Source organism: Mustela putorius, unplaced genomic scaffold, assembly GCF_011764305.1.
Source record: "Mustela putorius furo isolate JIRA1106 unplaced genomic scaffold, ASM1176430v1.1 tig00003898_pilon_pilon_pilon, whole genome shotgun sequence".
In the NCBI taxonomy this organism is placed as follows: Eukaryota; Metazoa; Chordata; class Mammalia; order Carnivora; family Mustelidae; genus Mustela; species Mustela putorius.
The window spans coordinates 2,529,348-2,601,436 of NW_025422047.1; the positions used below are offsets into that span (position 1 = coordinate 2,529,348).

The 72,089-nt window shown below is 36.6% G+C and overlaps 1 long non-coding RNA gene across 1 annotated transcript; it reads right to left on the reverse strand.

The window, feature by feature from the left end:
• Nucleotides 1-15,420: 15,420 nt before the first annotated feature.
• Nucleotides 15,421-59,458, reverse strand: LOC101686442. The gene is made up of 4 exons (XR_001179118.2): nucleotides 59,297-59,458; nucleotides 35,477-35,600; nucleotides 18,275-18,552; nucleotides 15,421-16,835 (listed from the first exon to the last, which is right to left on the reverse strand). It is a non-coding gene; the product is annotated as an uncharacterized LOC101686442 (long non-coding RNA).
• Between the last annotated feature and the right edge of the window lie 12,631 nt (nucleotides 59,459-72,089).

A 72,089-nucleotide genomic window follows, 5' to 3' on the forward strand; every position in this document is an offset into this window, starting at 1 on the left:
CAATTCACAGACCTGTACCCCTGGGGCTAATAATACATTACATGTTAATAAAAAAAAAAAAAGGTATTCATTTGGTGAATGCCCACTATTACTTTACATTCCAGCAGGTCACCAAGTGGCTGATCAGACTGCCCTGCCAATCTATCATTAATGTTAGTCTGTTCATAGATGTCTTCGGGTCAGTTGTAGCTAACTCTTGAAAAATAAAAGTGGAGAAGATGATCCTGATTTTTTTTTTCTGGAGGAAACACTGGTTAATATATATTATGTACAACAATGTTCTCTCTCTCTCTCTCTCTGTCTGCCTTTCTGCCTACTTGTGATCTCTGTACAACAATGTTGCATTATTGAATAAATTAAGCTCAAAAGGGCTGAAGAAAGGTCATTTTCATTGTCAAGCAAACATTTAAAATTTTTTTTTTTTTTTTATTTGACAGAGAGAAATCACAAGTAGATGGAGAGGCAGGCAGAGAGAGAGAGGGAAGCAGGCTCCCTGCTGAGCAGAAAGCCCGATGCGGGACTCGATCCCAGGACCCTGAGATCATGACCTGAGCCAAAGGCAGCGGCTTAACCCACTGAGCCACCCAGGCGCCCCTCAAGCAAACATTTACATGGTACTTTCTGTATGGCAAGCATTTGATCTAAATTATTGCCATATATTAACCTGTTTCTTTCTTCCTCTAACAATTTATTGAATGGGTACATTATTATCCCTATTTAACAGTTGAGAAAACCAAGGAGTAGACTGATTAGAGAACTTGTCCAAAGTCACAGGGCTCCTACAGAGGAGACCTGGCATTTCAAGCCAAGCGGCATACTTCCAGAGGCTCTTCTCTTAACCCTAATGCCATCCCACCTTGTTATAGTATCAGGAAGTATTTGATCACATTTGAAAAAATATGCAGAGTATTATGCTATGCACCAGGAATATTAAAAATAAAAAAAAATGTATAAGACAGTTTGTGCCCTTAAAGATCTTCAAGCTAGTTAGAAAGACAAGGTAAACAATGGAAAACTGAAGATCATTCCAGGCAGCGGAACCTGTGATAAAGGAGCCATTCAGAAGAGTTCTCAGGGGTTTTGAAGGTGCCCAGATCACTACAGGTGGGGAAATTTGGGAAAGACTTCAAGTTTATGGAGTTTTGAGATGTCTGGATCAAAGGTCAAGAAGCTTTTTATGCTTTTTATTGAATGTTATAAAAAATGTGAATAGCTTAAAAATGCATTGGAAAATCACTAAGACAGATGGTCTAAAAATAGTTTGAATCATCTGTTGGTAAAGTGAGTACTTGATTAGAACCCAGCAGGTAAGTGAGAATTATTTACATAAAACAAAGAAATTTAAAACACCATTATTGTGCCATTAATAGGGAGAATTAGAGTGATCAGATAATTCAGAAGATGCTTGTCTTGATGCCTTAACAAGTGGCCCATGCAATGCCTTGGGCTGCAAACAATTAGTCCCGTGTGTCATAGGAGCTTGTGAGTGACAAGACCCTTTGACAGCTCCGAATGATGAACCAGTGCCCAGGAGAACAGCAAGCTAGAAACTAACTTGATTTGATACTTCTTTTTCTTTTTTTTTTTTTTTTTAAAAACAAACAATGTTTCAGTGATCTATAGTGCTTCAGAGTTATATTTATCTACTCTTACTGTAATGCAATTGTTTCAGAAGAAATAATGGGTGAGTTAAATAACAAGACCAGTGGCACCTTGGGATAAATAAGAATATAGGAAAATTTAAATCTTTAAGAATCCTCTATATCTACTCCTGCCATTTCTCTTAACTTCACCGTAAGATTATTTTATTTTTCTACTACTTACCTTACTTGCTATTAAACTGCACTGTAGTTTGGCTTCCCATTATAGCTAATTATCATTTAATCTATACATTCCATATTTTCATTATCAGTTTCCTAATATTAATGTCTTATATATAATGTGTTTAATTCACAGGTAGATTGAATATATAAATTATCTCAATATATCTAATAATTCATAGTTATTTTCTCTCTAGTATTTCTACCATCCATCCAGTTAATTAAAATTAGAAAGTTGGCTGGAGTCCTTGGGTGGCTCAGTCAGTTAAGCAGCATCTGAGTCTTGATTTTGGCTCAGGTCATGATCTCAGAGATGTGAAATCGAGCCCTGCATTGGGTTCCATGCTCTGAGCGTGGAATCTGCTTAAGGAATCTCTCTCTCCCTCTCTCTCTGCTCCTCCGTAGTACTCTCTCTCTGTCTCTCTCACAAATGAAAAATAAAATAAAATTAGAAACTTGGAGTCATTCTTAATTTTTCCTCTCACTTCCCATTTAATAGCTAATCAACCTATGTTCTTTTTATATCTCTTAAATATCTTATAAAGGTGTCCAGTTCATAAGGGCTAATTATTTCTGTGGACCCAGAGCCATATATTGTCTTGCTGAGACCAGAACCTGGGTCTTCCGAGTCCTGGTAGGGCTGTCTCTCTGATCTACTATGACAGTTTTAGAGAAGGGGTTTTGTTTTAGTTCTAATCTGTCTCAATAAAATATTAATATATACTAATGTAATAAACTATTAGAAAAAAATTCCCTATACACATTACCAAAAAAGGAGAGCTAGTATTAGTATACATTGAAGACTACTAATATTACCTATGACACCTAGCTCTAGATTTATCATTCTTATACTTTATGGAAGAACTAGGTAAATATTTGCCACGTTGCTTTCTTTTTCCTCCTATCTCAATAGAAACTTTGGCCCTCCTTCTGCTCAGGTTGATCTCTCAGCCTGTGCTAGTGCTCTTAACTGCCTTTGCCTCCTCAGGAGTCCTGCTTCAAAAATCTTGCTGTTTCAGAGTGCCTGGCTGATTCAGTTGGTAGAGTATGTGACTCTTGATTTTGGGGGTTGTGAGTTCAGGCCTCACATTTCACATATGGCTTACTTTAAAAAATAATAAAATAAAATAACAATTTAAAATCTTACCCTTTCTCTTCACTATGAAACACTGCCCCTACCCCCTCCACTTGCTTTTTTCCATTAGCCTGTGAATATTCTTAGGTCTCTTCCAATTCAAGAAGCAGAGCCAAACAAACAAAAATGAATGAAACAAACAAAAACCCTAAACTAAGAAAATTTCCTTGCCCCCTTTCCCCTCCTTTCTAAACGCAGTGAAGCCTCTCATCTTTGGCCAAGCTACTTCGAGGGCAAACCAGTGCCTGGGCTTTCTTCACCACCTGACCACCTTGTACTTCTCAACCCACTGTAGCTTCTGCCCTTCTTGCACCATGATTACCATCACCTCTGCTTCAACAGAACAAATGAACATTTTTCCATGATTAAGCTCCCTCTTTTGTGGAATTCATGGTTGACCATTCATTTATTTACTAAATCATTATTCAATTCTTTCTATGGGCCAGGCACTGTAGTAGGTGCAAAGGAGACACAGTGGTGAGGAAAATTTGAAGAAATAGATTTGGGTAATACTATGGTTTCCTGGTTTTCTTTCAACATGTTTGGTCTTTTTTCCCCATTCCCTTTGTGGGCTCTTCTGCTTACCCTTTCTTTTTTTTTTTTTAAAGATTTTATTTATTTATTTGACAGAGAGAGATCACAGTAGGAGAGAGGAAGGGAAGAGATCACAGAGAGAGGAAGGGAAGCAGGCCCCCTGCTGAGCAGAGAGCCCGATGTGGGACTCGATCCCAGGACCCTGAGATCATGACCTGAGCCGAAGGCAGTGGCTTTAACCCACTGAGCCACCCAGGCGCCCCACTGCTTACCCTTTCAATACTGCTATAACAAATAATAAATGTTGGCTAAATATTACAGTGGTTTTCCTGGGGACCCCACTCACGTGTCTAAACATTTACATGCACGGTGAATACAGGGATACTTTACTCAGCTCTCCTTCCAGGAAGGACTGAAGACCCAGCTCTACTGAGTGCAGTCAATATAGAGTCTCCAACCGCTGGTTCTACTGGTTCAGCCTCAGCTGAGTTGCCTTGCCAAGGTCAAGGTCATGCATTTCCTCGTGGGACAAAATCTAATGGCTGAGCAGGGGTGAATATAAAGATCTGACTGTTCTGGCCAGAGGAGAAAGTAAGTTATGCAAGATGAATCTGGAAACCTTGATCCACAAAAAATGAGGAATACCATCAAAGAATCTGATGCCAAGCTAAGCGACTTTCACTGGCCAAAAATGGGACAATAATAATGGTGGGGATGCCTGGGTGGCTCAGACAGTTAAGTGTCTGCCTTTGGCTCAGTCATAATCCTGGGGTCCTGGGATTAAGTCCCACATTGGGCTCCCTCTCCCCCTTCCTGTCACTCCCCCTGCTGAGCCCTCTCTCTATGTCAAATAAGTAAAATCTTAAAAAAAAAAAAATGACTAAAACACATCAAGTAAAAAATCCATGAGTTCATAGAAATACTGAAGGAAATCCACAAAACCTCACTGATTTTCTTTGAAGAATGCTGGGAAAGCAACTCTTTATTTAAAAAAAAAATAGTACATGGAATATTTAACCTGCCTTTTCAGTACAAGCTAGACCTCAGTATAACCAAACAGTTGATTAAAAAAAGTTTCGCCTTATGGAAGCATCCCATATTGCTTCTATAAATAAGTGTCAGAATTATAATATCATTATTGTTTTGCTATCTCTTTATGAAATAATGCATCTAGGAAAAGATTGTGTAAAAAAAAACCTACAGAAAGAGCTTACTTACAAGTACTAGTGCAAAAAATAATAAAATATTAGCAAACAGAATCCCACTGTTAAAGAATCATGTATGTCTACAGAAGATTTATGCCAGAAATACAAGAATGGTTCAATATTAGGATGAGGTTAGTATTTTTCATCATATTATAAATCTGAGAAAAATAATGATCCTCTCCACAGACTCTGAAAAGTCAGTTGACAAAATTAAACACCTATTCTTTTAAAAATATGTAATACAAAAGGAATCAAGAGACACTTCATTAACTTAATAAAATAGATATATCTCAGCGTGAAAGCCAACGTGTAACTTAATTGGGAGATCTGGAGATATTTCCTAAAGTCAGATGCCAAGACAAAGATTCCCACCATCATATTCAATGGCTCAGGACATTATACAACCCAATTATATAAAAGAAAGTGGTTATATAAGATTACAATAGTTATGTGTTACATAAGAAATTACATAATTGAATTGTATAAGAGAAAGACATAAGATTGTATAAGAGGTAGGTATAAAAATTGTAAAGGAGAATGCAGAACTATACTATTTGCAGATGATGTGATTATATGTCTAGAAAACCGAAGAAATTCAGCTAAAATACTACAATATACAGTAGGATAGTTTAGGAAGATAGCTGATGTTAACATACTATGCTAAAAAAGAAATGCAATATTCATGTATACAAACAGAAGGTATAATTGAAGAAGAGACTTATTAAAATAGTAGCAAAAAAGGTAAAATATTTAGAAATAAACTCAACAAGAAAATGTGAGAGACCCATATGAACAGATACTCCCAATACACAGAAAAGTACACTTGGAACAAATGTAAAGACAAAGTATGTGCTTGGGAAAGTTCAAGAACAGATAGATGAGGTAACAGCATCCCCGGGTTTTTGTTGGTGTTTCCCACTCCCCCAGATTACATGTACTAATTCTAAAGTTCATTTAGGAAAACAAAGAAGCAAGGGTCACCAGAGGAGATCAGTGCGGGGGGAGGCTATCCCTATCAGATACTGAAACAAACTTTAAAGCTTTAAGAGTTGTGTCATTCTGCCATATAAAAGAGACTCAAAATACCTACAAAAATTTAGTGTGTGATAAAAGTGGCACCTCAAATCAATGGGAGTACTTAATAAATGTTATTGTTAATTACATTCACTAATTAAGGTAAGACTTAATAAATGAGAGTAGCCATGTGGAGAAATAAAGAGTTCTATACTTCACCCTGTTTATCAGACTAAAACACCAGATGGATCAAATCTTTAAATGTTAAAAAACCCCAAACCATGAAAGTTCTAGAAGAAAACACAAATTCCTTTATAAATGTGAAGTGTGAAAGGCCTTCTAAATATTGCAAGTGATGATAATGTTAGCAGCTAGCACTTCTACAGTGTGTACTATGTGTGAGACACTGTTCTAAGAGCTTCCCATGTATTTACTGATATAACCTTCATAACAACCATACGAAGTAGGTGCTATTATTACCTCCATGCGAACATAAGCCCCACACGAGGCTGAACAGCATCATATGTGCCCTATGGGAACCACAACATACTTCAGAGATTCAAAAGAGGAAGAAATATATGGTAGGGGAAATGAAAAATGGTTTAATGGCCACAGCAGAATCTGAGGGAGACCCAAAAAGATGTAAGGTGAGCAGAAATAGGGTGAAAAGACTGTATCAATCCTAATTCAATCAGCATGGGTCCATTTAAGAACTTGAGATCTAATTCAGTGTTGTGATCTTATACTTAAGAGGCCTGAATGAGGTAGCTAGTGAGTGACTATTTTGGAAAGGTCAAACATCACCCAGAGGTTTCAGTTTTATAGGAACTCAAGGCTGGCATACTCGAGCAGGTGAGTTTTGTAGCTGCTGAAAGCCTTGAACGTCAGGGAACGTCTGTAAGGAGCACCGCTTTAGTAGTCTGCGCTAGACCACGGTGATGGTCAACTCTCCGCAGGCTAGCATTGCACCAGACTGTGTAAAAGAATTATTGAGGCGGTTAGGGTCTTTTCAGTGTCGCTACCGCATGGAGAGTGCAGAAATATTTTTATTATGCATATCATCCATGTTCACGCCATATGTGGCCCAGATGCTTGTTCTGCTCCATGGCTCACACATCTCTTTAATGAAGAATGTTCTCGACGGCTTTCTTTGAGGAGAATGAGGATCTGGTCCACTGGGAGTCTTAGGACTTTTTAATCTTATATGATGAACTGTTTTACAAAAGGGATCAGCAAATTGGAAACTGGAAAGATTTTTGCAGACAGAGACAACGTGAATGTTATTTTCGTTTGTGCTCCATTATGCCTTTTAAAATCGCATTATTCTTTTTGAGGTGTCAGAGAGCATGATAGATTCAGAATTATAACTGGAGAAGAAAATCAGGAACATTTTTTGGTATCATATGGTGCAACTTAATAACAGTAAAAACAAAAGGTAGGTTTGAGAAGAGCAATAAGAGAAAATTTCCTTAGCTATTTGAACTAGTGATATGCAATGAAAATGTGTATGAAGCCTTTTAAGAATCTCATTTGGTTTCCAAACAGTATCTGCCAATAGCGAAGTACAGAACAACTTCACAGTGGTTATTCCTAATAAACACTTACAAACTTTAGAAAACTATTTGCTCACGGATTGTGGCAGTTTTGAACTAATGTAATGTCTGGAAGGCAGAGCATGTATTGTAAGTTTTATACAACACTCTTAGATATCTTCTTACAGTAAACAGCAGTCAAATGTAGCTGTCATTCCTACCTAAATACACAAGCTTGTGCTAATGAATATGTCCTAGGGCTGCTACCTGGGATATCATTGTATTCACTCAAAAGAACAAAAATAATAACAAAGGTTTGGATGCTCCTTGAGAAAACTGTGATTTATTAAAAGATGAGGATTATTAAGATTACTGTTTCTGTTAAGAGTCAGAAAGAAAACAGAGGCTTCTTTTTTTTTTTTTTTTCTAGTTCACATTTCTGGCTCCAAAATGATGATTTCTTTTTTAAGGCTTTGAAGATATTCAGAACATTGTGTCAATTACTACATCTTTTGTAAGTTTAGTGTTTGATTGCCTTCTCTCTCTCCTGCTCTCCCAAGACCATGAAAGCAAAAGAGAAATACAGTCAAACATCAGAATGTAATGAGAAAAAGAGAAGTAAAAAATGTAGATGATTAGCTTGAGTTACTCAACTTTAACCCATGGGAATGGATTTTACTTCCTAGTAACCAATATTTCTAGTAATTCATGTTATGATTGCTTTGAGCTTCTGGATCTATGATGCTCCTTTAGCTTAAATTAAAGGATTATCTACAAAACTAGGTCTGTCGCAGTGTTTTAAAAATGTAATGGGCATTTAAAACACCTGGGATTATATTAAAATGAAGATTCTGATTCAGTAGGTCTGGGGTGTGGCCTGAGTATTTTTATTTTATTTTCAAGATTTTCTCCATTTATTTGACAGAGAGAGACACACAGAGAGAGGGAACACAAGCAGGGGGATCAGGAGAGGGAGAAGCAGGCTCCCCATTAAGCAGGGAGCCTGATATGGGGCTGAAGCCCAGAGCCCTGGGATCATGACCTGAGCTAAAGTCAGATGCTTAAAAACTGAGCCACCCAGGCACTCTCTGAGTCTTTATTTTTAATAAGTTCCCCAGTACAGCTGCTACTTGTGGTCTGTGGACCACATCTGGAGTAGCAGGCATCTAGATTTGAGAGTTCTTTGAAATACTTCAAGAAAGAAGAGTTTGGTGGCTAATAAGAATCAGTGCATACTATCCCATCCTCCTGGAGAGTCACAGTTTACATTAGCATATTAAGAGCTCTGAAAACTCAAGATTCTGTGGAAAGAAAATATGTTTAGCTTTATCCCAGTGAGTGACTTAAGTGGAAAAATACCATAAAATTTCTCCTTCCACTTTCTTTTTTGGTAGCATATTAAAATCTAGGGGAGTTTCAGTTTTGGGGATACACACTCTAGGAGACACCTGTCCAAAGAAGAGTGTAGCCTTCTTAACTTATTACTCCAAAATCTATCTCCTCAGAGAAATCATAATATTACATTTTTGAGGTGAGAGGAAGGAGTAAGAAATGATGGGCTTAGTTGCATGTCGTGAGAAGAGTATCATTTGTTTTTTCTAAAAAGTATATGAACTCTTCTGAGATTTGGCTTTGGCAGGGGAGAACAAAATGCAGCCATGACTAGTATGTTTCTTTCACAATTATAAAAGTTATTCCAATAGAGGGGTTGGCCACCATGGCCCTCATGGCCAATTGACGTAAGGAGCTAAGAATAGATTTTATGATTATATTTTAATGTTTCAAATGGTTGAGAAAACCTAAAAGAAGTAGCGTATTTCATGATGTAAACATTATGTGAAATTCAAATTTCAGTGTCCACAAGTAAAGTTTGTCCTGCCCATCCGTTTGTGTTGAGTACAGCTGCTGTCATTATGTGAAAGAAGGGTAAGTCATTGCAGCTGAGACCACATGGCCTGCCAAGTAAGATACTAGCTATTCGGTTCTCTACAGCAAAGATCTGCCAGCCCCCGCCGTGACAGACCTAAAGAACATGGGTTTAAAAAGAGCTAAGGGTAGAAGGCACATGGGTATTTGATGTATTATTTTTCTCCTGTCTTTCAATATTTAAAATTGGAAATAGTTTGCTGTCTAAGCATCAGTAGAAGTAGGCCCTATCTTTTGTTTAGTAATGTTTTTAAACTAAAAAACAAAACCAAAAACCCACCAAAGGCAGAGCTGGTATTTGCACTTACAACTATTTCTCGTGGTTTAATACCAAATATGAATTTATATTGGGAACCACACTGTTGATGTCATTGCGACATCCTTCTAAGAAGTATAGAGCTGGTGAATTGGAAGGCCTCTGGTTCTGCAGAGCATCATCATAGGAACTGGGGAGAGCAGAAGAGCTCTGTAAGAGAGAGGAAGAAAAACGTGGGCAGTCCTGGAGGGAAGAAGGTGGGAGAGTGAGAGAGAGAGAGATGGAGAGAGAATATGAATAAATGGAAGATTATGAGTAGCTTAATGTGAGCCCCTTTAGAGAGGCCCTCAAACCTTCAAAAAATCTGTAGATTACATGAATGCTTGATGCAGGGGATCTGATTATGAAAACCTGGAGAGTGAAACTGAGGTTTTCAGTTTAGGTGAGGCAGAGCTGGAACCTAAGGGACAAAGAAAGACAGGGGAATTAACAGAAAAATTTGAGAAGGCACTGGGATGTCGAAGGTGTATAATTGAGTGGTTCAAGACAAATGTTACCTAGCTCTCCAGAGGAAGGAATATGCAACTGGTATCTGACTTGAATAATCAAAAAATATTTGTTGAATGGTGAGTTTGTCCCAGTTACTTAACTTTGTTCAGTTTCCTACTTTCAGCTGCTGAATGGGGCCAAGGAACTTACTTCTCGGTGCTTCTCTGAGGCTCAAATGAGATCATTCATATGAAGCTTGTAGCCCTGTACCTGGCAGGTAGTATGACCGCCACCATTACTTTTATTTCATCATTCTCAACCCCCTCTCAAGCACATAGTAGGTGCTCACACAATATTTGTTGCACATATAAAATAGAAATATTTTCCCTCCGTGATGAAGGTGTGGAACAAGGTATACCTTTAAAAAGTGCTGTGCTTTTACATTTTGATTAGGACTGAAAGGAACACCAATCAGACAAATTGCCTGAACTGTTATGAAATTGGGATTATTATAGTAGTAAGTTCCTTTTACTTACAGTAGCCTTAACATTATCAAACCTATGAGACCCTGGAGACACATTGGCCCTACACTGTTGTAAGATATCGTGCAGAAACATCACAGACCATTGGTGATTATAATCAGACAGTCACAAGTTTGATTGAGACAAAGAGGCAAAGAAGACAGCAGGAAAAAAAAAATCTATTCACTTTTGAAAAATGTGAATAAGGGAGCCACATGAGGAAAACGTTCTTTTTTCCTCAGAGTATTTCAGAAAACTGAATCATCTACCACTGGCGGCTTCTTCCTTTTCCATGTGAAGGTGTGCCAAGATCAAAATGGCAAATGGACCTTCAGCTCTGGCCTGTCTATGACCTTCAGCAGGGGTTAATTGAGATGGAAAAGAAAAAGTACCCGATCTTCTCTTGCATGATTACGGTGCACATTCCCATCCCTTTTTGCATCATTATAAAGTATTAGAGCTAACCATAAAAAAGGACTGGATTTATGAAACTCCTCATAATTCAAACAAGAGCCAGAGAACTATAAAATTTGAATCCAGATTTTCTCCTACGGTGTGTGTGTGTGTAGTGCGGTTTTTGAAGCATGTTCACTTACATTACCTCATTTGATTCTCCTAACAGCCCTACGAGGCAAGCAAGCATAATTGCCCTCCATTTTTATGGAGGAGCATATTGAAACTCTGAGAGATTTAAGGTTTCATCCACTTTTGCCTGGTTAGAACGTGCCAGAGATGAGTCTGTGGATTCTGGGTCCGCTGCTCTTGTTGCCACGGGCCACGTGTCTCTGGGGTAAGGGAGACAATGCAGCTCCAAGCCATGTGTGGTGCCAGCCAAGGGCTTGGTCTTCCTTATGTGAAACACATGCTGAGATGACATTTGTCACGTTTGAATGTGGTAAAGGTGACACTCCACTGGAGGAGGCTAGGTGATGTGCATAAGGGAGGTAAGCACACATGGAATTTAATCTCGCTTGAATCAGGCATTCTTCCATGGGAAAAGAGCTATTTTATGAGGCATGACTATTACTTTACATCACATCATATTTGTTTCACCAAAGATAAATCGGACGTGTACCAGTTTTTAAATGTTTATACTTTCTGGGCATAGTTTGAAGTATCTCAAATAAAACTCACCTTGAAAATTCTTATATTCTAGAACCATTTCTCTTTTTTGAGAGAGACGGAGCAAATTGATATCTGACCAAGGTCCCTGCCACAGGCTAACACTGAAATCATTTTGTCTTCCTTCATGACCGATGACATTCACATTGGAGAAATGAAGGGAATCCTGAATGCTTACTAATTCTTAGATTCTCTCTTATACAAACCCAGCCCAGATTTAAGGAAACCATAACCCTTCTTTCATATTAAATATGAAATGTAGTCAAGATTTCTTTAAAAACACAATTAAACACACACACACACACACACACACACACACACACGGATTTGTGGGGCTCAAGTTTCAGACCTGTTTCTGTCATATGTTGTACAAAAGGAGTTAGAACATATGAATGACCAAATTGAAATGGTTTGGGGAAGCTATTTTTAGAGGATAAAAACATTTGAAAGTATAAGCTAAATGTTTCCTTTTTAAAAACATCTGGAATTTTATCATTTAAATCCTCTTATTTGAAGTAGTATGACATGTGAGAAGAGTTGTAATATTATCTTCTTTGGAGTTTAAGGTTAAAACATCTCCATTGAACTTTCAGCCTGTGTGTGCACATGGGTCTGTCTGTGTGTGACTGGGGCATAGGCAGAACAGGGCAGAGTGGGGCACATGTTATTGAGTGAGATACAGAGGAAGAAATAAAGACGAGGGAATGCAAATTCATTCAAGTTGGTTGAGAAAGGCTCTGTTGCTACTATTGTTTTGATTGGATTCGTGGATTATTTGCCTTGATCTGATTATTCTTTTTGCCTTTTGCCCTACTGCTATTTAAAATCTGATGCCCAGGGAAGCCCCCGTAGGCCATGGAAAAAGAAACGCAATTTTGTAGGTGCTCTATGTTTGTGGAAAATGGGTGATCATCTAGACGTATATAAGAGAGATGTGTATCACAGAGTTAAAGCTTTCTAAGCATTACAGCTTAGAATTAATGCCCAGTTTATAGGGCCTGATTAGGTATATTTTACTGGAGAAAACACATCTTTAAACCATATTTCGGTGATTTCAAAACATTATCTTCTGAAGCATTTGACAGACACACTGTAATTTTGGATGGATCTTGATTACCCAAAATCATTACACAATCTGTTTCAGAAAAAGAGATTCAATGGCATGATATGGGACTTAGGCAAGAAGGGTGAGTACACATAGTTCAGCCATAAACATATCTGGGAATGTTTCTGATGGTATTTGTTTACCAAAGTTACCTATTAACTTTTCAGATAATGGTGCTTCTAATTTTCCTGTTTCAACATGTAAATCTTCCAAATTAATGAATAAGACCAAAGTGATTTACAAAAAACATGTGCCCAAGGCACCACTACGCCCTATGTTAAAGTCAGGACTTCACACCATAAATATCTTATTGGCTGTTTACAATTTTAAGATGATATAATGCAGTGATTTCTTATCTTAGGTGCATGAACTTTCTTTTCAAAGTTGTATGTATGTATATAAAATTGTGTGTGTGTGTGTGTGTGTCTACCATAGCTTTCATTAGATTCTCAAAGAAATCCATGACCACTCCTCTCCCCTCAAAGTTAAGAACCATTGATAATAAATAAGCAGACAAGTTATATGAGACTTAAAACAGAAGGCTTTAGAGACCACGCTTTAGGACTCATTTCCTTTATTTCCTGCCTCTTCTTTTAATCCTGTGCAATATGCCTCGGCATGCAGGTTCGCTCTTGGTCTTGGACCCCTATGAATGCACAATCAAGTTAAGGAGAAGACATAAGGGATGGATGCTTCTACCGAATGCCTGCTTCTTAATTATGAATAAGGCATCCATCCTAAATCTTAGTTGCTATTCCGGCTTTTGTGAACTAGTTAGACAGTGAACAGAGGAATTAAAAAGTTTTCTTCTTCACTCTTGTCTTTAAACTAAGAGCCTAGAGCAAGCCAGTTTCCTGAATTTTAGGCCTTGACATGGAGTTACAGGGCTGAGTACTCAAAAGGACCTCCTGAGAAGGATTCCATATTCATCCAGCAAAAACAAAACAAAACAAAACAAAACAAAACAAAAAAACCTTATCAGGGGTTTATAATCATTTATAATCTCTTTGCTTTTCTTATTAAAAAGCAAAAACAAAACCAAAAAACTTTCACTTTAAGTCTTAGGATCCCTATATAATAATTAAATACCACCATCTTCCAACCAGGCAGGAAGAGAAGAGAATATTTGATGTTGCCTGAAGACCAAATGTGACACCTGCTTGTTTTCTGTACTTCTACAGTATCCAATTCTTTATTTGTATGTTTCCAGTTTTCATCCTGACTCCTCTCTACAGGAGATAGAAGGGCAGAAATTTTTTTAAAAGAGGGGTGAGACCAAAAGGCCACATTTCAAATGGACTAAGATCTCTAATTTTTATATCTTGATTGGACAGTATATGTTTTTTTTTTTTTTTGGATTTGTTTGATTGGTATTTGAATTGCTCCCTTTACCATGGTCTCAATAAAACTGAATTTACTTGTGATTTCATGGAATTATGGAGTTCTATGCATGCACCAAATATAACCCGATTCATTTAAAATAAACCTCCTTGGATGAATAGCATATTTTTCCGAACATTCTTATAACAGGTTGTTTTGAAACTCAAAAGTACCAATGTTAATAACATCCATAATTATTTCTCTACAACTTATGCTGTTATGTATTATGTAAGAAAAACTGGTAAAAAGAATTTAAAAAATAGAGTCCTCAACTTGAATTAAAATGTGAGAGATAGAAAAAATTATAGTACTTATGTTGGGAAAGCTATTTTTCAGCTGTTGAGTTTTTAGTTACGGCACGATGGAGAAAAAAGTTGAACGCCTACGTACCAGCATACACAATGGGTTTCTGTGAGGGAAATTGGTTTTAGCAAAAGACGACTGGAAATGATTTTTTAGAAATCCTTTTTCTCTACTTCTATCTTATTCACCAAGCCAAACCCTCACCCTCTTCAAGTCCAACTCCACCTACTTGCTGCCCACACCAAACAGGAATGGTGGTTGGGAAAACACACTGGCTGACTTCATTTTAATAGAGAAATGCTCACTGCTCGCATCTTAGGTTTATATTTCCTGGCCTTAAATGGGCCTTCAAGAATCCTAGTACATCGACCTGGTCATTTGCTCTTCTATTTTCTAAGCTAACGTGTTCATACTCACACTGTTTCCTTTGTCCTCTAACTGCTAATACTTCCCCCTCCTCTTCACTCCCAGCTAATAATCTTGCCTCTTACATTCAAACTTGAGAAAGCAGAAGAGAATCACTTTATCTTCCTGCTACAAAATCTGCCTCCGTGTATCCACCCTGCCATCTCTTCCTTTACACTGGGGAACCTCGTCCCATGGAAGGCTGACCTTTTTACTTGCACAAGGATCCCATTTCTTCCCGACCTTTCCAGGATTTCACTGTACAATTATCTTACCTTTCTCTTGTATCTTAAGTTTCTGTTTTTCTACTCAATCATTCCCAATCAACACACATACGAACTGTAATATCTCCCATCAATAAAATACTTCTCTCTAGACCATACATCCCCACTGTCTGTTGCCCCATTACTTTGTTTTGTTTTGCAGTTAAACCTTTGAAAGGCTCTGTGTCTTTCCATATTCACCTCTTCACTGCCTTTTTATTCCTAACCCACTCCATTCGGGCTGTTTTCTCCATTGCTCCACAGAAACCATTCTGGTTTCGATTCCCAGAATTCTCCATCCAGCTAAATCCAGTGGTTGGTTCTTTGTTTTCATTTTACTTGACTAACCAACAGAATTTGACACAGGTACGCTGTCTCCTTTTCTTGAAACACGTTCTTTCCTTGGTTTCTGACATACCATGTTCTGTTAGCATTGCTGTTACCTCAGAGACCTCTCCCTAGTCTCCTTTGCTGAATCTGACAACTTTTTCATTTCTAAAGGAAGTCCCAGTCCTTAATGTTTTTTCTTTGCCTTCAACTCTCTATGTGTTTTCATCTCTTTTGTGGTTTAAAATCTAAATGCTGTATGCCTTCCCAATTTTTATCCTCTGTCTTCAAACCCTTCCTGAGGTCTACACTCAAGTATGCTCAACATCACGGGAATGATTGACAGAGATACCAACTTCTGCAGTAAAGGAAAGCAGAAAAATGGCCAAAACCATACTTCCTTTTTGGGAACTAAATGTTTGTGTCCTTCCCCATGAAATTAATACATCGAACCCTTAAACCCCAGTTTGGTAATGTTTGGAGAAGGTCTTTTGGAAGGTAATTATGATTCGATGACATTATGAGGGTGGGGCCTTGGTCTGATGGCATTGGTGCCCTTTTAAGAGACACTAAAATGCTTCTTCTCTCTCCACCATGTGAGGACACGGTGAGAAGACAGCCATCTTTGAGCCAGGAAGAGGGCTGTCTCCAGAAAGAAAATCAGCTGGCACTTTGATCTTAGACTTTCCAGTCTCTAGAAGTTTTTGTTTAAGTTTAAGCCCAGTCCTAGTATTTTCTTACAGCAGACTGAGCTGATTAACACAGCTTTGCCTTCCAACCTGCTCCTCTTCAGGCTACCCCATTTGATAAGTGGCATTAGTATGTATCCACTTGCTCAGACTGACAGGAGCATGCTTGACTCTTTCTTTCCCCGCATTCCTCATCCAAATCCTATCAGGATTCCACATTCCTCACCCAATTCCTATCACATTCCTCACCAACCAATCCTAGAAAATCTTTCTTCCTTTGAAATGTATCCTGAATTTTGATACTTCTCCACATATCAGCTAATAAGTTGCCCAAGGCACTTACATTTCTCTCACATACTTTGGCCAAGTTTTCTAATGCGTCTTCCTGTTTTCTACTCTTCCATACCCCCATCCCTAGCTTCAACCCAATATTCTCTATATAGCAGCCAGAGATATCTTTTAGAATGAAAAGTCAGAAAATGTCACTTCCTCTGCTTTGAAACTTCTGTGGCTCCCCAGGACGTTCAGAATGAAGTCCAATGATCAAAGTGTGACTAAAGGTCCTCCATAATCCAGCCACTGTTTGTATCTCCATCTTATTTCCTGTCCAATTTTGTGTTTATTTGCTTTGCTCTGGCTATATTGGCTGGTTCTAAATATACCACTCTTGGTCTTACCTTGGGGCTTTTGGAGCAGTTGTTCCTTCTGAAAGACTCTTCTCCCAGAGCGTAGCAATGTTCACTCCCTGACTTCATCCAGGTTTTTGTTCAAATGGCACCTCTTTGCAAGGTTTCCCTTGAGCTTTGTATCTAAAACAGTCACTATCCAAGTTAGGTAATGTATTTGCCAGATGAAGAATTCATATCATTTCGTTTGCAGATTTTGTAAATCAAATGTTTTAAAAGATTTACACCCAGTTAGAAAATATATTCATTCAAAAAAACTCAAGTAAAATCCTACTATTGTTCCTGCTGGGTGTTAAGGATAAGTAGAACATACCAAAAAAGTTGCCTAACTTTATGGAAATTACATGAAATTCCTCCATGGAAAAGCAAATTATAAAAAAGAGGGGAAAATGACAAATAGACCTCAGAGGTGTGTATCCTCCCCACTAATCAGAAAAATTTTAAAAATTTAAAATAAGGTACCATTTCTTGCCTATCAAACTGGCAAAGAATTTTGAAAAACCAGTAAGCCTAGCAGCTCCTTCACAACTGGAGAGAGTATATAGTTAAAATGGAAATTTAGAAAAAAAAATGGAAATTTAGTGGTATGTATGAAAATTCTTTAAACAGTTTTCATTCTTTGACCAAGATGTTCCATTTAGAGAAATTTATAAAAAGAAAATAATCAAATAGGTGCAAAAAGCTACAGATAAGAATGTTCATGGCATCATTATTTACAACAACAAAAAATTGGGACTGACCTAATTTTCCAATAGTAAAGATTTGGTTCAATGCACTTTGCTATATGCATATGATAGAACACTATGCATTCAGCCTATTAAAAAGGAAGTGTACAATATAGTTCATGTCCTGGGGAAGTGTTCATGAAATGGTATGTGAAAACAATGAGGTTAGAAAGTAGAATGTTCAGTGTAATTGAAATTTATTTTGAATTGTTCCAATATTGCAGTGAATACCCATATTTTACTTCTAAAATAAAAACTATGTAAAAACAAAACAAAATAAAATAAAATAGCCACTACTCTGTCTTTCTCCCTTGCCCTGCTCTATTTGTCTCTATTGCACTTACAATAATTTATTGCTTTATCAATTTTCTCTTTCATCAGAATGTAAGCTCCAAGATCTTTTGTCTTGTTTCCCACTGGATCCCCAATGCCCAGAAGAACCTCCACTAAAGAGCAGATACTCAGTACATACATTTTGAATGAATGTATGTGTTGAATGAATGAAGTTTTAAAAATAAGATTTAAGATACATTTATATGTTTATAAATTTTAAGTTCTGAAATCTGTTTCCGATGAGTGTTTTTTGAATGAGGAGAAGGGGAAAAACAAAACCAAACCCAGCCCTGAACAAGTGGTACAATCGTCAGGGTTAGTTCTTTGTAAATCAAGATTTCTAAGTGGCAAAGTTTGGAGGTATCAGACGAGCTTACAACCATGCTTACAGCACTGATGATGAAGTAAGCAGAGAAAACAAAATTTCACGTGCTTTTTTGGATCCTTGAGTGAGAAGCAAAGTGGAAGGGGTCGGTTCTACTGTGCCAACCATAATCTTCTCACCTCTGTGCCTTTGGAACCATAGTTAGAACGTCGTACTTGGCTTTCCTGAAGACGACTGAGGCTGCTAATGACTCCAGCAGAGAAGACCGGTCTTCTCCCTTTCTCTTGGCTTTTGGCTTTCCAGAGGACACCAGCTTCACTGCCATTTATATTCCTTCAAGCTCCATTCCAACACTGCCATCACCCCTCAGGAAGCTCATGCAACATCCCCAAATTGTAATCTCTCATCCTCCATTCTTAACCAGGCTTGACATTCTAGAATGAATATAACACCATCTCTGAAATAAAATAATAAGATGGGTTTAAAATATTAATTTGAAGAAACAGCCAGGACTTTCCACTCAGGTGTGAAAATGTCCTGACGCAAATAGAATAAACTGAAGCGCGCTTGATTTAATAAGCCGTGGATCTACAAGTTATGCTGAGCAGCTTACCCAGTCACAGTCTTCAGTACATCTCTGGGCACTGCCTGGATATAATTGGGAATAAGAATAAGTAGCAAGCACCAAAATATTAAATCTAAATTAGTCAGCCGTTCAAATGAGCAAACCCTTTGTGGACCATATTGGTCATGAAACTGCACATCACCACCCGCCAATGACATCCTAGGACAAATGCTCAGAACGCCTAATTTTTTTCCATGGTTGCTAGGTTGGCCTTGAGCAGCAAAAGGCAACTGGATTTATTTTGTTCTGGCAGCAGCTCAGCGGGAACATAAACTAGCAATGCTAGGGAACAGAAGGTCTACACAGAAAAGGAAGCTCCACTCATATACTATACTAAACCCTCAAATGCCAACTACGCTTAAACTAGAAGCAATGTAAGTGGTAAACACTAACATTTTCAAAGAGCTGTCTAATATTCATGGCGGAATCTATAAAAGGTGACTTTGAATAATCCCTTCCCAGCAAACCTGTAAAAGTTTTATAAAATATGCTGCAAAAATGACTCACAGTAGATGTAATTACTGTGCAACCTTGGAAACTGATGTAAAAAATTCAGCTGCCAGCATGTTAACAGCCACCTAATATATGGGTTGTTTGATTGGACTCTTTGGGCAAAACTGCAGAATTCCTAACCCATTGCTGCTATATATTTTATCAGGGCCAAATTTAGCTACTTTCATTTTTTAAAATGCCATTTTCGACATCACAGTGAATCAAGTTCAGTGTTGCTTAATTGCTTGCATACATTACAATCTAATTCATTTCCCCCAACACTAATTTAACTAGTTATTATTTATTTTTATTTTTTGGAACAGCAGCAGAGTTCTGATGCCCGAACTATGAAACTTGGCAAAATCATTGCTTTCTTAACAAAAAACTGTAAGAATCAGCAGTGAAATTTCCTCCCCTATGCTGTCAGCAACTGTTTCCCAGTTTTTTTTTTTTTTTAACGTATTCATCTTAAATTAACAGTTTGGTATAAAAATGGTTCATTGCCTGTATTCTGTTTTCAATCATAATGTAGTATTTTTGTGGGCAGGGAGAAAAGCCAAATTTTAGAAGGGTCATATGCCATATTTTCACCCTGTGCCTCATATCCATCCTTTGGCCTTGGCTGAGATGATAGAGTGTATTGTCAGTTTAACAGCTAATAACGCCAACCAAATACGTCAACCTTTGAAAGATGTCCTCTTATTACAAAATGTTCACTCTGTAGCCATCCCCATTCTAGGCTTTGGTCTATGGGCTATCACTTTTGGAAAACTGAATTAAATTGAATTGTTGCAAAATTAATTCTGTGGTAGTGTCACTATAGGCATTTGCTATTTAAATGACCTTAACAGTGAATCTTTTAGAAAAGAGCCTGTCCCCCACTCCCCATTTTTATAGTGGAATAAGTCTATCCCTTTCCCCCAAATTTACCTGTTTGGTAAGTTTACATACCTAAGATTTTCTCCCAAGTGGGGTCTATCCTAACTGTGGGTAAAAGAATGGGTGATACAGAAATGCTCTACAGGCCTTCTTCTGGATTAATATTTGAGATTATGAGGATCACCCAAATAAAGCCATACAAACTGACTTGAGTCCTGAATCTAATGCCTTCATTACATGCCCCCTCATTATTTTAAGACATACTGTTAGTTGGCAGGGATTTTGTCTTATGAATCTCTGTACCTCAATAAATATTTATAAAATTGAATTCTCAGTTTTGTGCAGCTGAAACAATACTTCATATTATATGGTCACTCTGGCAGAAAACACCCTTTGATTTACTTGTAGGAAATGAAAATTAATTATACAAAAAAGGATTTCAAAAATATATAAAAGTTTGTCAAGGAGGGGAGGATACTTGCTTAGTGTATCAGTAAAAGTAAAGACTTCCTGATTTTTACCATTCCAAGTTTCATAACTACAGATATTGAAGCTCAAATTCTTCTACATAATTAATTCCTGTTCTGTATAAATATACTAGTGGATGCTATGGAATTGAATTTGCCAGGACTCAACTTAGTCTTTTTTGAGGAGTAGAAGATTTTGCTCCTAGAACAGTGAAATAGAGCAATTGCCCTGAAGTTATTTTAACTACAAATAGTGCTTAAACCTTCAATTAGCTTAAACATGTTTAGCTAAGTCATTGTGATCAGTAATTAGAAGACCTGAGTCTACTTAGCCAGCTAATCTTAGTCTATAATCTTTTACCTAAATCTTAGGACTGCAACTTCACTTCAGAACTCTGTAGAGTATACAAGATTGGGAAAGCTTTGAATTGTCCAGAAGCTCCCCACAGATCAGTACAGCTCTGTGTCTACGAAGTTCAACTATTATACATCTCATCTCAAATAATTTGCAGTCTTGTAGTAACAAAAACAATCAAATTATTATCAAAACATCATTACGAGAATTTCTATATCCTGGGTTTCTTAATATACATGCTAAAACTGATAACAATGCAGAGCATTATTTCACTTTGGAAACCAGTAATTAAGAATGATCTTTCCAGTTCAAAACCATTAATCTCAGAAATGCAACATCTCACCTTGGCATCCATTACCATTTTATAAGAGTTAGAAACATGACAATGGTTCATTCCTAGGGTTGGTGCCAAAAGAACCCCAACCAACCGAATACAACACGCACACACACAAGGTGGTAAGGATGCCACAGTGCAAGAGAATGCAGAAAGAAACCCCACCTACACTTTATTTACAGTTTTTTTTTTTTTTTAAGTACTGCTTAGATTCTGATGCTAAGAAACACAACAAAAAGAATATTGGAAAGTGTCAAGACGTAGAACTCTTTTTCCTAAGGGGACCCCATCACAAGTCTCCCAGGGGGAGGAAGACCAGGTCAACCTGCTCTGTGAAGGGAGGGAGGATCCTTGTGGTTGAAAACCCAGTCACTCAAGCCCCAGGAGAGAGGAACTCAAGGGAAATAAGCATTTTGTAAAAGGCAACAGAAGGGAGATTCTGATCAGGGAAGGAAACGTTTTCTGTTGTTTTAGAAGTACTAAGGAGATGGACAAATGAAGAGTGACCATAGAAGTGAATTCCCTTTCTATTTTGGCATATGCCTGCCTTAGGGAAATCTATTTATAAAGATCAATGCTAAAACTAGACATATCTTTAAACCTGGCTTTTAAATTGTGAAGAAAACAAAAGCCTATTTATTACATGGTGTGATAGAGAGGACGCCTCAATGTGCTACCCCCCCCCTTTTTTTAAAGATTTTATTTATTTATTTGACAGAGATCACAAGTAGGCAGAGAGACAGGCAGAGAGAGAGAGAGAGAGGAGGAAGCAGGCTTCCCACTGAGCAGAGAGCCCGACTCGGGGCTCGATCCCAGGACCCTGAGATCATGACCTGAGTTGAAGGCAGAGGCTTAACCCACTGAGCCACCCAGGTGCCCCTATGACAGGATTTTATGACTGCTGTTGTTCTCGTTTTTACAAAGCAGAAAGTTCGAATACCTGACCAACAGCTTCAAAATCAGAAATCCGGCGGCACCCAAGCTCCGAGAGCTGAAGGGAATGGATAATTTTTTAGCAGACAAGTGTTCTGAACACGTTGCACTGATAGTTTTCCCTGAGAAAAGAAGTCATCTTGCCTGTTCTGCTGGCTTCCTGATAACTCCCAACTGCACAAACTGTCCAACTTGAAGGGAACTGTGGGTCAGGGAAGGAGATGGGAACCGCCAGGTGTACGGACCCTTCCGATGGGTCACAAGGTACCACCTCTCTACCTCTCTCATACTTTCAGATGCCACCCTACGTCTATTCCTGGAGGAGAAGAACATGGCTTTCCAAAGCTAGTTCTAATTCTGTTCCTGGAGGTGATACAGAGAAGTAAAGCCCCTGCTGTGTTTGCTGAGTGACAATGGGATATTCATAAAATAGCTCTGAGACAGGCTTTTATAGGGTCTAGCTCTATTTTTTCACTGAGTCAGTCACTGGACAGTCTTTATTACCTGCAAGGAAATGTAAGGTAGGAGAAATGCATGAAATAAAGTTGTTGTTGTTGTTGTTTTTTAAAGATTTTACTTATTTATTTGTCAGAGAGAGAGAGAGAGAGAGAGAGAAAGCACAAGCAGGGGGAACAGCAGAGGAAGAAGCAGACCCTCTGCTGAGCAGGGAGTCGGATGCGGGCCTCAGTCTCTGGACTCCGGGATCATGACCCAAGCCGAAGGCAGTTGCCTAACCAACTGAGCCACCCATACGTCCCTTGGAATAAAGTTTTGATCTGATAATTCTTAAAATTTTATTTATAATTGAGAACCTTATGACTGATATCTTTGACTTCCAATGTTTAACACTGGAACATGAACACTGGCCTATACTTTATTTTCTCCTGAGCCAAATGATGTTGTCTTGTAAAGGAAAAGAGTACATCTTGGTCAGAAACTTCATGAAGAAGATCACCTGACTGGCACTATATGAACTTCCGGCCTCTTGTGTCTAGGAATGTGGGTATAGTATTATTTCAGGTCCTCTTTACTGATAATTTAATGCTGCCTCTAAATTGAATGCCTATTGCCTTTTCACCAGAAAGCAGTTTTTACTGATGATAATGATGATGGTCATTAGGGCCTTCGAGACTTTTAAAAGGATCTAAGGATGAATGAATAAATAAAAACCATGATGACTCATTCTGCACCCAGTGCTATTAACTTAACACACATGGGCACAGCTCCTCTCCCTCACTAAACTGCACTATTTAAGTACACGTTACATTTCTTTTTCAAACAAAATGAGTACAATTTATTCAAAGAATATCATAAGATTGTGGAAAGTCAGCAATCGAGTAGGCATGCTGCAAAAAGTAAATACGTTTTACCAGGTTGATTTTTTTTTTTTTTTCTTTTCTAAAACTAGTTTTCATAGAACCACCACTGTATTCTATCAGGCTCTATTCCTACCCACCTAAATGAAAGGAGATTACTCTTTCCTACATTTTCATTGCCTTCTTTATTTTATGTTTTAAATATATTAAAGAATGTCATGTCGAATTTCCTTCTAGTATTGCTTCAGGTTAAGTGGGGGGAAAAGTGGGGATCTTAGAGCGTTACCTTTTGCATTACTAAATGAATACAGATCAATTAATATTTCATATTTATATTCATAAAAAAGTGAATGTATAGACCCTGACCTTTAATACTGGTACACAGGTACAAAGAGATATTCCGGGAAGGAATATGTAATATTTTCTCAAAAGTAAAGTTGTCACAGGGTGGTATGTTATGGCCATTAGGGTGTATTTTATTTCATAGAAGATTAAACTATAGAAAATCCCAAGTCTGGGAAAAGATTTAGTTATGCTCATTAAGCACTGAGTTGATTAGTTCAGTCTGTTTTTCTTTTTATGAGCCAATTTCAAAGCCATCGATAAGCCTCCCAATGACATTGAGTAGCCTATTCTCTATTTTTCATATACCTATTTTCATTTTCTTCTTGGCAGCAGACACTGTAACAATGAAAGGGACATTGAACCAGAACTCATATAACAAGGATTTTATACCTAACTGTCCACTCAGGGGCCAGGTGACCTAACATTGGATGGTGACCAGTGCCACCTGTGACTTGCTCTCTTAAGAACACCACAGGGTTGGCAAAATTGTTTAGTCTGCAAAAAACAAACAAACAAACAAACAAACCAAAAAAAAAAACCCACAATCACCAACAGACCTAAAGAGAAGAGAGCTACTGGAAGGTTCTGGCTTTAGACAGATTCAGTATATTAAAATTTGTATTTAAACAAAAGATAAATGAAGAGGTAGTTATTCACTTTACTTTAGAAATATCTGATATAGGAAATGATGCATTTTAAAAGCTCACTTCCATAAAGTGTTCAAAGCACAATTCAATTTGCAAATATTGAATTAAAATACACCTATAGCAAGGCCTGAGGTACTGCTGCATTTTAAAACCCACCAAGGGGCTTTGTACACAATTTAGGCTAACACGATACCGGAATAATACATCAAATTGGGATTGGTTGCTCTGAATCAGATTTAGTCAGTCCTATTTACATGAGGCTGGTCCAATGAAAACCAAAACTTCCATCTGCCTAGAAAGACCGAGAACTTCCCGTTGCCATTCAAACTGGAAACAAGCCAGTTGCTAGACTTTGACTTTTGACTCTTGAGCATGACTTGCTTCAGGAGAATGAAACGTGCCTTTTGGTTCAACCCCTTGCTTTGGTAGCCCGACACAAAGTGAAAGATGCCAAGTGCGCATTGCTGCATTTCTCTCCTGGGAGGATGGATCAAAGCCCTTTTAGTAAAATGCTTTGGGAACATGAGGAGTAGAGCTCCCATTTGAGTCAGAGCTGGTCTGGGGGCAGATTTTGGCACTCTGTTGCATGTGTGTTCCGTGGAGTCAGGTTTACTTTGGGCAGGTCTACACATCTCAAGTGTAGTGTTCTACTACTAGTGTTCATCTACTACATCTAAAGTGTAGTGTTCACGGTACTGTGTACATAAGCCTCTTCACTAATATGGTTTGGAATGTAATAGAAGGCTATATAGTGGAAAAGAATAAATTTCTTTAAAGACTTCAAATCACTCACAGGGTAGTGAAGGTTCACAGGAAAGGCGTAGGAGAGGTGAGACGAGCGGAGGAAATAGTGGACTCCTAGCCCCCACTCTCTCACTAGACTGGTCTGGGCCAAGCCTCCCACACTGCTCAGGTTGCTGTCCCTCTCTCTCTGACAGCCATTGACGATGGGATTCCACAGTCTGTACTTCCTTTCAGCTTTCTAATAGTTCCCTTACCTGCCTCTGGTATTTTGTCAGGCAGGCTGTCTTTTTTGTAGAATCTTCTAAAACACAGTAGTGTGGCTTGGCTGTCTTCAGAGTCTTCTTGCTTGTGGGAACACAGTCATCGGGTCTCCTAGAATCCTGTTTAAATCAGGTAAGGAAATAGAAGGTGGTGTCCATTTTAAGGAAATGGACATTGGTGTCCTGGACACCAAACTGGGTGCCACAGCTTCACGTTCAACTTGAAAACCCTCAGATAGCCTCTTCAAAGTAGAGTGCTTCCTTCTGGATGGTTCGTTGGCGGCTGCAATGACATGCCACTTAATCACAGCCTCTCTGGGGAGAGGGAGAACTACCATGACCGCCAGGATATGACCTGAGTCATTATCGGCATTGCCACGACACTCATGTTCTTCCCGGAACAGAAGAAAGCAAGAAGGATGTTAATGTTAGAATGGATCTGCTAGTATTTCAGAAACCTTATTCGGTTTCTGTATACACACGTCAGTAAATTTTTAGCAAATTTAGTAAATATGTAATAAATGGGACTAGATTGGAATACAGGGGATATATAAGTTGTTTCAGCTTACTAGCTCTTAATTAATTAATTAATAAGTGTTTCCCATGATTACCAATATAAACTAGAAGCCTTATTATGTATGTTTGCATTCTGAATAGCTGTATCTTTAGTTTAATGTGTTCGGTAGAACCAAGAGAGAAAAGGAAAAAATTATATTACATTTAAAAACATGTGTGGGCATATACATTCAATTCAATGCATTACTTTAGTATGTCATCCAACTGTAAATGCAAAAATACTGAAGTGTATTTATCTATGCAGATATACTCATACTTAACTCGTAAGAGCACAGCACATCATCTGTGATGACTTAATGTGTGGTGTCATGCTTTTCATTGACTAGTCACAATTCAGGGTCACAACAATAACTTAATTCTGAGGAACAGCTTGCTTTTTGTATACCTTTACATTTCACAAAGACTTTTATGAGGAAAGAAGAATATTTTTATACTGAAAAATGCAATTTGTTGTGTACGTAAGAAAAGTATGCTCATAACTAGTATGATAGGTACTTGGATGTGTTTCATGCATTTGTAATGGATTTGTGTAAATCTAGGCTGAGGCTACCAGGAGGGGACAGGCAAACATCCTGGGCTCTGACGACATGATGCTTTAAACAACTCCGCATAATCCAAAATAAACTGGCCCCTTTCTCTACCCAACATCTCTTCCTCATTTTGGGAAATAGTATCTTAGTATCTATCTGCTCAGTTACCAAGGTTGGAGAACTGTACCTCGTCCTTGTCTCTCTGTCTTCCTTAGAAACTTCTCCCAATCTCATTCCAAGCAGCCACCAAGTCTTGTTATCTCCAGCCCCTTAAAAGCACTTAAATATGCCCATTCATTCTGTCTCTTTATGTTTACCTTAATTTAGGCCACTGTCATTTATACTGCTTAGATTTCTGTAAAGCCTCCTAATGGGTCTCCCTACCTGTTCTCTGTCTTCAATCCATCTGCCACACTTCAGCCCATGTAATTTTTTCCAAGACATATCTGCCTTTTTTTTTTTTAAATAAACATATAATGTATTATTAGCCCCAGGGGTACAGGTCTGTGAATCGCCAGGTTTGCACACTTCACAGCACTCATGTCACTTACCCTCCCCAGTGTCCATACCCCACCCCCCTCTCCCAACTCCCGTTCCCCCAGCAACCCTCAGTTTGTTTTGTGAGATTAAGAGTCACTTATGGTCTGTCTCCCTCCCAATCCCATCTTTTTTTTTTTTTAAAGCCCCTGAATGTTATATCATTCAGTGGCTTTTGATCTAATATTCAAGTCTCTTAGCACGGATTGCAAGGCCCTTCAGGATCTGATCTCAACTGTACATGCCCACCCCTCACTCAGCTGGGACCACGTACAATTAACAGCTATTTATCCAACTCTCGATTTCCACTTCATTTTTGGAAGTGTCTACTCCCTTGATACAGAAGGCTTGCTCCAACTCTGTCTGGTTTCATTGTTCCTGAGTTTAGACCTATCTTTTGCTGGGAAAGACTTCCCTGAATTTCCCACAGTCTCTTAAATGCACTGTGCATGCCCAGTTGTATCCATTCAACATCCAGCAAGTATCTGTCTGGTGCCCGCTGGATTCCACATAGTATTTCTGGAGGCAGGCGATGTTGCTGATGACAAACAGAAAAGATCTTTGCCCCCATGGAGCTTTCCTTCTCCCAGCATTAGCACTGCGACTTAGCTCACTGTCTTCCTGATTCTCTTCCTCAGAAGATGAAGAAGGGCTCCCCTGCAGTTTTTGTATTATTATGATTGGCAGTATCCAATCAGTAAATGTTTAAAGACATGGATAGACTCGCAAATGTGAAGCAAAGAAATGCCAATATTTTTCTTTTATCTTAGGTCATTATAGTTACTGTGAAGCCAAAAAAATTGTTTGGAAGTAAAAGAACCCAAACCTTTTTACATGACATGGTGATTTAATGAGTAGACCCAGAGACATGTCTTCAAACTCTTATATAACCCTTTTTCCCCCAACCTGCCTTTTGAGTCCTATAACCTCTTCTAATATCTAGATCAATCTGCTCATTTTCTGACCAACACAGTCTATAATGGAGTGTATGAGAATGAGTATCAAAGATAAAGACACTAGACTTCTGAAAGAGAATCAACTGTTTGAACAATAGTATTAAATATATGCTTTCAGTGGGCCTGAGGTGAAAACATAGATATTTTTTTGGCAAACCTAAAACAGCCACACTAAACTCTTAATCTGTCCTTCAGAATTAGAAATAAAAATCTAGAAGACAAGAAAAGGGTTTTTGATGTTTTGAAGGCTCATTGATTTTCTTTTTCTAAAGTGAAAAGGAAGACCACAGCCGTGTTTTGCTTTTGATAAAAATATATTGGATGGACTTGAAAAATCAGAAGCTAATTACTTTTAAGATGATCTTAGGCAGGGAAAAATTTAAGGTGACACGTAGAGTTGTGTTAGCTAACATTTAGTATTCAGGTCCCATAATTCCTTTGCAAAACAAATATGATTAATATGTGATTTTTAAAAATGGTCACTAACATGTGTATTTCTTATCTGCATAGGCACCTTCTAAACATATGCACCTTTATTAAACAGGCTTATATTTTCTGCCTCCTAGGTGCTTTATATTTATATGCCTATGCTGTTCTTCCAAACACTGTTGCTTGCTTCGTTTTTGTAGAGATCACGAGTCCACTTGGTATTAGTGACTTATACTTTCCTGTGCTTTGTGAGTGTGGGTAATAGCCTCTTTGTATACCAATTTGCTTACACTGCAGTCTCTTTTGGTAATACTGTACATTGCCTGACCTCTGAATGGAAAAATAATAACAAGTTAAAACAGTCATTTTACCTGAAGTCGATAAGGCCATAACACTCAACCTGCTTTCAATTCACATACTCAATTTTCATCCACTCACTCTCGACTTTGAGAGGAAGGAATAATGACAGGTTACAGGCACTTTATTTCAAAATTCACTCACAAAGTTATTGACAAGCATTTTTCACAGAAACAGCTCTTCTCTCTGACCCTCGTGAGCTGTTTACATGAAAAATGCTCTTCCTTGTAGATTAATGAGAGTGGAACCTAATTCCATACCAAACATGTAGCGATTGCTTTAGCATTTCTGTTTTTGATATGGGAACAAAAATAGGGATAATTTGCCTCAAATTGCAGTCACTTCAGTCATAATAAAATCTCTGAGAGTACTGTTTGCTTTCAACTTTCATTAGGTAAGCTGGGGCTGTTATTAAGGCACCAACACATAAATGTTATATTAGCACTTAACAGAAGCATAGCATTCTCCTCTAGGAGATAAATTCTACCCTGTCAATATAATTCCTTACTGAGTGCAGTAAAAGAGTTTGAAAAGATGAAATAGTGAAGCTTTGCACTAGAGGAAAAAGAATACCCTGTTCATTCAAGCTTAAAGGCCATTTTGCTGGTCCAAGGTGCCAGGGTACTGTTAAGAAAATAAGTCCCAGAGAAACTCTCGTAGGTCAAGTCAAACATTGAGACAAACTTTCAGAAATGTTCTCTTTGTCTGAGTTGTTAAATCAGTTACTTTAAATTTCTGAATGCTTTCAACTGGCATTTCAACTCTGTGTAGGAATCTAAGGATTTAGGGCCAAGATGGAGTTCATTTCCAGAAAGCAAATGATAATCCTTATGTGTAAACCACTATACACACAGCACCCACATTTTTTTTTTTTAAGTTTGGTAAGTCCTTTCAAAATGTCAGGTATTGTGTATAATCATCATGATAGAGTTGTTGAAATTAAGTGTGTGTTTATCCATACTCTTACTACCACGTGTCTTAGGCATATTAAAAATAACTGTCTCCTATGTAGGCCTAAGAGAAGTGCTGTTACCCTTGGAGAAATGAGGACGATGTAGTCATCTAAAATGGGGAAACAAAAGAAGAGGAGGGGCATCTAGACGCTTGGCGATTGCTAGGCCTATCGTTGTAATGGTCCAGCTGTCCCAGCCTTTCAGAGTTCTTTATCATATGTCATTCGATGGTTTTAAGGTCCTTTAAGGAGTCTGTTGTCATTTGGATTGTTCAGAAGCCTTAACTGCAAACACTAGACTGTTTCAACTACCAAGTTCAAGCCATAATGTTCTTCAGGGAACATGTGAAATGGAAAAGTGGCTACTGTCCCTCTGCATTTGCAAGACACACGATTATAGACAACAACATATAGTTTGTGATTATGCCTAACAATGGTGGTGATGAGGGCTATTTGGCTTAACATTCTGTTCATAGGGTTGAATGTATTTGTATTTGGCAACTTAGGTTGCTATTCTACTAACTGGGACATTCCTGTCACTCAACCTTTCCCAGAAGGTTAATGCATTTCCATCCACCCCACCACCTATCCTTCAAGTTCTGGTAATCCTGAAAATGCCTATAAATGTTGACTGTGGCCAGACAGAAGGGAAAAAGAAGCGTTAAGTAGCTTTCTGCTGAGGCTTCAAAGTCATGAGTATAACGGATGTTCATTTGTAATCAAGTTTTGAAATGGTAGTTTTAATATATAACATTTATATGAACAAAACGGCAGTTTCCTCTTCAAGACCAAATTAAAATAACTTTCAATCCATAAATACGAAGCAATTATATTTTTCTTAAAAAACACATTTTGGGTGTAAAATGAGAACTAATGAATATGCCCACAATTTAATATGCTGACAAATATTTTAGATGGAAGTTTTAGTTGGCTTTAAAATTTAGAGAGCATTTTTTTTTTGTAATATATATTTAAAAAATAAATTCAGGTCAGAGCTAGCAACTTTTCAACCATACCACTGAGTGCAAATTTAAAAATATAATTTATAGGGAAAGTAACAAGGGCCTACCATCTAATTAAAGCAAATACCTAACTATAAGCTCTTTAGAATCTTACAGATTTTTTTAAACCTCCACAGGTAGCACAGAGGCTGGCACCCAATAAGTGGTCAAGAGAGTTTTCATGCTAACATTTTTCTGGCGGGCTATTTATATCAAATTCTGAAATGTTCATTCAATGTGGCCCTGAAATTCTAAGTTTAGAAATTTATTCTAAGAAAATAATTAGAGATGTTCACAAAGAAAATAACTGGAGTTATACAGGGTATTTATCAAAGTGTTATATGTAAAGCAAAAACTATGTACAATCAAAATATCAAAAAATAGATTATTAGTCAAACATACTGCTGTATATCACATAACGAAATATTACACAACTATGACAAACTGTGTTTGAACATTTAAGGGAAAATAAAATATATTTTGTGGGAGAAAGAGAGTTCAAAGACTAGCAGGTATGATATTAATAAAGTGCCTATGTATTTGTATTTGGCAACTTAGGTTTCTATTCTACTAACTGGGACATTCCTGTCATTCAACTTTTCCCAGAAGGTTAATGCATTTCCGTCCACCCCACCGCCTATCCTATGATATTAATAAAGTGATATGTAGGTATGATATTAATAAAGTGCCTATGTAATATATGTGTGCATATAAATACATACATATACATGCATACATATCTGAATGAGACAGGAAAAATTATATACAGAAAAAAACCCACATGTTTCTTGTTAAGCCCCTGCTGGCTTATGTAGATGAAGGATGCTAGGATGGGCCCTTTATTTACTGAGTGAACAGCTCCAGGTGAGTAGCCAGAGTGAAGAAAGACCAGAGCCAAGGGCAGAGCCAGCCCTGTGCAGCCTGGCAGGGCTGGTGATGGACAAGGAGTTGAGGCAGTTGGCAGTTAATAGGAATTAGAGCCTCGGCAAAGAACCCAGATGTCTAAGGGAGATTTTTTTTAAATTCAGTTTTTCTGTGCAATATATACTATATCCTTCACCTTTGCCTCCTCCTGAAAACTTCAGAAAATCTTGTTTTTTCTTTTACTTATAAAGCAGGTAGGTTTTCTTTGAGGGGAAGTGACCAAGTATTGACTCCCACTCAGGGGCAAATAGCAAGGCTGCCTAAAGAGCTGACCACATCCGGGATATCGTTAAAAAGCAATGCACCAAAGTATTAGCCAGTCCTTAGAACTGGGTAGAGAGAGAAGGAGTTTTCATTCCCTTCTTCGAATTGTAATACGTTTCTCAGATTTCTGTAATGAATTAATGTATATTGCTCATGTATTATATTATTATTGTAATGCATATTACCATTATAATAAGAAAAAAGTTATTTAAAAAATAAACTGATGTCACATAAGTGAATAAATGAGTCATGAATGAATGAATCCCTGATATGAGGAAGTGGTGATACAACATGGAGGCTTAAGTGGGTAGAAGAAGAATAAATGAAACAAGATGGGATTGGGAGGGAGACAAACCATAAGTGACTCTTAATCTCACAAAACAAACTGAGGGTTGCCGGGGGCAGGGGGTTTGGGAGAAGGGGGTGGGGTTATGGACATTGGGGAGGGTATGTGCTTTGGTGAGTGCTGTGAAGTGTGTAAACCTGGTGATTCACCTGTAAACATAAAATATATGTTTATCAAAAATAAAAAATTAAAAAAAAAAAGAGTGGTAGCTGTGAGAAAGACTTCAAAATATATTCAAAAGAAAACTCTTCTAATTTACAGTGACTGTAAGAAACCTCAGAGCCTCCTTCAGTTTTTGGTCACCCTCTGAAATAGGACACTTGGTTTTAGAATATGCACACACACAATATATATGTTTTTGCTTAATGAGTTTTATAATGCCCGAGTAGCCAAGTAATACATTTGCCTACTATTTTTCTTGTAAACAATAATTGTATCCTTTCAAATCAATATTTTAGTAATAAATTTATACACACACACACACACACATATCACTTGTGTCTACAATCAAGTAGACAATGAAAGGAATTTTAAAAATTTCATTCCTATGTTTTCCATTGAAAAAGGGAATCTAGCAAGATAAGCCTATGCATTTAAGCAACTAGTGAATGAAGTTGTGTTGACATTACTGTTCTCCCAACCGTCACTTCTGATGATTAAGATCACATTGCCAGGCAACTAGGGCTTGATTCCCGGCTGCATCACTTATTGGCTGTGCCATCTTAGGGCAGACATTTAATTCCCAGTTTCCTATTCTGTAAAATGGGATAACACCAAGTCCTCTCTCAAGGTTGTCATGAGAATAATACAAAACATTTTTAGATTTGTTTAGAGGGTCACCTTTGATTTGGGTCCTGCCACCAGCATTTCCGAGCATGCTGACATCGTGCTGATGCCAGTGATCCTGTAGCGCGCCCACTGGTTACAGTGTTCATTTGGCACCACTGTATGCAAATGTGGACACTAAATACTGCAGTTGTTCTTGCATTCACTATTACTGCCCTCGGAGTCTTTTGTCAGCTCTAAAGACAAAACTCGGCTTTGTCGTAAAAATTCACCATTAAAGATATTTTAATAGAGTAAGACTTGAGTTTCTTAACTTATGTAATAAATTGAGATTATGATTTGACATCAGAAAATTATATTGCAGTGGAGTAATGTAGTACTTTAACTGTCTTACACTAACAGGGAGAGAACTTAGATGGACTTAATGTATAAATGATGCCCTTGTGCCAAGTAGAGGCCAAATGATATGACATTCTGTTCAAAAGAAGATTTTACAATGGTTCATATAGAGAGAAATAGTGGGAGAAAAGAGTCACTCCATGTCAAATTGCAGTACAGCTATGCCAGCCAGAAAAGGAGTCATACCCAAGGAGCCAGCATTTGTTTGTTTAGGAGATACATTACATGAGTCCTACTTCTCAAGTATTATTTTGTAGTAGCTCATTAACAGTGTGAAGTAGTAAATAATAAGACGTAGAATATCTTTGTTTCATAATATCTCTTTATTAATCTGTGTTAGGATCATTAAAATGACTGTCCTTCTAAATAAAGATGTATATACTTATGACTAAAATTACAGTTATGTGTCACAATAAAGTGATGCTTCCAGTTATAGTTGTATTGGCTTTGTGGGTTTAGTTTTATTTAATCTTCCTATTTGTTTTGGTTGTATAATTGACAAAAGCTATAGGCAAGGAATTCGTGGGTAGTTTTATATGGGCAAGTAAGGTTATACTAAAAATAGTGCAGATCTAAACTGGACATCTGCAAACATTATTTTTTTTCTCATTTTCAAGAGTAAAAAGTTTGAGAAATGCTGTAGTAGAGTAACTTGCTTTTCTTTGCAGAATGTTTCAAACCATATCATTACCAAAAGTAACGTGCAATTTTGGCTGAAAATCTAATACATTCGGCTCTTATTCAGGAAGTTGATAGCCTTGTGGGCTTATTATCCTGACAAAGACGACAATGAGAGTGGTGAAGATGATTCTGCAAAACTACAGATGAGGGTCCCACTCCCCATCAACAGACTGTGCACTGATTTATACTGACCCATGGACAATTTTCCTCCAGTTATGATAAATGACATGCATTTGCAAATTTCCATTCTTATCTCTACGAAATGGACAATACCTATATGATTATCTTCAAAAGTTAAGGTGAGGAACAAAGGATCATGTGAAAGTAATTTAAATAGCAAGATTTTACAGCTACCCAAATGGCATCATTATTATTTCATTAAGAATCATCTCAGGGCCTATTTACTCTGAGTTCTTCTTTTTCTTCCTGTTTAGGCGATCAGGAGTAGGTTGTAAGCAGTTGGGAATAGGTAGCACATCAGTTCTTGGCTATCACAAAGTGCAGCTGCTAAAACCTGATTGTTTTCAGAGGCTACACACCACGAAAACTTTGGCACCTTTTAGAGTACCAGGGAAGCTTTCAAAGCAAAAAATACCATTACATCGCTTTGATAAATACAGAGTACCCTGGTGTAGATGCCCGCTTCCTCTGGGAAGCTGGAGTCCCCGTTACAGAATGAACTGAAGCTGAGAAACAACTCCAGCTTTACCACCTGAGTGTCTGCCCTTGAATTGATATTAAGTAACCATATCGCTCATTATAGCCTTTAATCTCCCTTGCTGATACCTTTTAATTTTTAAACAGCTCGACTTTACAAATCATCTCTTCTTTCATGTGTTCTCCCAGCGAAAGAATTAATTTTGCAAGCAAAATATCTAAACAGTAAGCATAATAAGAATGAAACAGGTTCAAGCTCATTAGCAGCAGGGAGCAGATGTAGTAAAACTCTGCCAGTTCCCCTACATTGCCTTCTCAGCAGGGACCGGGCACCAAGCTGGGAGTTAGTTCCACAGCACAATGCTTGGCTGCAGCCGCAGCAATTCTACCTCTATGGCTTCGAGTATAATCCTAAGAATTCACTTTGATTTTTGATTTTTCTTTGCAATAATAATGTCTAAAAGGACCCCGCAGAGCTAAAATGTAAAGTTAAGCACCAAGTGCTGGCTAATCGGGAGACTATAACAATGTAATGGATAAGAAAATAATTATAGATTATAAGGGCATTTTATCCTTTTAAAAATATTACCTTCTTGACAACAGAGTGTCTGGAGTCTGGATGAAATTGTAATTGCTCAAGTTAAACTTCCTTGAAATATCGTGCCATATCTGACGTTCGTTATAACGACTGTTGTGCATCCAATAGAAGAAAGCTGTGATGGACCAAAACAATACACTGATCACGATACAAAATAAATGCACATGATTTCTGTGAGAAAAAACACAATCTCTCTCAGATTATTGAACTCAAGGATTTCTTGCTTAAAAAACCTGTTAAAATAGAACCATCTCTTAAGAAACAGCATTATCAACCAAAATGAGGTGGTTATAAATGTGAATATTAGCAAGCCTTTATTTAAAAAGAAAATCTCTCCTAGAAATTAGAATAAATTCCTGGGACTATACATAATAATTAGATGTGCAAAACATTGCTGGACAGTTTATATATATATATAATATATCTCCTAACAATCCATCCTGGACATTCAGAAGTGATTTCATATTAATGATGTGTTTGCATATGTAAGCATTACTTATAGTTCCCAGAATGTATTCTAATTTCCAGCAGAGATTTTTTTTAATAAAGCCTTATTTTTTTTAAGATAAGTGAAAATACACTGTAGAATCCAATTCATGGAATTTCCAATAAATCAAATGGCAACAGATCTGAATGTAACAATCAATAACTTTATCTGTGTAGTCTTACATCTCCATACATTACTTGAAAATCTGATGCTGTGTGTTTGTTTGCTGTGTTTGTGTGGGTTTAGTTTTTGCAACGGATTCATTCAGCCAAGTCTGATAGACAAGATGCTTCTAAGAGGATGACATTAACAGTGTTCCAGGAAAGCTACTCTAAATCTTTCAAAGAAAGAAAAAAGAAACTTAGAAGTGTAATTACTGGAAGAGACGGAATGCATATTCTGAGTCTTCTAGGCTACTAAAATAAACTTGTAATCTTTACTCTGAAAAGTAATAGTATTGGCTTCAAAACCTGGTGCAGAATCTAAACCTGCAAGTAGGAGTTAAACTTACCCATTTTGTGAAAATTCAAATGGCAAGGTCAAGAGGATCATTAAGTAGGAAGAAGTTGACCTTAAAAAGTCACCTATATACTAAGGTTGATTGAGTCCTTTGAATTGCTTGACCCATATTCCACTGTAGGAGGAAAAGTGGGTTTCCTGACACGTCTTCTATAATGCAAACATTTTAAGTATCTTCACACTCAAGTAGGTCCTAACAATTTATATCAATTGGATCATGCATTTCAAAAGTTGGGTTAATTCTTCAAACTCAGTAGATTGTGGGTAATGCTAGAAGTCATGGCAATAGTGACCTAGGACTTGTGTATCCTTGAAGGTATGTACCCAAGACAGTGGGTCACTTTGTGGTATCAGCATTTCACTGTGCGGTTTCCAGAACTAAAAACAACTGAGCTCCCTTAGCAATCTCCAGCACAGATCCTACGGACAGTTTACGTATGGAAATATGGAACTGAAAACTTCAAGGAAATTCTGCTTTTAGGTTTTATTAGAAATGGTTTAAGAATAATAGAACCAAACTGAAAGCAAGGACACATCTGTAGAAAAACATGCAGAAAACACATCTTTAATGTGGCAGTAAAACCCATCCACAAAAAATAACTAAAAAAATCATGCTCTCTAATATTTTACAGGCAAAGAAACCATGGACAATTGCTGACATGATATCTACCTTTTGGAATGATTTCATCTGGGTTACCTGTCATCCAACCTGAAAATCAAGTGACAAGAAAAGAGTAGAAACTATAAAGTCCTTGAAAACAACTAGACCAACAGGACTGAAGGGATGCTCATCAAAACGCAATTCTGCCTACTGGTCATGTACGAGGAAGAGACGGCAGCAGGATACTCAACAAACTGGAGTATAGTGTTCTGAAGTGTGGTATTTCCAAACAGTGAGGGCATAGAAATGCTTTAAATTACTGCTGAAGAAGAGCCTAGAGCAATATGGAATTAACTGTGGATGACGACGACATTAGGTGACAGAACAGCCCGGTATGCAGCTACAAGGAATAGAGTTGTTTTTGGTGGGGGAAAAAAACAGAAAAGCAAGAAAATAACCGTCAGGCTGATTACTGCCTAGAAAGTAGAGTTGCCAATAGTGACGACCATTTCAGGTAGAAGCTACCGCCATATAACATGACAATTTTCACATGAAAATGTCGGAGTGGAGAAAATATTAAAGGATTATAAACTCTCTATGGAATTATAAAGTTGTAAGCTTGGACAGATTGTCCACATCCATTCAATCCTCTAAGGTCCTCCTTGCTCACCAGTTAGAGAGTTAGCAGCTGAATCCACGTCTCTGGATGCCTGGCCTAGCCACCCAGCCTACTCACAGTGTATTAGAAGCATCCACTTTAAAATAGAGGCAAACCTCTTAAATTAGAAGAATGCCTGTACCAATTCATTTATACCTTCAAAGAAAATTTGGGGAGGGGGAGGTATGCAAGGTGTGAAATCTGTGCATTCAATGAAAACTTTCAAGGGATCTTTAAATATAAGACCCTGATGATGTCTTTGAATTTCTAATCCAGCTTGGTGATTTTTAGTCTGCCACAAAGGCCGATTTTGATCTCATGGGTCACCTTGTCCAACCCTTTCATTTCAAAAAGTAGGAGCTCTGTTCACTCATTTCCACATAAGTAGCCCTTTCTACTCTCTCTACAAATGCATTCACTGATACTCAGGGCAGGATGAATAATTCAGGCTGCTAACTCGTCTCCAGAATTCCTACACTTTGCTCCTACCAGTGGAATTGTGCAGTTACAAATGATTGGTTGTCTTTATTCTGAACTTGAATATGCTAGTTGCATTTGCTGTTGACAGTATGTACCTTCAATTAAGTATTACATTATCCTATGGAATGTGGATGTGAAACAAAATAGAGCCGGTTCTACAAAACTTAAGTTGAATCTTGTTGGATAGGCTTTACAAAAGTGAGCTGTTACTAAAAACATGTTGTCAGTGTTGGTGAGAAGATAGGGAAATTGGAACTCTTTCTCACTGTTGGTGAGAATGTAAAATGGTGTAGCTGCTGCGAAGAACTGTATGAAGGCTCCTGAAAAAATTAAACATAGAAGTACCATATGATTTAGAAATCCCCCTTTTGGGTATTTATCCAAAAGAACGGAAATCGGGATCTCAAACAGATACGTGCATTTTCATGTTCATTGTAGCATTATTGTTCACAATTGCCAATAACAGGTGGAAACAACCTAAGTGTCCATTGAGAGACTGACGGATAAATAAAATGCAGTATACACCTACAATGGAATATTATTCGGCCACAGAAAAGAAGGAAATCCAACCATGCATAAGAGACTCTTAATCATAGGAAACAAAATGAGGGTTGCTAGAGGGATGGGGGTGGGAGGATGGGGTAACTGGGTGATAGACATTGCGGAGGGCACATGATTTAAGGAGCATTGGGTATTATATACTGGGTATTATACGAAATTATATAGCACTGAGCTCTACCTCTGAAACTAATAATACACCAGATGTTAATTAATTGAATTTAAATTTTAAAAAAAGATTTTAAGAAAACCCACCCAAAACCCTTGAAGACATCATGCATAGTGAAATAAATCAGTTACAGAAAAACAAATACTGCATGATTCCATTTATATGAGGTGTCTGAAATAGACCTACTCATAAAAGCAGAAAGTGGAATGGTGTTTGCCAAAGAGGGAAAGGCAGAAAGTGGGAAGTTGCTGTTTAATGGGTATAAAGTTTCAGTTATGCAAGATGAAAAAGTCCTGCAGATCAGATGTGTAACATTGTGCTTAGAGTTAACAATACTGCAACATATCCTTAAACATTTAAGAGAGTAGATCTTGTCGTGGTTTTTTTTTTTTTTTTTTAAACCACAAAAAAGCTATTAATTTGGGTGCAAAAGATTAGAAAAACTGTTAAATTCTAGAAATGTTTTTCACTAGGATTACTTCAGAAGTGTTTTTAATTTGTTGGTCCATTTTATAGAAAAAGAAAATAGAAGTTGTAGGTAATATATTATGAGCGGAATTTATGCAACAAATATTCAATATAAACAGGACAAGCCAGGACAAGATTTAGGTCCTACACCAAAAGACTAGTGAATTAATGTACATTTATTTGTTTTAATTTAAATGTTTTAGGGTATGTGTAGTTCATTTCTTTTTTTAAAAATAATTTTATTTATTTATTTATTTATGAGAGAGAGAGAGAGAAAGAAAGAGAAATAGCATGAGAGGGAAGAGAGTCAGAGGGAGAAACAGACTCCCCACTGAGCTGGGAACCCAATGCTGGACTTGATTCTAGGACTCTGGGATTATGACCTGAGCTGAAGGCAGTCGCCTAACCAACTGAGCCACCCAGGTACCCCGTGTAGTTCATTTCTTAATGATCTTTTCGTTTATTTAGTTTATTTTTTAAAAGATTTTATTTATTTATTTGACAGAGATTACAAGTAGACAGAGAGGCAGGCAGAGAGAGAGGAAGGGAAGCAGTGTCCCTGCTGAGCAGATAGCCAGATTCGGAGCTCGATCCTAGGACCCTGGGATCCCGACCCTAGCCGAAGGCAGAGGCTTTAACCCAACTGAGCCACCCAGACACCCCTGATCTTCTAGGTAAATGACTTACTCAAATAGCTTAAGTAGAAGTCCTGTGCCTAACTCATTAGTTGAGATATCCCCAAATTTTCCCTTACAATGCATCAAAGGTGATTTTGGCTTAAACTTTAAGGAATAGATTTGATGATTTGGTCACTTCCACTATAATCAGGCTATTTATTCCATTCAGTAACTATCTCTTGAGGGCTTGCTTTGTGCTAAGTACCATGTCTGACATCTTACTATGTGGTATGGAAGGTGTGTGAAATTTGGACTAAAACTTGGGTTCAAAGCCTGACTCTATAATATCCACCTAATTAAGTTGCCTAGAGGATTAAATGGTAGGCTACCTGACTCATGGTAAGTGCTCAATAAATATCAGTTTCCTCAAATATATCACAGCATTGAATCACAATGACAACTGACAAGTGGGTACTATTATCCCCATTTTATAATTACACAGCTAATCGTTTGGAGAGCCTGCCTAAAAACCCATCTGTCTAAAGCCTGTGCTCTTTCCACTGCAGGATGCTGTTTCATTATGGTCTAATTTTGAGTAGGATTCCAGTCTGGAGGATTTAGCCAGGTTGAGTTGCAAATGCACCATCAATAGCTGAATGAATAGATGTAAATGCTGAAAATGATGTAGACAGAATTGCTTAGTGGTACCCACTTATAAACTGGGGAATAGCTGCCAGATGCAGTGGTTTAAATTTCATTAGTGTTTATGTCTAGCTGCTTTTTTTTTTTCCCCTGGTGGGAAGGTTGGGGGCAATAATTAGGTTGTCTGGATGCTTCTTGGGTCTGCCTCTTTTATTATATTTTTGATTTATTATATCTTATAATTTAAGAAGTAGTCTTATAAAGTAATTTCATTAGAAGTTTAAGAGAAGGGAGTGGCAAGGACCCAGTCCTACTTTTCACCAGTTAGAATTCATGATTTCTGTGCACTCTGGTTTCCTGAGGGATATTGCCCTGGGATATGAAGAAGCATTAAAAGCTTGGTCTCAGTAACAAAGTACTAGTATTAGCGTTGTTATTGTTCTGCCTTTCTAGTTGGAGAAGCATCCTTGTAGCTGGACTGGACAGAAACCTAATAGAAAGACAACATGGGTGACTTTTTCTTTAAACTTGTAACTTCATGGTAGGCTGCCCAAGCAACGAGATGATCACTTCTTTGCCCTAATTCTTACTGTAAAGGTAGTATGTAAATGATTTGTCATGATTAGGTGTTTTAGAATTGCCACCAGCTTTACTTTTTCTGTCACTATTCTCATATTGGTACCACAGAGGTACTGGCCTTAGTGTCCCTTTTACCATTTTTCTCATATTCCTTTTGCTTCAGAGAGCCAGTTCCATAATTTAAGAGCCAGGCAGACCCCAACACTGGAATTATCTGCTAAACTTGAAATTATCTCTCCCTATTTGACTTTTCCATTGCATTTGTTATGGCACTGATTATAATTTACGGTACGTCTGCAAATCCCTTGAAGGCACTTTTGTAAATTTTTTTCTCAAAAAGTAGTTTGTTTGAAATTTTGATGAATTTCAAGATGTATTATCAATCACTTTATAATGAAGCAAATAACAAGCAAAAATATAAATTTAGCGTAATGGGCCGTATTTCATTGTGCGTCAAAGGCATTTTCTATCAAACTGACCTGTACCCTGAGGTATATACCCTTGTAATAAAATCAACTAAGCTCTCCCTAGAGACAATGTTTTTCTTTTTCTCTTGTGGTCCAACCGCCAAGTCTTTCTTTAAGTAGCATACCCAGAAAGAAGAATGAAGCATCATTCTATGTAAATGGTGATTCAAGCAATCACCACTTTTGAAGGCCTTCTCTGTTTCAGGCATTGCTTGTTCTTGTCATTTGGAAACTCTATGACCATCTTCATCTTATAAATGATTAAGATTAGCAAGAGTAAGTAACTTGCACAAGATCACCAAGATGCAGAACAGGAGTATGGATCACAGTTCATCTCAAGTCAAAGTCTGTGCTCTTCCACTATGAAGACCTTCCCTGATACTCTCCCCACTTGAGATGGATCTGTCTTCTGATAAGGCTGATGGGAATAATCTGTATCACTGATTTATGCCCTGCCTTATTTTACAAAGGACTTAAGACAGGGGTGAAACACATGTTCTCTGCATGAAAGAACGGGGTTTGTATTCTCCAGCTGCCATTTAAATCCCGGGACCCCTACTTGATAGCTGAGAGAAACTTGTTTCCTCATTAGTAAAGGGGAGTAACACTGCCTAACTCTTAGCGCTGCTGTAAAAACTGAAGGAAGCAATAGTAGCACTCCTGGGTTGGTGGCTGGTACAAGGAGAGACCATAAACTCAGTTCCCTCCTTATTCTACCCTATCTTTTGAGCACAACTTGCCTCTCTTTAGGGTGTAATCCCATTTGAAAGCAAAATAGCTCTTTTTTCTCCTACTGACCATTACTGTCAGGTTAAACCATTATTGCCCCAACTATAGGTGCCACCCAAGCTTTAAAAAAGGTCTTGAGTGACCATATCCATTTTGCTACACAAGATGGAGTTATATACCTACTTGGGGTTAAGCTTGATTATTGATCTTTATAGGGTTCTTTGCTGCTTCTTGATGTATGTTAAGATACAGATAATTAACTGACATTATTTTATAAGACTATTGAATCTGTACCCTTATAACAACCCTACACAATTTGTGTGCATCTGTAACATCAATATCATTCATTTATTTATTTACAGAGCATTTTTAAACATCTACCATTTGCCAGGCTCCATGCCAAGAACCTGTGGGTTAAGAAATGAACATAAGGCACACAAGGTTGTTGCTTTCTAGAAACTGCCAATCTTGAAACGAGGAAAGAGACAGAGGTGTAAGTTAATGCTTATAACTCAAAATGATATGTGTTATATTGAAGAATATTAAAAGATCTAATAGATCAAAGAGAATTTTTCATATACTTATAACACTAAATTCTTATCTTCCATCTCAAAAGTAATACTAGTAACAAGTGTAAATACAATGTATGTGTTAAGAAACTAAATTTATGGGCACCTGGGTGGCTCAGTTGGTAGAGCCACTGCCTTCAGGTCAGATCATGATCCTGGATTACCAGGATTGAGTCCCACATTGGGTTCCCAGCTCCACGGCGAGTCTGCTTCTCCGTCTGACCTTCTCCCCTCTCATGATCTTTCTCACTGTCTCTCTCTCAAATAAATAAATCAAATCTTTAAAAAAAAGAAACTAAATTTATAATACCTGTGATTACTATCTGAATAGTATTTTCATGAAATAGTATCATTGAAGTAAAAAGTTTTCAGAGATTTCCCCTTTGTAAAAACAATGCAAAGACAGAGACATTGGGACACTCACTAAATCTGGTTTTGCTAAAGATTCCAACTTCATGAAAAAGGACTTTTTTCATTTAATATAAAAAAGGGATTTTTTTCTTTAACAAAGAAAATCATATCAACAGACATGCAAACCAAAGATAAATGATTAGAATTTGGGTACTGTTTAACTTTTGCAGATATTGTTTAATACTTTCTTATATATAAAATCAGCTGCACATTTTTCTCTCCCTTTTATTTTTGGCTTTCATTTATTAATCTAGATGGACACGGCAGTGTTCATGGGAAGTAATGAAGGTAGTTGCATAGGAAGAACAGGAGGAAAATGTTTTAAATAAGACCCTTTCAAAGAATATAAAGAAATAATATTTTTCAAACTAAGAAACTTTAGAGTTAGAATAATACAAACAGTTTTGGTTTAGAAATCCCAACTCGAGAATTCGCTGGGAGGTTTCAAAATGCACCTGAGGAATATTTACCACCTCATGCATGGTGAAGAAAACATCAAGGAAGGTTAAGTAATTAGTCGGTGCCAAACCAATATGTGACTGGGACAACAACACCTATTTGTGAATAAGACTTTCAGGAAGGAAAGTCAGAACACACAAAAAAGCGTATCATGAATATGATGAAACACGGAGAGCGAAGAGGAAACAGACATGGCCCGAAGAAGTTCTCAGCAAATGGTGGGGCACGCCGCTTACTTCACGCTCTTATTTTGATGTTTAGTCTTCATCAGGAGAGTCGATTATAACTGACATGTGCTCAGAGCACCTAAGATAACATGGTTCAAATGAAGACTCTGATGCCAGTCAGAGGGGATGACAAGAAACCCTTGTTAAAAATACTCATTTACTTGTTAACAGAATTTTCCTCTACACTTTTTTTATGCTGCCCTCTAGGACTCATTTTTATTTATTTCCTTCGAAGATTCCCTATTTTTTATGACAGTCTTCTCATTCATGTTGCCCAGAAATGAAAGAGCCTGGGGTTTCCTGACGATAGTGCTTTTAAGATATGCTCTATTCCCTGGTTTAGAGCAAAAGTCAAAGGAAAAGATAATATATGAGTACAGGGAGACCTAAAGCTTGACAAAGGATCTCCCTCTGTCTAGAGAGCAAGAATACCTCTTTCTCATTAGGAATACAAGCCCAGAAGCCATGAGCTGACATCAGCCCCTGCAACCCCAGGCTTCTTCAAGTTGTCAAAGTCCACAATATCCCTATAGGGTCTAAAAGCAGGAAAACTTTTCATACCCAATAATAACCTACTTTTCTGGTCATCTTTCCGTCCTAACACAATGCACAGTATGTGTTCATGTAGTCAAATGTACCAATCAGCTATGTACCTGCATATAGGATTATAAGATCTGTTAACTGCAGATCCTATGAAAAGGCGATAGTGGCTAGTGCTATTCCAGACCATTGTACTAAGGGTTTCATATGTTTTATTTCATCTAAACCTCACAGTGACCATATGTTGAAACACTAATAACATAAACCATTTAACAGAAGAGGAAGCTAAGGCTTAGGAAGGAAAGAGGTAATTGATTAAACAGATACCAAAAGTCTTGCAGGCACTGAACCTACATTCGAAGCAGAAGAAAGTTAGATTCAAGTATGGGAGACAAAGAAACATTAAGACAGCAGGCTGAAATGCCCTTTTACTCACACACAACTGCCGTAAGTCTTTAGATCCAGTTTCTTATAATGGGTTATTAAAAATAATAGTGTTTACAGGTAAAGCTCCAGAGATTATTAAAATATTTTAAAACCCCCCCACATGTTAGTAAGAGTGCCCCGGCCATGCTGGCTTCTCATCCAGGATGCCCTCATAAAGCCAGCAAAGAGTTGCATGCTCTGCTTTGCAGAAACTTCCTCTGACTAGTTGATGCCTGCACCAGTCAATCTCTTCAAGACTTCTCTCCCAGGGCATGGCCAGTGGCTCCTACAGGAATGCCTACGGATTGTCCTTGTCTCTTCTGAAGCTGTGAGAACTTCAGTCTCCATGGGAATTTGGCTCTGAAGAAGCTAAGGAGAGACAAAAGAATCTGGAAGGGTGGGCTGGCTGGTGGGTCAAGAGTGGGTACTACAGTAGATGTTAAATATTTTAAATAACATCTCCGATTGGGAGACTAGGTGAGAACTGCAAGTGTTGATAAAATGAGGTATTTATCGTTTAAGAGAATAGGATTCTCAATCACATTTGTAATGAGATCCACAGGAAAAAGAAAAAAAAAACTTGCTTCCAAACACAAACATGAAATCCAAGGTAAAACAGTATAAGTAACTCTCAAAAATACTAACAAGAATACTGTGCCATGCTAAAGAGATCATAAAATAAATTCACCACAAGAGAAAATAGACGATGGTGTCAGAAACTCTGCCATTTCTGGTGAAGAGATAAAAGAGATAAAAATGCTTTGTCAATTTGTTATTTTGTTGGGAGGGGGTGTTGATATTAATCGTATACCTAAGTGAAAAGAAACTCCTTGGTAGAGATTTTAAGCTTATTAAAAAGAGAGTAAAGTTCTTAAGTCCAGTAAAGTTCTGCCAGAATAGCTTTATATCACCCCATGCAATCTGGGGGGGGGGTAGCTGTGTAGCAGGGTACTTATGCAGAGGGAAAAGAAATGACAATCAGTTGAGAGTAAGGTATTAGCACAAACCTCCCAAATTCTGAGTAGCTGATCTATAGAATAAGCTTGTAACAATTTATGCATTTTTTGACTCTGAAATTCAGTGGTGGCTCCCTGCCATGTTTGAGCTTGCTTTATAAGGCACTTGACAATGTGTTGAAAAGAGGTTTGCTGAGTTATTTGTGTCCTTGCCTTTTTTTCCACACCAGCAGCAAGTAAGTTCTTAAGGGTTGTGATAGCATTGGCACTTAAGTATCCATTGGATGGACTTGAATGCACGTGTTGTTTCTAAGAAAACTGCATTTTGAGTTTAGGCAACCAAGTTATAAGCAAAGTTGTGGGAAAAAACTATATTCAGGTATCTACTACATTCAGATAACTACTTGAAAGTATTATCACCTTCAACTGAGTAAGCCAGCTTTATTTTTTATTTTTTATTTATTTTTTCCTGAATAAGTCAACTTTAAATCAAACACCTCTTGGGATTCTTGAATGAATTATCTACTGCTCTTTTGTACTTTTGAATTTTTTGAAATTACTCCTGATCCAGTTACTACTCAAGATTAAGTTACACTGGACTTCACTCTTCAAAGGCCCAAACAAAGAATTCCTGGACTCAGTCACATGAATTCTTCTGAACACAGTCCTCTAAAATACAAGAAATGTTAATACTATAATTCACAGTAGAGCTCTGCAATCTTTAGTGTAATAAAATGCAACCAAAAACTCATATGACTGGAAGAATATTGCTGTCTAGTGTTGAAATGGATCATTTAAAAAATTGGAACTAAGTGCTGAACAGGGAAATCCACAATAAAAATGGCAGCAGTAAAAGGAAAAAGCAGTTTTCATAAAGAATGTCAACATTTCCTTTCATATGGATGCTTCTGTTAAAATGTTAATCTGATCATTTTGATTTACTGGTTTTGCTTAATATTTACAAAAGGCCAATCATACAGAATTTTACCTCTTGCAGGAGACATTCCATGGATTTTTAACATAATCTCTACCCCTCAAAAAAGAGGAAAAAAAAAAATCTTGATTAATGGTTGGGCCAGGGACATGAGTACCATAAAAACGAGACAAGATGGTAACACACTCCCATTGTAAAGCAAAATGAGAACTTTATAAGGTGGCAATGAATCTTATTTTACACATGGAAAATGTATACATGCCTGAAGTATATGCAATTGATCTATCTGTGCTTCAGGATTTCTAGGTGTTTCAGAATATTTTTTGAATTAAGATGCATTATCCTATCAAGCAGTGGTGGTGTGTTGTCCCCCTGAAAGCAGTTTTCCTTGACCACTGACCTGAGAAATAGCGACAGGAAGTTCTTTGCTGTTTACTGTCAAGACAGCGAAGAGCCAAGGGACCTCCTAAAAATGCAAATGGAAGAAACCTTTCACAGCCTTCAGCATCATTCATTCATTTTGGAATGAGTTATTAAATCCCTAAAAGTAGTTGGGCTTCACCTGAGTAGCCAGTTTGTTTCCATCTCATTGACATGACAGGTTCTTTCACTGATTGCGTTCTTTTTTTGCATAGACTGCTAGAAAACTCCGAGCCAAATCTGACAATGACACAAAACTTTATAGCACATATTTTTTTTTTTATAAAAAACAACAAACCAGAACAAATAACTAATCTCAACCCCCGCTGGTTTCATTTTATTGTAAGTTAACAAACATTTAGTGAGCATGAAAAATGAACCAGGTACTCTACTTGAGTTTTCTCTTCCATTTTTCAATTTCTACATTTAATAAAGATAATTTTTCATATTTTATATACTTTCTTATGCTATTGAATATAGAATACTAGGCTCCTAATTTTTAAGGGTACAGATTGCAGCCATAAGACCACACTTCTCCAAACTAGAGAATTAACTTGCCTCAATTCCTGGCAAGAAAGATGGTTTTCTATAAATTCCAATCACATCATATGGTTTGGTGCAAAATGAACTATCTATATGCATGAAGCTAATTGCTTAATAGCCCTTCTAACATATGCTTTCTGGAAAAAAAATGTACACACACATACACATACAACAAATGTACTGGGTGGAATCCTTTGCTTAAAGGTCTCTGGAGTCTTAGCAGAAAGTTGTAAGCAAACCAAGAAACTTGCATACAAAATTATTCATTTATTCTATCCTTTGAGTCAAGTGTAAGTCAGAAAGAACTATTCATCTTGGAAAACTATCTACTCTTTCTTTTAAAAGCAGTTTCCTCAGGTGAGCAAATTTGAAATGTGTTAAGTTTTTCTTTAAGGAAACCAAGGATGCACCTTCCTATATTTTGAAATTAATGGAAAGCATAACAGGACCAGAAATCTTTATCTGAAAAGTCATCCTGGAAGAAAGTTGTCTACTCAAAATTCTTTAAAATTGAACATAGGTAACATACTACTATAAGTACAATTGGGAAGTGATTACAAAAAATATAAATGCATTATTTTAAAATAATACTCTAAATGCATCTAAATATAGAAATTATTTAAAAAATAATTTATTATCCTTTTGATAGCATGATATTACAAAATTTAATGCTCTACTTTTAAAAGACCCTGTCTAGGAAGCTCTGTCAGAAGTTAAGATTCAACGTTTCAGTTATAAAATAATCAGCTCCCTCAGGGTTTCATGCAGAAAGCAATGCAACTTGTATCATGGAGGTGAGAACTATCTCTTAATAATTTCTGTATCCTAACTGAATACCTGACACAGTGCTGGAAAAACCAGTAAGAATTCGATAAATGGAATTGGTTGAATAAATAAATGAATGAAATGGTCAAAGGCAATGTTAGAGATAGAAGGGAATATTATTTTGTAAGAAAATTGAGGTCATAGTTGAATTAACTGTCATTCATTTTAACTTGTGACTGAGAGAAAACAGTAAGGATCAGAACCCAGAAATTTCTTGACTTCTAGATCAATTATTTTTCATGTCATTATTTTTTTTTCTAATGTAATTTAGGGATGACAGATTACCAAGCTTTTATTCTGTGCCATAAAAAAGAATGGAGTAACTACAACACATTGGCTGAATATAATTCAGCAAAATGGCTGAATATAAATGACACCAGGGGAAAAGATCCTCTTTAAATAGAACAGGAAAATGTTGAGTGGGATGCAAGAGGCCAATGGATATATGAAAGAAAAAAAGAGAGAAAAAAAAAAAACATTAAATGAAGGCACCAGGGCTTGAAGAAGGGTAGCAAAAAGGGTAACAGTCTGACATTGCAATGCTATTACAAAGTAAACTCCAGGCAGTTAGTTTAATGCAAAATGATTCCCTATGAATTAAAGGCTGGGCTCTTCAAAGGGGAGGTGCATCAGAGTGGTTTCTCTTTCCCCATTGGAGAAGTATGGGCCTCCTCAAGGAAATAAACTAGATTCCAATGGCGAATTTAAGCCAAATGCCCAGAGATTCTCTAGAAAACAAAGAAATAAAGGATAGAGAAGAGAGGTTTTGAATAATAGGTGTCATGGTGGTATAGTCTGAGGGGTTGGTTAGGTTTACAAAACCAGGAAGATGACAGAATTCTAGGGCTAGCATGGCAAAATAGAAGGCAGGAAGATGTTTTTTAGTGTTCTTAGTTCTTGCCTTGTGTACTCGCCTACATCTACTTTGGTTAAATTAAAAGAGGAACATTTTTAATTAGTTCAAATTAGATACTAGATAATAAAAGAATTGGCATTTATTGATCAGATCGTTCCCTTGAAAAATGACTAATGTGAAAAAAATTATTCGAAAGAATCAATCCATTAATATTTTTGCAAATAGATGAGTTTTGTATAGATTAATTAGGTATTTCTTTAGTCAAATATTTTTTGCATGCCCACTATGTATCAAGCATTTTGCTGGATCACATGGCTGGCTCAATTAGAGAGCATGTGACACTTGGGTCCTAAGTTCGAGCCCCACATTAGGTGTAGAGATTACTTTAAAAAAAATTATCTAAATGTTGTGAATATAATGGTGAGCACTGTGGTATGCTCCCTGGTTATAGATAGTCTTCTAACTGTACATTGCAAAAGGAAAAGAAAAACAACAACAACAAAACTGCATCTTCTTGAGGCAAGACTGTCATTGTTTTATGATGGGGAATGTATAATATTTGTTACATACTAGGATAACATGATGGCAGCTTTATCATCCAGTTATTTGAGAGAGAGTGCACATGCAGTGAGTTGGGGGAAGGGAAGAGAGGAGAGGGAGGGACAAGCAGACTCCAGCCAAGAGGAGCCCAACTTGGGGCTTGAACCTACCACCCCCCAAAGATCATGAACCCAGCTTAAATTAAAAATCAAGTCCCCAACCACTGAGCCACTCAGGCACTCCATGTTTTAAAATCCAAAGTCAAAAATTTTTATTTTTCTGATTATATAATATGCCATAATTGAAGAAAAAACTGGAAATTATAAAAAGTATAAAGAAGAAATTTAAAATCACCTGAAATCATACCAATACTCCCCCCTCTTTTTTTTTTTTTTTTAACTATTTATATCATTCTGGTGTAACTCCTACCAGTTTATTTTACATATACATACATGCATATGTATTTTACCTGATTAAACTCATAATGTATAAATATTTTCAAATTTTTCTTTATATTTTTAAGTAGGCTCCATGCTTAGGGTGGAGCTCAAAATGGGGCTTGAACTCACAACCCTGATCTCAACACCCGAGCTAAGAACAAGACTTGGATGCCTAAATGACTGAGCCACTGAGAAGCCCCTAATTTTTTCTATTCTATGAGCATTTCTATGTAATTAAAATTTCTTAAAAATTATATTTGATGTCTGAATTCTATTGTATCACTCTGTTTTTCCTTCCAAATTCTAGCCAAATCTCTATCATTCACTGAATAATCCATCCTATTTACAGTATTAGGAGTTTCTGTCCTATTTGGTTCCTAGAAATGTAAGGTTAATTTTGTGTTGATCTCTTCCATTTTACGAATCTGGCTGCAGTTGTACCATGCCATCTTAAACACTGTAGTGTTAGAAAAATAGTTTCATATTTAGTAGGTTGTATCAGTTCTTACTAATATTTTGAAAATTGTCCTCTACTATTTCAAATCCTAAACATTTTAGAATAATTTCTTCATGTTTCTAAAATAATCCCACTAGAATTCTGACTGATGTGCTAAGGTTATACCTGTATGTTAAATACCCTCTTTACAATATTCCCATTCAGAAGCTATCATCTTGTATGTTACACAGGAAAATTTTGTAATTCCTTCCAGACAGGATTTTGTGCAATTTTTAAGAATATAACCAATTATCTTATAACTGTGATTGTTGTATGACTTCATTTCCTCTCTTCACAACGCCCAAATCAAGACAGTATTGGTGGATGAAAAATTTAAAAATATATTATTTATTTTATATCCTGCAATCTTAGTTAATTTCTCTTTTTAGTTCAAGTAATTTTCCCAGTTGATTCACTTGGATTCTCCATGTGAGAATGTGCTCAACACAAACCCTTACTTAAGGCAAGAGTCTGCAAATGTATTAGAAAAAGTCATATTATATAAGGCCATTCCCATTATTCCAATTCATTATATTCTTTTGAAACAGAATGATTAAGCCCTGGGCAATTTTAGGTATGTTTTACCTGAATTATATTGTATGCAATTATACATTTCATGAAAATGATAATTTGCTTTCCTTTTTCCTAATAAATCTTAGCAGTTCAGTGGCTTACTGAATTGTTGAGAACTTCCAGAGTAATCTTAAATAATAGTGCTATTGCTAGGCATCTTTGACTTGTTGCAGATATTGATGTGGACTGTGTCTGCTATGTACAACATAGTAGCTGTTTTCCAGGCCTATTTGAAAGGCCTTCATTAAGCATAAACAATGAACAGTAGCTGTAGTAATACATTAACTCCTAATGGTACTGGGAAGACACCTCTTTGTTTCCCGAAGTAATGTCTGGATTTATCAGAACGTTCAAATAAGCTTCCATGCTAGAATGGGCTCAACAAAAATACATTTTTACTTAGGGCAAAAGCCTGTAACTCTTTTGGAAAATGTATTATTTTTAGCCTGTTACATGACCCAACTTATCATATTCTCTTGAGACAGTATAATCTAGCCTTAAGCAATCACTGGGTGTGTTTTAGCACTAAAACAATTTCTGAATATCATTTAGAGCTCAATGAATTTTATCAGTATTTACATTCTTTGGTAAAGAAACTTTTTCTAAGATCACATGATACCATTCACTCTAATATAATTTTTACATGATTTTCAATAACTGGTCATTCAGTGACAGGCCAGTTTTTACTCACAGGCTGCTTCAGTTTAGCAATCACAAACAACCAGCACAAAGAAATAATTTATTTCCTCTGGCTTTAACAAAGTCAATGTCCTGAGAGAGTACGGTGCTAATATACCTGAGCACTTCAGTGAGAAAGATGGAAAATCACTTATGGGCTCAAATAAAAAGACTGCTTCAGGGGGAAAACGGAGTCTGGAAAAATCTGTTGTGGGTACATAGCTCTGCTGAGCAATTCTTTCCCAAGTCTGTGGGCAAATAAAATACCATTTTCCTCCACTTCCCATTATGAGACTAAAAAGAAAATATTAAGAGGTTTTTTAAAAAAAATATACATATCTCTGATTTTCTGTAGGTAAAGATTGTTCATAGTATCTCATGTGCTTCAAATGTATAATTATTTGATTCAGATGCCTTCTTATTTTCTTTCTTAAATTCATTTAAGCAATTTGTGCTCTTTCCTGCCAAAGATTTCATTAGATTCACAAATAGAACAATATAACATCGTTAAACAAGGCGTGGTAATCTTTTTCAATCCCACTGTGGAAAAATGTATAAAAAGGCAAATTATTTCTAAGCATTTCCAGGGTGCCACTATTCTCCATTTGACCCATGTTAAATATTCTCATTACAATTACTTCAAATGAATACCAAATCTCAATTTAATCCCAACCCTAGGGAAATGAAACATACTGTTCTGAGATGAAAGGCCTAATGTTACCTAGTTATTTGAATGCACTGCATGTTCTTAACATGGATCATAAGCAAACTGTATTTTAATAACTCAAATCATTGCACATTCACAACAATATCTAGCTACCAAATAAATGTCATAAACCTGATAATGCAGAATAAATAAACAGAAACCTGCATATTTTAACTATTGAATTCAGGATGGAGTCCCACATGGTTCATGTCGATAATTTTCAAAACTCTTAGCTTTCTCTCAGTAACATAACCAATTATATTAATTAATCGGTAGGAGCTTATTGACAATGAAATCTAGGGCATAGCTTTTTGATTATCTAACAGCACAATTTTTGTTAATGTCAGCCATCTCTTTGTATCTTTTAAAATTCTACTTTTGCGTTAATTGTCAGACTCTTGAGTAATCTCTTGGTGGAAATTTTACATTATGTTTTCAAAAAGGAGACCTGATTTCAATTAACATTTCCTTGACAAGGTATAACAATATTGCACATCTAAATTTTTATTTATTTTCCCTTTTATTGTTGGCAATCCCCTAAGCTTGAAAACATTTTTCTTCTCTCTGATTTGACATTTGGCAAACATCAATCTTTCCTGTACTTAAATGCACCATAGTTGACAGGCTGCTTTTGTTCAAGAACTTCAGCTTATATACTGCCTTAGTATGCCAAAATTTATTTCTTTATTCACAGCATGATCAGTTACTATCATCTCATCTTCAGAAATTAAGTAGGTAGCCTGAAAACAATTTTTTTTTCCTGACAAATTTGATTACATCAAAGTCCAAACGAGTAGGGACTAAATTCAGAAATTTATTATTAAGCACTTTATATTGTTTCTTCTGTAAGAGCATTACATCTTTTTTTTTTTTAAGATTTTATTTATTTATTTGACAGACAGAAATCACAAGTAGGCAGAGAGGCAGGCAGAGAGAGAGGAAGGGAAGCAGGCTCCCCGCTGAGCAGAGAGCCCGATGCGGGGCTCCATGCGGGCTCGATCCTAGGATCCTGGGATCATGACCTGAGCTGAAGGCAGAGGCTTTAACCCACTGAGCCACCCAGGCGCCCCGAGTAGTACATCTTAAAAAGAAGATTAGTTCAATAAATATTCCAGTGTTCTTAAAATATTATAAAGAAAATTTGCTTCCATACAGGTCTTGCTTGTTTAAAACACAAATTTAATACTCTTTCTCTTTAGATAATTTGGGGCCATACTGAAATTCTTAGGACAAATTAAATTCTGAGGTTTAGTCTTCATGCTTTATTTTTAGGAATATATGGTGTTTTGTTGGGGAGAGAGGAAGGGTCATGCTCAAATTGTAGATAAGAACTTTAAAGAGAAAAACCTTTAATAAAATACAGTGAAAAGAGTCATTCATTTGCTATATATGTGTTTGAATATATTTAGATATCTGCTCAGTTCTAGATATTTTCTCTTCTTTCTATCAGTGGGAAGATATAAGAAATCTTCTCCAAATACACAAAACTGAAATAAGAAAGGAAAAATAAAATCTTCTTAAAACAAGAACCACATAATAATGTAACTACACTGCAGTGTTGCCTGAAAAGTTTCCTGTTTGATGATCCAAACGAATAGCTGATACGTCTTTGTTTCTGTCCCTCAATGTGTGAAAGAGCACCAAAGGAGGAGCAGAGAGCAGGAGAGACAAACATCAATAATGAGAAAATTAGAACAGACTGGGGAAGGATAAAGGCTGCAAAGGTAGATACAAGGTTCAGAGAAAAATTATTCCCAAACTTTATTGGAAAGCGCTCATATATGTGATTCCATAATTGAAGGAAATAAAAGGCTTTAGCGGCCAGAAACAAAACGAAACAAAACCCTGTGCCTTTTATACTCCTGAGACTTTGATGGTTTTTAAAGAAATAGGAAATATGTATAGAATGTTTCAAATTTCATATCACTTCTCTTGGTGCTAGTCTTTTTCCTGGCTTGACTGGTCCTAAGATTTCTATCAGAATATTATCTACGTCAATTTCATCAGCACTTCTGAAACTGTCTCCTGTGTTGGAGAAATCTGGAACTGTCAGGGTGTACTTGATTCATTTGTATTTGCCAGGGCAATAGGAATACAAACAGTGTTGATTGCTCTAAGTCATACATGGCCAACAGTCTATCTTGAACAGGATAGGTCTAACTTACCATGTCCTCTTCCTGGCTCACTGAAGCTATTGGACAGTTGTGACTAAGTAAAGCTTTGTCAACTTCTCCTTTCAATATGATTACATAATCTGTATCTATAAACTTTTTAAAAAGAGTGATCTTATCCAAACTTTAGCATAAAGTTTCTATTTGGTTCATGGGATCACCCTATAACTTTGAAAATACTGAACTAAACTCTATGTTTCCAGATGTTTTTGGTGTATAGCATCCTTCCTTGTTTATCCACCAGCAAACATTTGAGCTCTCTATATGTGTAAGGCAGTTAGCTAGATACTGGGAATTTAGTGGTGTCAGTCAGTTACAGATTGATAAATTTATAACTAAATGTAAAAGCCTTTAGTTTTTATGCTTTTGTAATTTTTTCACAGTAACAAACTCACAAATTAACAACAACAATACTGTTAGACAATGTGTCCTAAATTATAGTTTGCAAAAAATGGTCATGTTTTTAAAGAATTTACATTACTTCTAAATAAAATAGAAAGTTACCTGGAGGTACTATCCAAAGAGTTTTAATACATAGTATTTACACATAGGAAGCTTTCAATAGTAGGGCTTGATACCATTTTAAAAATAAAACAATGGCAAGAGAAGTTTGGAAATGACTCAAACTATCATCTTTTTACTTTGCAATTACAAAAGCAAAGCATGGCTATATGCAGTCAGTAAGCATTTAAACAATACAAAAGTATATAGAGTAAATAGTGAAGACCTCCTTCCCACTGGATTTCATTTATTTCAACTATTGCAAATGTGATTTGGGGATGGTGTCAAACATTTGTGAGGACAGTACGTTGACTTTACTACACAGCAGTAACCCTTCCTCAAATGACTCAATTTCAAATTGAGAAAATGAAATATAACTAGAACATGAATCATATCTTTCTGTCCTTATGTTCACACTTATATTAGAACATAATTTTAGCAAATCTATTGGGGGTAGAAATTTATGCAAGAGGCAAATGTATAGAATCTTTAAGACTACCTCTTCCCTCTCTGCCTCCTAGAGGAAGTGATATTGGGGAAGAACTCTTATGGAATCTTTACTTCATTCACTTCTGGGATCCCATCTTTAACTTACTGTCTCCTCTAAAAACTGTTTTCACCTTAAAATCCTCAAGATTGAACTGATGGCTTGGTCAGAAATCAGGTAAGTAAAACAAAGACTTAGGAAAATGTCCATCATGTAAAATAAACTATTAATTGAAAGGTAATTAATGCTACCATTCACACATTGATATAATTAAATGGATACATGATAACTGAATAAGTTACTTAATTTTCCCATTACTGTAGAAATTAAAGTATTAAAATTAAAAAGTCAGAGTCCCTGTGATATCATTATACGATAAATATTTGGAATATTTCCATCTATCAATAATGCCATCTGTCCTATCCAATACAAATGGACTACAACCCATATGGCTCCTTTCCCCATTGATTACTCTGATGAATGAGATAGCAAAACCACTCATAAAACCATCATATTATATGACACTGTCATTAAAAAGATATGGGGAAAGGAAAAACACAAGATGATACTTAATTTGAAGCTGTCAAGTCAATTTAGTGAAGTTTTAACAACCAACATTATGATCCTAAAAAGTATCAGCATGTTGAATAATATTATGTCTGTCTGTACTCTCCTAGCACCTTCAAAGAAAACCAAAGAACCAAAAAATTTCTGGAAAGAGTATAATAGCTTATTATGATACGTTCATATTACTAATTATTCTAGTAAGAATACACTCAAATATCTTTTCAGGCATAGATAATTAAGTTAAAAACACTCTTCTTTTGCTGTATAGAAAATTATAAAATGTTCATTTAGCTTCTGAGAGCAAGTCATTTTTAAAGCAAAAACTAGATACATTCCTTATATTTTAGAATACTGGCCATAAACGTCAACTCTGAAAAATGATCTTTCCCCAACTCATTTTCTTCTTAGCTATAAATGCATTCTCTTACAACAGCAAAATAATTACGATGATTCTGTAGCAAATTACTGTAAGCAGTACCTAAACTGACATTAACTAAGCAGGAAACTAATACCACTAACTGCAATACTCAGACTTTCAGTTTGATATGGTAATTTGCATTACCTTTAGTTATAGAGTGGGTATGGTTGGCATGCTTAGAGATTACCTTTATTTTTCAAGATCTATAAAGATGACCAGTATTTACTTTGTGCCATAGGCTCACTGAAAATATTGTACAATCTTTCCTTGGTGAAACTTTTTGAAAATTGGTACTTAACATCTGTGGATAAGTGAGAAGAAATACGTAATGAATAAATATTTTTATTCTACATTAAAACTCAAGTTTAGCTTATATAATTTAAATTTTTATATCATCTTATTTTTAGCTTGCATTGAATACCAAATGAAGTCACTAGGGACTTGGGGGGGGGGGGTGGGAAATCTGTGAAATAGCTCAAATTCAAACGTGTCAGCCACAGCAAAAATAAAGTACAAATCCAGGAAATATTTTCCCTATCAATTGGAAGCTCAGATATTGGAGCTTTGGAGACTGTTGGATTCAGAAAAACAATAATTATTACTTTGTAATAACTAAAGTAAGAGGGAGCTAGTGCTGCCCGTCGGCAAATTGCACCTTGTTATCAGCTGTAGAAGTGAGCAGGCTCCTTCTTGGAAGACAGGCATCTCCAAAGCAAAGTTTGCCAAATCAGTAACAGGCAGCCTCTAAGGCAACACAGCCACCTCTACAAGTATGAAAGCACGTAATTTTAAGAGAGATTTCAAATTTGGGATTATTATCTGTTGCTGTACCAATGCCCATGATTTTAATTGTATCTCTGCATTCTAGTTTAGTATCTGGCGGTATGAGGCTTCTTATTCTTCACCCTCTCCTTCCCTATATCATCTCTCTCCTCTAGTTTCTTCTTTTCAGCTTCTTCCAGGCTATTTTTCCCTGCTTGATTCCATATCTACTTCAGAATTGTTCTGTTAAGTGCATTCCTTATAAGACTTGATTTTAATAAAATTAAGGATAAAAACTACTTAAAACCATGTATCTTTAAATCACTTCCATTCAGAAACATGGTGTTATCCTTTCAATTTTTTAAAGCTTCACCAACCATAAGTATTTATGTTTTTTTCATAGAGGTCCTGAAATTTCTTACAGTTTTTTGATGTTACTGTGCGTGTTGTCTTTTTCCTCCATTATCTTTCTAATTGGTTACTGCTGATATTTGGAAAATTTTTTCGTATTTCCTTTGCAACTAGCAATGTTATGAAGCTCTAAACTTACTAATACTCCTGCTAGTTTAACTGGTTGTTCACATCTCATAGATTTATTAGGTAGATATTAATACCACAGCAAATAATGATGGCATTGCAATATAATTTTTAATATTAACAGAGAAAAAATTCTTGTAAGTTCTTTCTAGAATAAATTCCAATCATCAGCTTAATCTATTATTTATTTTAAGTACCCATTACTTTCTGTTGATATAATAGTATAAATAATGGTACATTCTAAATTCAGTATATTTCAGAAATGGCTTTTGATGTCTATGGGATAACTAGGAGTTACAACCTCAAACCAGGGTACAGATCTCATTCTGAAAAACATCATCTCTGTTAAATATTTTAGAAGAGTGGGTAGAAAAGGCCCTGTTCAAATGTCTTTGGAGAAATAAGATAAAATATACCCCAAGTGAACAAAATATCAGAGATAAACCCCCATTTCCAGAAAGTACAGTATACCACAGGGGCAGAAATGTTTCCAAGCAGAATATTTTTCAACATTTTCTCAGAGCTCTAAGCTGCTCTTGAATGAGTCTTAACTTATTGCTTTGGAGAATTAAGATAAAGTTAGTGATGACTATAACTTTCTATTAAGTAATTTCCTTTCTCAATTGTGCACAGCCACTTACGCAGCAGAACATAACAGTTCAATCAAATCTTATTATGCCAGATTTAGTTCAAAGCGTTATGAAATGCACAGAGAAAGACCTGGTATTGTCTGAAGCAAACCTTTTCATAAATTGCTCTTTTGCAGACTAGCAATAAAATAGATACTGTAGGTACCTTTTTATATGTCCTTAAGCTCTTCTGCCAGGAATCCAGAGCAGTTGCAAAGAACTTGCTGCCTGTTATGTAACAGTGAGCCACAAGAATGTGGTGAGGTCCAGAGCCTCTATGCGTGGCCTCCAGAATTTTCAGGGTGTGGTTTAAGAACATGGAAGCTTCTGCTTGTGTTCTACCACTCATAAGTTTCACGGTGCAAGGTGTTAGTGCAATTTCCCCCGCAAGGTATGAGACTTCTCCAATGTAAACAGAAGAAGGAAATTAAGGTCTGATACAGCAAAATACACTTCTCTCCTCATTCAAGCTATTTTTGACTTTTTACTCAACAGGGAAAAGGAAAATAATAATAATAATATAATAATAATAATAATAATAATAATACTCATTCTGGTGAGTTTTCTGAGGATTAGAAGTAATGTATAAAAAATATTTATTTTAAACTCTATAGTTTAGGTTCAGAGTGGCAATGGATACATGCCAGCCATTGTTATTATTTCTAAATTAAGACTTCAAACCTAATAGGTGTAGCTCTCAGAAATTAACCACTGTATTTGTTTTGCAGAGTGAAAATAAGATGAGGATAAGTAATCTCATACACTGTGCATTAAAAAAAAAAAAAAAAGCTCTTTGGGTATATGTGATTAGCACTTTAAAAATATTATATGTCTTAATGCCCTGGACACAGATATTATTAGGGTATTATTTATTCTTGAGAAACATCTGAAATAAGATTAAGAGAAAGACCTTGTTTTAATGTTGTGTGTCCCTCAAGGGTGGTACTGTGGTTCAGTGGGATGAGGGGCTGTGGTGTTTGGGTCCTGAAAGAGGGTTTTCAATATGTCTCTGTAAAGTTGAAAATGGATTTGCACCTTTCTGTTTCAGAGACTAAAGGCACAGTATTTTTGGCTCCTAACAGTTGATAGATAACATTTTTTTTTTCTGTAGATCATTCTCTATAATTGGACATGAATTATATGAGACCTTTTTACAAAGCATCTGCTTCCTTTTTCTGTCGAGACATCTACTAGATCTTGCTCCAAAAGAGCAAGGAGGATAATAAAGGCTCTTAACTCTCTGATTTTCATAAAAATTCTGTGAATTTTTTTCACTACTGGAAAAAGTAAACATATGAACTGTTCAGTATATAGAGATGCCAAATGCAGAGTGGTGTTGAGTAAAAACTTTTTTTTTCTTCCCCATTCCTGGGGTGTGCAATTTCTTTAATAGAGACTTTGCTGAACTTCCATCACAACTAAAAATTCCTCAGTATTAAAGCTCAGTGAAAAGAAATCTCAGTGCCTGGAAGACAAGGCAATCAAATCATGTGACAGTCCCATATGCAACTCCAAATCTGTCCTCATAACTGTCTGTAGAGCTCACAAAAGAGTCACACATGTAGCTATTGGAAGAATATCTTACACAATTTGGCACACAAGTTCTAAGATTAGCAGCTGAAGAGGGGGAGGAGGAAGAGAGGAACATAATAGATTAACTGACACCCATCCACTATCTTTCTAAATTGTTTGGAATGTTAAAAATATTATTTTGATCAATCTATATATACACCCTCAAATTTGAAAGAGAAATGCAAAGCATGTTGTAGTTGAAAGAACAAATGGTTTTTTTTTTTTTAAACACACACACACACACACGCACACACACTATGAAGTATATGTCACTGAACAAGGGAGTCCAGCCAGCTCCCAAGTGGCATGATAACATGATGAAAAGCAATCCAGGATGCTGTGAATCAAAAAGGCATGGGTCTATTTTTAAAGAGGTCTGTGTCTCCCCATCCTGTTTGCCAAGTATAGTTTTTCTGGAGAAGTCCAACCTCCAAAGTAGGTGAGCTTCTAGATGTTCCAGGAGTTACCTACCCAGCATTGGACCGTCTTCTCCCTTTATAAGTCTTAGGCTTCTCCATACATTACCCATGTTAATCACTAGGCACACAGAAGAGCTGTCCAACTAGTTCACTTCCCCTATTCTTGAACAGATTGTTTGAGACATAATATGAATACTAATTAATGATAAAATATCTGTGAGTGTTTTGAAATATGGACAAAGATAGCACTTTGAGACAGGCGCCCAGATAGAGCTTATGCAACAAGCCGCACTGGTCATATAAAGGGTCAGGGTGCAACTCAGAGATATGAGAGCAAAATTGGCAGAGTTCTTGGCTCCAATACAGTGAGACTGTGGACTACTTTTTTGTTTTGTTTTGTTTTTTGAAGGGGGTGTTTCATTTTCTTTTTAACCTTTTCCCTCTGTTAAATTGGAAAAGTATAAAATAAAAACTCTCTTCAGAGACAAAGGGACAGAAAAGCAGTTAGAATTTTGTTAGAGGTCAACCAGAGTTGATAGAGGAATAAGACTCCAACATGTCTGACCCAGGAGTATGGGTCTGGGCTCTGCAGCAGAAGAGATACAAACAGGTTGGGTCTGACCCAGTGCTCAGTGCCCAAGGCTGCCTCAGACTCTCAGATGCAAAGGCTGAGGAAAGTCATTTAAAAGAATATGATCCTTCTTCAATTCCCATTTTACAAATAGTCTTCTTAAACTCATAGAAGTGTACCCACAGAGATATAGGAAATATAATTTTCTGTTACAGGGAAAGCATATTATTAGATGCAATTATGAAGAGGATTAAAATAGTATCTTCTGTATTAAGAACCTGAGGTACTGCCAAAACATACTGTCTCCCCTCCATTCCTTCTAAAACTGAGTATTGTATTTTCTCCTTAAAACCCATGTAAGTTGCCCCATCTGGACTCAGAAACTTTATCCTTTAACACAGTAGTCTTTGTATTCTCCTCTAATCCTCACACCTAACATGAATGCTTAAATAGTGCTTTATAATCTTAGGACTTCACCAATTGTAATTTGTTCTAATGGCAAAGAAAAGACAAGAGGGTTGTTTTTATATAAAATTTGGATTCTATATAATCCAAAATTAGATATAACAACAAAATAATTTATATTTGACCTTAGAGTTGATTTTGAATTGAATTTTACCAATGGATGTATAAAGTATTAGAGGAATTCATTTGTCTCACTCAAAGAAAAGACAATGTTTCATGAAAATCTGATGTGGGAAAGAATTAAAGTTGACCACAGTCTGTATTTCATGTTCACTCAGTCCTTATCTGTCTGAGAATTAGATATGGATTCCTACACTCTCCTGGAAGTAGATAATACTTTCTAAGACACATTCAAGATTTGCCATGTTCCAAACCTTCTTGGAGGCATGAGAAATGATTAATTATTTGCATTTCACAGGTTTCCCTGGAGTTCAACTAAATCTAGAAAGAAGAGAGATGTCAACAAATTTGTCATTATCAAATGAAATGCTGTTAATAGTAGTTGCCTAAAATGACAATAAAGTAAGTCCGTAAAATTAAAAAAGGAAGATGCATAATAAAGACAATTTATTGTGGACATGAATTTTTACAGTACCACACATTTTATGCTTGTGTATATTTATTCATATTTCTCTTCATATGTATTCATCTTTCCCTCCACCACCACAGCACACCTGTTGTTAGTGTGTGAAGGGTACAACAAGAACTTCTTAAATACATAGGAAAAAAAGAGATATGAAAATGCCTTCTGAGTTAACTGGAAAAATATACACAGTGCTCTGGGGTGGGTCTTTTCCTCATGATTGATCATTAGGGTTGGCTTGACCCCTTGCCTTGAGACTTAACATTTCATACTGGGACTTGTTTCCCCAAAGCCATCTCACCTAGAAGTTCTCACTTGGACCTCCCTTTATGTCACACAGAGATCCAAGGCTAACTAAAACATCCATCTTTCTATCTTGGCCTTGTGCCTGAGATCCAAAACTAGGCTGACTTGGATCTCTGCTTACCTAGATGGTAAGACAGACAACATGCTTAAAGAAGACAAAGGGTGTGTCATCTAATTCTCTTGCGTGTTCCAAGTATCCTCATGTTGATGTCATGTTATTCAAGTAAATTCTAGCAGGGGTTTTGTCCTCAGAAGTGACAGCTAGTACACCTTTACATAGGGACACTGTGAATTCACCAAGAGTGCTATTAGGACTTTTGAGTTGGCTGGGTTTCTACCATCTAAGTATATGAGGGTAAAATAGAATTTAAACCAGTTTTATAAAGAGAGTTGACATATAGAATCATTAAGAGCAAGAAGTGTGTAGGAAAGGATTTTTACCTTCTCACGTTCTGTTGCTTAGGCCCTGAAACTTGAATCTTTCTTGAATTCTTTTTTCATTTACTGCTCCCTTTCTATTGCCAGGAAATCCTGTCAGTTATACCTTCAAAATATATCCAGAATCCAACAACTTCTTACCAAGTTCCTTGTTACCATCCTGATCCAAGTCACTATCATTTTTCATATAGATTAGTGAGATAATTTCTTAATTGGTCGATCTGCTTCTACCTTTGGGAAAGTCCATGCTCAAGCTAGTGCCCAAGTGATACTCTGAACATACAAGTCACATCCGGTCAGGGCTCTGCTTAAAACCCTCTTGGCTTCCTATTTTACTCAGAGTAAAAGCCAAATTCCTTCCCCATGTCTATAAGGCCTGGCACAATTCCTGGCCATCTCCTTTGACCTCTCTGGCCTTGGCTTCTAGCATTCTCTTATAAATTCACCTTGCTGTGGTAACATTAATTTCCTCGGTACTTCTCAAACAGGCCTGAAACTTGAAAACTTCTATTTTTTCACAATCCCACTGGCTGTATCCTTGGCCTGGAGTGCCCTATTCTGGTGACCTGCTTTGTTAAATCATTTAGTTCCTTCAGGTCTTTGCTCAACTGATGCCTTCTCAGTGGGCCCATCTGTGAGTGTCCTATTTAATGTAATACCCCCCTCTCCCCAGATCCTTACCTCCATTCTCCATCTCCCTTATCCAGTCTACTTTTTTGTCTTTCCCTTTAGCATGTAAGTTCCATGAGAACCCAGTGCATAGTTAGGAGTGTTTGACAAATATTTGCTAAAAAAACATCCCTTTCAGAAGCAACACAGTGAATGATAAGGGAGGGCAATTTGCCAAGAACAAATACTAAAAATCATGGGAAACACTGTAAAATCTGAACAAAGAATAGGAATATCCCTCTACTTCCAATCAAATTATACAATTCCTTCATTTGAAATAAACCAAAAGGTTAAGGAAAAAGGTAGTCCATAGCCTCATGCTTTATTTTAGATGAGCACAGAAAATAGGTAACAACTAGCAAAACACTATAGTTATTATTATAGAATAAGAGCCATTTATTATTAGAATAACTAATTGTATGATCAATAAGGGATTGACCTGGGCATGGTAAAAACAGTAAAATATGAAAATTTAATTAAAGATTACATACCAAATATTAAGTGTCAACTGTGATCATCCCAAGGATAGTTGAATAAGAGTATAACCTGATACTAATGGCTGAATTTTATTTAAAATTTCTAAACTTTATGTTAAGTAAGAGTATAAATTAGTGTTTCACTTCTATCTAGTTTGAGTGAAACTGAGTTCTGTAGAATCTGGGACATTATCCCCAACACCTAGCATGGGGGCTGTGACACCTAACAGGTACGCAGTAAATGCTTTTTAACTAACAGAGAATGCACAAATCCACATACTTTCTCAGTATGATTAATTCCCCTTGTTCCTTCTTTCTCTGTGTTAACTGTAGAGCTTTCAATAGCATCTCGGTACAGGGGGAAAGGCAATAAAATATCCGTTGTATCTGCCTGTCTCATATATAAGTAAAGGCAGTAAAACAGTAAGAATTGGCCAGCTTGCTCTTCTGAAAACTTAAATGATAAAACCATATTTTCTTTCAACCAGCCCAGTAATGGGCTCAAGATCAAGTGGGAGATGAGGCATCCCTCAATTTACCCAACAAGATTTCTAATCATTTTTTTCCTTTTATTGTTCACTTTTTATCTTCCAGTGAAGTTTCAGAATAGTGTTAAATAGATGGTCCAAAGTTTGAGAGAAGGATACAAACTTACTAGAATCAGATTCGTGTGGCATATAGACTTTAGACTTTGGAGAACTAGGTTATGTGCGTTTGGATAAGTTACCATGTGAAACCAGTTTTCCTATCCATCAAATAACAATTCTGGTTCTTGAGAGGATGGTAGATAATGTATGTGGCATTCTCAGTACCTGGTAGACAAAATATAAATAGTAACTATTAGTTTAATGTTGAATCATCAGAAAATCGTATGATCCCACAAAGCAAATGTTTTGGTAGTATATGCAATTGTTTTCTATATATACTTGGTAGCTTAATTACTCAAGAATTATGGTAGTAATTTTTTCCTTTGATTTGGACTCTCTATCTTCATATTCAATGCTATCGGTTTAGTCACATGGATGAATTACAACTTATTGCTTCTTATAACAGTCTGAGAAAGTATTAATTAATAATTTAAGAGTAGTGAAAAATTTGATTTAATGAGTTCTTAAATCATAACAAATTATTATTCTATCAAGGTTTACATTTATATGTAGCACAAAGTTAATTACGGCCATTTATTTATTTATTCAGTAAATTTTTACTGAATGCCTATATGTACCAAACACTAACTTTGCTGGGGATGCAATATAAAAATATATCACTCTACTCTGAAGGAACCACACTGGAGTGGGAAGATAGTTATGCCAACAGAGGGCCACTGAATCATTTAGAAGACCAGTAAAAAGGCATTGCAACAGTTTAATCAAGAGACAAATTGCCGAACTGAGGCAGTGGCAGTGAGTTGAAATGGAGGGTCCTTATATTTATTGATGATATTCAGTAACTAGAATGGATGGAATGTGATGTTTAGTGAGATACATGTTTAGGGAGGGCAGGATGTAAAGGAAAAAAATTTAGGCTGCTTACGGGATCCAGTTCGATTAAGAGTCACAAGTTGTAAAAGTGATGCATTAAACAAAACGTTCTCCTTAAAATGTAACTCATGGAATCATCAGTGATATTTGAGTCAATAACAGGAAATGGAAGCAATAATGTTAAATTTAAGTAGAAGAGGACCCGTAGAAAAAAATAAAACGGAATGTTAACAAATGTAACTAGTTACATGACCACCATATAAATTCAGTGTAATGATTTATGATGATAAAAAACACTGGAACTACAGGCAGAAATTTTAGCTTACTGGTTTCATGAATAACCCTGAATTTTTGTTTTTCTTTTGTTTTTTTGTTTTTTTTTTTTTCAGCAAATATCCAATGTCCCAGGTCAGCAGCAGTGTATTTAAAAAGCATACTAATCTCCTTACTAAGGTGAGACTCAAATGTGCTTCCAACCCTCGGCTTAGAGGCTGGTGCCCCAGGGCCAATTCAGCACAAGTGTGCCCAACTAGTTCTAACTTGCTGCAATCACTTAGCAAGAGAAAAGTGTCTATTGCAAAAGGGATATAGTGACTGGATTGGTCTGCTCTTTAAAAAGCTATTTAGAGTTTGAAGTGCAAGCTGCTTGCTGAACAAAAATCCTCAGACACAATCAGCCACAGAATTTCAACCAGACCTCAAGTATTTCACAAAGAATGATGTATCATTTGTCCAAAGAGAATGAAACACCTGTTTCTAAGAGTGATTTAAGTCAATAAGGAATAAACTCAATCTTTGTTATGAATGCTTTCTGGTGTCTGAATGATTATTGCCCTTTCAGAGGGCAAAGTGCACAAAAGATTCTGTGACCTTGTGACTTGACAGTCAAATAACTACCATTATGCTCAGTCAATGTAAATAAGCATGGCTGACAATGTGCTAATTGGCTGCCTCTGGTCAGCCAAGTGTACTTTTGACCTTAATGAGAACCTAATCAATTAATACTTAAGGCAATAAAGACCTCTTGCTGATTAAGTAAGACAGAAATCATCTTTTTTCAACAGGATTAGAGCTGCAAAATGGCAAACTTTTAATATACGATAATCCTCTCTTCTCAGGACCCCTCTCATTTAGCTAATAGGGTGAGATTGAATTCTGAAATGTGAAATCTTTGATTCAATGATTTATGTGTAATAGCCTTCTTACAAAACAAACATACTGTAATTCAGATATTAAAACCCTAACTTCTGGTATGCATCTGAATTATACATTAATCAACTGACCATGGTCACAGAGTAGAAAAAACACACATATTTTCCTAAAAAATGAAAGAGTCTGTATTAAGATTCTAGAGAAAACAATGAAACGTTATAGAATTGTTTTACTCAATTTGGGACTTTTCTGGGAACTTCGAAGATGATAGTAGCTAGCATTTCAGGTACGTAGAGTATCCTTTTCAATTAAAAAGAAAAACATTACTATTGGCTTTCATGAAGATATGGAAATGCTTCTATAAGAAAAATTTCTTTACAACAGAAATTGTCACTTTGAAGTCACAAAGTGGAGTCTTCTGTAACCTGATGGCTCTAAGGCAGCATCTCCTTAAATGCTCTCTACTCTAGATAAACAGTTTCTTTGCTGAAATGAGGCTGTAATTTGTAAGAGCCTCCAGAATTACTTTCTGTTTACAATGTATAATATCCGAGTTGGCAAAGGAACGCATTTATCATTTTCGGTTAAAAATGTATCATTTGGACACAATGACTAAAAATTTACAATTCCTCTCCTTTAACATCATTCTCCTCTGAGAATCAGCTTTCCTGTTTAAAGCTTTGCAGCTCTTTTGGCTCAGATGATACATTTGAAAATGTATGTAATTTATATAGGAGAGGGGATACAGTTCCCTTAAAAATGGTGAAAAAGTAACAGCTGTGTATCTGCAATAACTTGAGGCTTTTAATACAGATAAATATGCAAATATGTCATACTATTTTTAATGCACCATTTTACACAGTGTAGTGACTGAAAACAGCAAACATTCTGTGTATTTAGATTCATAATGAGAAATATGCACCATTCAAAACTAGAGTTATTGTCATGTTGTACCAAGTAATAAAAAAAAATGGGTTTGGATGGTAAATAAAACAGTGCTAAGGCATCACCAGAACACTGACAAAGTCCAGGATGATAGATGTGTAGACCTACTACCATGTCCTCAGTATTTTTGGAAAAACTACAAAGCACACTCATATTCCTCTACCGATGAGAAACCACAGAGATTAGCTAGTTGCATTTCTCAAATAATATGAACTGGTTGGTATCTAGTTGTATTTACCAACTAACAAGGCAATTTCACCTAGACTCTGGGTTTTGAAGACAAGTCTCATTAAGTTTCAAAAATTTAGATTAGTAATTTAGGTCGTTAAATCAAATTATGTATTTTGTACAGAATAATATGAGAAATCCATCCCAGAGTGTCAGTGAAATCCCACAGGCTCATTTTGACTTACTGGACTAAGCTTTCTCCCACTATTACCCACAATGACTTTCCCTCCACATTTATTATGAAAAATGTCCAACAGAGAAAAGTAGAGTCATAAAGTGAATATCTATGCCTACCACTGTTAATGTTTTACGACACTTGCTGTGTCATATATCTTTCCATCTTACCACCAATTTTTTTCTTTTAGATTTTGACTGCCTTTTTTTTTTTTTTTTTTAAATATACCTCATTTCGGGGAGGCAGTTTAAAAATTGTGTAAGTTTAGGGAGTTCCCACATAGCCTTCAAGCCCTTTTCCTTTGTTTTTGTTATTAACATTGTGGATTAGTGTAGTATACTTGTTACAACTGATGAACCAATAATGATATATTATTATTGACTGAAGTCTATAGTTTACATTAGAGTTTACCCTTGCTGCACCTTCTGTAGGTTTTGACAAGTGTATAATGACTGAGCCACCATTACAGTATCTTACACAATAGTTTCACTGACCTAGAAATCCCCTGTGCTTCACCTCCATCTCATATTCATGCCTTCCCCGAGGGGGAAGGGTTAATGTTATTTTTGAAGAATGCCCCAGAGACGAAGTGTACTTCTCATTCTATCACATGATGGACTGCATGCAGTGAACACAGCTTAGCAAAGGTGATGTTCCTTGATTATTTGAGTGAGGTAGTGTTTGTCAGATTTATTCATTGTAGAGTTACTCTTCACCCTGTCCCACTATTTTTTGGAAGGGTGTCACTAAGACCAGTATATACTTGAAGGTAGGGAATTATTTATAGCAGTATGGGCTCATGTATATTTATTTTATACTTGGGATTTTGTTGCTATAATTTGTCCAGATTTGGCCACTGGGGGCTTGTTTCTGATGGTTCCTTTGTCTACTTATTAGGTCCCCATCCTTTTGTTTTTTGAATACTTCCTTGCTTTCTGAGAATATTAGACACTCCAGGGTCACCTTGGATCCTCCTGCCTTAGCCAGAGATTCAGTTATTTCTTCATGGAATCCTGATTATTTTTATTGGAGAATGACATTTAAAAACTAAGATCTAGGTGCCATGTCATCACTTTCACTGGGATGTTACCGCAATGACTTTTTTTTTTTTTAAGATTTTATTATTTATTTGACAGACAGAGATCACAGGTAGCCAGAGAGGCAGGCAGAGAGAGAGAGGGGGAAGCAGGATCCCTGCTGAGCAGAGAGCCCAATGCAGGACTTGATCCCAGGACCCTGAGATCATGACCTGGACCAAAGGCAGAGGCTTTAACCCATTGAGCCACCCAGGTGCCCCAATGATTTTTTTTTTTTTAACTAAGAATACAATATGAGGAGACGCAGTTGAAAATTCAACTCTCCTTAAATTTAAGTACCTGAGAAAGTAAAGGAAGAAAACTACCATTAGTTGTTCCAGTTTATCTAATGTCTTAGAAAAAAACCATACTACCTTCAATAATATTTTTATTTATGATTTTTCTCAGCCCTATTTAGACCTTTATGAAAACTGATTTATTTTTAAAAAATGACAGAAACATCAGGAGTAGTTATAAATACTCATGTATCTCTTCAGTTTTATGCTGTCTGGGCAAGACATATGAAATGTCTTTGTGTGGTATGGTTGTAGCTGCTTTGGCTTTTAGCTAAAATATGGTCCCTTGGTATTTCTCTGTACTTCTCTCCCCCTGTACTTATGAATACCTTTCCTCAGTCTTTACATGCATAAGGTAACCAAAATGAATTCATTCACTAGTCACACCTGACATTTGGGAGTGATAGTAAGGTTCCTATATACACTTACAAAGGTAAAGAAAAGCATAGTACAATTATAGTTGTACAGATAGCCCTAACAGCACCAAAGTGATAGATTAGCAAAATGGTCTTACGTTTAGTGAAAAGAAAACTGTCCAGGGAATCAAAAAAATGTAAGATATTCCTTATGTATATGTGTGGGTGTATTTAACATGCTTCTGTTTAGAAGAAAAAACACCCAAAGTTGTAGAAATACAGAGCAAGGAAAATTCCCTGTAATCCCAATACTCACAGATCACCACTTCTAATCTTTCAGACCATTCCATTGCCCTCTTTTTATTTATATTCACCCATATTGGGTAATATTCTAAGACATTGTAAATATAAACAAATATATATGTAACTTTACATGAATGGGACCATATGATATGTGCTGCTTTACTATAAGCTTTATTTATTGGTTAAGAATGGAGATCTGTCCTTATCAATAAATGGGGATATATACATATATCAGCCATTTTAATTCTGTATAAAATGACAAGGTACTATTATGCAATGATTTTTTTCTTTTTCTTTCTTTTTTTTTTTTAAGATTTTATTTAGTTGAGGGAGAGAGAGGAGTGAGAGAGAGTGAGTATGAGCAGAGGGAGGGACAGAGAGAGAGTGAGAGAGATGCAGACTCCCTGCTGAGTGGAGAGCCCAGTGAGGGCTCCGACTAAGCCCCAGGACCACAGGATCATGACCTGAGCCAAAGCTGGATGCTTAACTGACTGAGCCACCCAGGTGACCCTCTATGACTTATTTCTTAACTTTCATACTGCCAGATATTTAAATTGCATCCAAATGTATTGTTAAAAAAATGATATAGAGACCAAATGTCCTTATTGGTCTCTGTCAGATTATCACCTTAGGATAAACTCCTATGAGTAGGATCAGAGAGTAAAAGAATATGGATATTTTAGGGTCACCTGGGTGGCTCAGTGGGTTAAAGCCTCTACCTTTGGCTCAGGTCATGATCTCAGGGTCCTGGGATCAAGCACCACATGGTGCTCTCTGCTCAGCAGGGAGCCTGCTTCCCTTCCTCTCTGCCTGCCTCTCTGCCTACTTGTGACCTCTCTCTCTCTCTCTCTGTCAAATAAATAAATAAAATCTTTTAAAAAAAAGAATATGGATATTTTAATCATGGATATATATTGCTAAACTCTCCTTTGGAAAGATTGATTAATGCACACTCTCATCAGCAGACTACTCTCTTAAACGATCTTCTTGTTATCTCTGTTCCAGAGTGAAAACACCCTATGCTTAAGTAAGGATTTCTTACTTGTCCTGCATGAGAAGTCTTTCCTCAGCTCTGGAACCTCCTCACTCATGATCTCCGTGAGTATCCATCTTCCCATTCCTTCATTCTCTTCTTTCAGAGCACGAATGGATACCTCTTTCTTTCATGTTTTTTAACCTGTTTCATATGATCCATGACTGAGTGGAAAATGAAACACTTTTCCCTGGGAATTCAAACACATGGGTTTTCCCTCAAATAAATCTGGAGCTGAAAATGATTGGTGTGGTCCTGGAAACCCTAAGCAGATTACTTTTACCTTTTCTTGGTGGGCTGCATTCTGGAAAATCACATTAGCTCTATGTTCTGGTTTACTCATTCTCTGTTTGAATTGTGTCTAATCTGCTTGATCCATTCCCAGAATTTTTAATTTTAATAATCATAATTTCTG